This window comes from Castor canadensis, chromosome 2 (genome assembly GCF_047511655.1).
Source record: "Castor canadensis chromosome 2, mCasCan1.hap1v2, whole genome shotgun sequence".
Taxonomy (NCBI): Eukaryota; Metazoa; Chordata; class Mammalia; order Rodentia; family Castoridae; genus Castor; species Castor canadensis.
In genome coordinates this window covers 175461652-175533740 of record NC_133387.1, presented here as the reverse complement: position 1 = coordinate 175533740, position 72089 = coordinate 175461652, and the positions used below count along the sequence as shown (strand labels likewise).

At 34.7% G+C, this 72089-nt stretch overlaps 2 protein-coding genes and 1 pseudogene across 2 annotated transcripts; 2 read left to right on the top strand and 1 right to left on the bottom strand.

Moving 5' to 3' along the window:
- Positions 1-9307: 9307 nt before the first annotated feature.
- On the top strand, positions 9308-10244 carry LOC141417845 (olfactory receptor 8C8-like; annotated as a pseudogene).
- A 19577-nt stretch (positions 10245-29821) lies between these two features.
- LOC141418497 (olfactory receptor 8B3-like) lies at positions 29822-37835 on the top strand. The gene is made up of 2 exons (XM_074059277.1): positions 29822-30744; positions 37799-37835. The coding sequence occupies exons 1-2, from the start codon at positions 29831-29833 to the stop codon at positions 37833-37835; spliced, it is 951 nt and encodes a 316-aa protein (XP_073915378.1). The 5' UTR covers positions 29822-29830.
- Positions 37836-42350: 4515 nt separating this feature from the next.
- On the bottom strand, positions 42351-46025 carry LOC109677261 (olfactory receptor 8B3-like). The gene is made up of 2 exons (XM_020153341.2): positions 45907-46025; positions 42351-43296 (listed from the first exon to the last, which is right to left on the bottom strand). The coding sequence occupies exons 1-2, from the start codon at positions 46023-46025 to the stop codon at positions 42351-42353; spliced, it is 1065 nt and encodes a 354-aa protein (XP_020008930.2).
- Between the last annotated feature and the right edge of the window lie 26064 nt (positions 46026-72089).

Here is a 72089-nt window from a genome sequence, read left to right as displayed (position 1 = left end):
AGGGACTTTTATTTTGTATTTATTTTTATTCATATGTGCATATAATGTTTGGGTCATTTCTCCCCTCTTCTGCTACCCCCTCCCTTACCCCCCCTTGCCCTCTCCCTCTCTCCCCCCACCCCCTCAATACCCGGCAGAAACTATTTTGCCCTTATCTCTAATTTTGTTGAAGAGAGAGTATAGGCAATAATAGGAAGGAACAAGTGTTTTTACTAGTTGAGATAAGGATAGCTAAACAGGGAGTTGACTTGCATTGATTTCCTGTGCATGTGTGTTATCTTCTAGTTAATTCTTCTTGATCTAACCTTTTCTCTAGTTCCTGGTCTAAAAGGGACTTTTAAAAGTATCTATATCTGCCCTCCCATGTTTATTCCACACTATTTAAAACAGTCAAGATATGGAATCAACCTAAGTGGTCCATCAATGGATGAACCAACATAGGAAATGTGGAGTATGTACACAATGGAATAGTATTAAGCCACACAAAGATGAAATTTTATAATCTGTAACAAACATAGATTAACTTGTAGGACATTAGGTTACGTGAAATAAGTAAGGTTCAGAAAGATAAATACTGTTTCTTTTTACTTGTATACAGAATCTGAAGGGCAGATTCCATAGAGGTACCGAGCAGAATAATGGATACTAAAGGATGGGGAGGGATGGGGAGAGTTTGGTCAAAGGATGCAAAGCTACAGTTGGATAGAGGAATAAGTCCTGATGCTCTAGTGCACAGTAGGGTCATTGTCATCATTAATAATATATTACATATTTCAAAATAAAAAGAAGAGAGGATTTATAAAGCTTCCTCTAAAAGAGACAGTAAGTGTTTAAGATGCTGCACAGACTGATTGTCCCTGATTCAGTCATCACAAAACATGTATCAAAACATCACATTGACTAAGGGTGGTGGTTCACACCTGAAATCACAGGTACTTCTAGCACAAGGAAGGATTGCAAAAAAGCCTGGCCTGGGAACAAGGTTAGAGAGACACCATCTCAACAAAATATGCTGTGTGTGGTGGTATATATATCTTTAATCCCAACTACACAGAAGGTATATGTCCAATGATTGAAGTCTGACACCAGCCTGCACAAAGGAGACAACCTGTCTGAAGAGCAACTTAAAACAAAAAAATTGCTGAAGTGGTAAAGTGCCTTTCTAGTAAATGCAAGGCCCTGAGTTCAAACCCCAGTACCTCCAAAAAATAAGCAAAACACACCATTACATTGTACCCTATGATTTTGTGCAATTATTAATTATCAATTAAAATAAAATATAACTAAAAAAATCTCTAGATAAACAAAAATGAAAACCCAACCTATGAGCACTTAAAGGATGCAGCACAAGCAGTGGTGAGAAGAAAGTCTGAAACAATGGCTGCCTGCATTAGAAAAGATCGCAGACAAGTAACCTAACCTTGCATTGTCAAGACCAGAAAAAGAAGCCCAAACAGAATTAGCTTATTAAAGTCAAAGGTAAGAGAAGGAAAGAAAGAATAAAGCCTTGAGTAGAAGTAAGTTAAACAAAGAATGAAAAATCAGTGGAAAAATATGAAAATATGAATTTAAAAAACATTGAAATACCCTAAATCTAAGGGAGAAAAATGAAGACATTCTTTTTACATTTTTGTCTGGCTTTGGTAATGCTGACCTGATAAAGTCATTTCACCTGCATTGCCTCCTCTTCTTCTCTTGGGAAGAGCTTTAGAATTGTTGCCATTAATTCTTCTTTAAATGGTAGAATTCATCAGCTGTCTTTGTTCTTAGTTTGTCAGATTCAGTCACTGCTCTGACACAAGTGAGCTAGAAGCCAATCACTCAGGTAGCCTGCAGATAAATTGGGCCATTAATGTTCATGCAAAGATACCATATTTGAAAAGTTCAAAACACTGGTATGTATGAAAAACCTTGGAAGATAATGATGGCAGTTAAGACTTCAGTCTGATGAAAATTATAGCCTTTGGATAAGATATATGGTATTTATATTTGTTATTATATCACTGTTAATTAAATTTTAAACAAAATTTAATTTCTCAAGCACAATTTGAATACCTAGTGTCTATTATTCTTTTACTTATATTCATTATAGTGCCTGTTTAAAAATATATACTACTTAAAAACTGGTTTGAATTTCATTCTGAAGCACTATTTTGATAAACACCTAGAATGCTATTAAAGACATAAAGTGAAATATATAACACCTGTGTCTATAAACATTTGGTACTTACCAGAAAGTGAAATGTGAGTAACAGCTGCAGCACATGTCGTCGTGTAGTCTGTGCACATGATGTCAGCGGCACAGCCGGGTGATGCATCATGAGGTTCATTTTATGTACTGAGCTTCTAGTATTGACTTGGAAATGTAGTTGATTTAACTGTGCAGTTAAAACCGTATTTAGTAGTATATATGTAATAAGAATGCTTAAATTCAAGTCAAGTTTTTAAAAGTTAGTATAATTAGTAAATTATATGTAAAATCATTTTAGAACATATAAACTTATTTCACAAAAGTCACTCCACCACCTGGACAGCAGCGGTAGCAGTCACAGGCAGAGACGAGCAGAGCTCCCTGTGGGCTTCTGGGGCTGTGGGTGGAGTCTGTGTTTCAGGTATTCAAGAAGCATAGCCCTCAGCCTGAGTGTACACATCCAGTGTCTGTCTCCCAGATCAGACACCTCTGTCCATTGCCAGCCAGTTTAAGATCCCAGCAACATTGAAGCTAATGTGACTGCTGTAAAAACCTGTGTTCTGCAAGTTAAGGCTTCTTTGTTATTTGGAAATAGATGAAATGAAAAGGCAAAATTGTTTCCAAATCAATTCAACACAAATTTTGTGGATGAAAGAAAAACTTCTTACCTTATTTGAATATAATTTAATTTAATTTTTGATTGCTCTTTAAAGCTATTTTACTTTTACTAGTTTTACATTTAATATGTCTTCTGGGTGATGTAAAAATTTGCTGCTTATAATTATTAAGAGTTCCTTACCAATAATTATAAGTAAAACTTTAATTCATAAACCTGGTTGAAAAATTGTTTCAGAAGCAGCCACAAACATTCATTAAAATATTATCTAATAATATTCATTGAAAATATCATCTAATAAAAATGAAATAATCATAATTCTCTTAATCATAAGTGCATTTTTAGTGGCAAATAATTTCATAAATATGAATATATATTAAAAAAACTGATTTTTCTCAGTTTAGCTTCAAATATGTCATACACATTGAAAGTGCCACAAAACATTATTGATAGTTTGATCAGTAATTTAAGAATAATCTTATAGTTTTTTAAGATTCTAGAACTGTATAGGATTATAATTTTATCAAGTTATTAACAAATTTTGATTTTTGAAATCAAATCTAATTTTCCTGATTCTTCCAGTTTTCATATCTAGCTTTGAGTTGTGGTTTTAGTTTTCAAATCATAAAATTTGCTATGGTTTCACTTGAAATTGCTGTCATGCATATCACATAGATCAATGTTTAGCTGCCACTGTTGGTGATAAAAACAGGAATTTATTGTGATAACAGGTGGCACTCTTGGGAAAGGTATAAGGTGAGAAGTGAAGAATCACTCCAATTGTATCTGACTGAGATTTTTCTTGTTCCCACTATGTGGCCTCCTTAACTTCACTAGTTTTTCTTCCAGTTTTAGGAATGGGTTTAGCAAAATTCAGAATTTCTTTTTTGGACATATCAGAGTCTCATCCAAGGTAGAACCATCTACTTAGCCCAAAGATATGTCTGTGAAGGTAACATATAAGAGTTGTCAATTTAGAGTTTACTTAAATGTTATAAAAATACTGAGAGAGTGAACTAAGTTTCATCATATGTTTGTGTAACATGAATCTTTTGAATAATATATCATCTAATATACTGAGCTATACAAAATATTCAGATTTTAAATTTGATTTTGAGGTGTAATTCACATGTAGTACACATGCACAAATCTTAAGTACTTAACTTACTTCCTTCTGATCATATATCCCTACAGTTCTGCCAAGAACATGGTGTAGACTAGGTCCATGGGAAGGAAAATGTCTTCTTGCTAGTTGTAGGAAAGCCTTACAACTTACGCCCAGACCTATGTGGATAGGATTTGATCATGTGCAGTCACTTTTGCCTTGTTCTAGAACTTCATAAATATGTAGTCAGATGTATATATATTCATGATTTCTTTCACTTAGTACAGTATTTTTGAGATTTCACTCGTTATTACTGGACTGTTCTATTGCATGAACACACTACAATTGTTTATCCTTTCACTCATTAATGGACATTGGGGTTGATTTCAGATTTTGGACACAATTATTAAAGAAGTTAGTATATATGTGTAAGTTCTCTTGGAGCTAATTTTCTTTAGGAGATAATTAGGTGTTGAATTATTGGATCGTATAACTAAATATATCTTTGGCTTTATACAAAAGTACCAATTTCTATTTCTTTCCTCAAATGATTTGCTATTAGGTATTTCAAACATAACATGTATTTCAACACATGCAAGTAGAAACTGTTTCACATCTTTATCAACACCTGGGTTAGACTTTTCTTCTTTTCCTTCTCTTTGTTCCATTTTAGCCATCCTAGTCGATTTGAAGATGTGATGTAGAAAATCATTGTGTGCATATGTTTTAATTTTCTTTTATCATGTTTTAGTTACTTTTTGAATAAAGTCTCTAATTTATGCCAGGGCTAACCAGGATCACAATATTCCTACTTACACATAACCTGTAGCTGAGATTTTCAGAAAATGTTTTCTAAATTAAGTATATGATTTTCAGAACTATTTTCCCAATGTTTACCTTGTCATTTCATTCTGATAATATAGCATTTCTCAGAGGAAAATCTTTTTGACAACATCCCATTAATGTATTTTTTTCATGGATTTTTCTTTTTGTGTCTTAATTTTGTCAAGCCCTAGGTCACAAAGCTTTTACCTTTGGCTGTCTTCTAAATGTATTAATGTTTATGTTTCCATCCATAATTAACTTTGTAAAAATTTTTAATGGTGTGAGATAGGGGTGGAGTCTGGTTTTATTAATTTTTGTATAGGTATGTAATCTTTTTATCCTTATTACTTGACAAACTTATAATATCTTCACTAAATTACCTATGGAGTATTGCAATAATCAATTGACCTGATGTATGTGGGAATACCTTTGGGCTATGAAGTTCAGTAACTCAGTTCAGTTAAAACTATCCCAGGCCCTGGGTGACCACAAATTCATATTGTATCTACAGATTTACCTATTTTTAACTATAAAAATATATCCTTGGTCATGTGTGCTAAGTGAGAGGTCATTGTGCTTGTAGACTCTATTCCTAAGAACATGAGAAATGTGGAAAAGATTATGAAGGTTTTCAGTTACAGAACATATCTTCCACAAATATCTCAGGAAATCCTACTATGTGCTAGCCTGTACTGTACTTAGCACCAACCAAAGTCATAGATGGGCAGCATGATCTTTGTCCCTAAAGTAATTATTAGGGCAACACATGAATTAAAGGTGAAAAAAATGTGGTGAATTTTATGATGTATCCTAAGTTCTGAGCACGTGCATTATGGCAGCTATTTTTATTGACTATGTTCCAAAAATGACAGTTGCTCTTTTAATTGTTTTGTCCTTGGAGCATCAATGGATTTGTTCTAGCTTTCTCTTCTTATGTGTGAGAGAGGTGCCTGGTTTAGAGGGTGATTATAAGGGTGAGACTGGCAAGCAGTAACAGATGGAGCAAATGTCAGTTTCCTTGGTTGTCTGACTGAAAAGACTGAGAAACCTATGGGCAAGGTCTATATCTCACTCTGTTGGTATTCACCTTGAGATCCAGTCAAAATACTAAGAAAAGAAGAAATAAAAGTACAAGAGACTATGGGGTGTTAGACCTCCTCGCCTTCCCACTCTGATAGAACAGAATTGCTCATGGCCTGGGAGCTTGAACTATCATTGTCCTGGTTCCGTGGGCTCAATGTCCTCCTCAGTGTTGGCCCAGGCGTGCAGACAGAGGACTGTGGTTAGTGATGGCAGACTGTATGTAAACACAGTGTCACTATTCCTTCCTGACATCTTAACAGCATCCAAAATACAGAAAGAGTGGTTAGTTTCATTAAAAAAAAACAAACCAATAAACTGAGAAGTATCAAGCTTTGAATGCCCTCAAAATCTTGATGGACAGTGACTTTTAAAGCAGTTGCTATTCCCATGCAAGAATCCAATAAACAGGGTGGTGCATAGAGATATTTGAAAACTACAAGTCAGAAACACTTACATTCCGTGGACCCTCCCCTTAATTTCAAGAAACAAAATACATCATATACAAAATGAGTAAGTAAAACAAGACACATGGAGATTACAGAGGAGCCAATTCAAGATAGCGATGAGAGGTTCCTAATGTGATGATGGTGGAAGATCTCAAGATTACATATTTTGCATCACAGTCAGAAGACAAATAGCATGCCAGGAGTGGGTCAAAATTTTTCTAGAATTCTTGTCTAAGAAGATGAAATTGAATATTGTGACTGAAAGCACTAAGAAGAGACTTATAAAACATGAGGAAGATGTTAGGAAGAATTGAGGAAAGTACAGAGAATAATATGAAAATCACATAAAAAGGAATTATGGAAATGAAAATAATCCATGGGGTAGGTGTGAATAATATTTATAGTTGCCTTAAGTATAATAAGTATAAGAATATTAATATAATCCAATTTATTATTATAATAGTGGCAGGGACTTGGAGTCAAGATTAGGAAGAAAAGGGGTGTGTCTATGCAATGCTTGTGGGTTGATCTAAGCATCAAATTCTCATTTTCAATAGAAGTTCAAGTTAGAAAACTGTAGAGTAGCCCACATGTAAGGTGAAGAGAGACTCCACAATCTGTACAAGTGAAAGGGATGGATCCTCTAGTAAGTGGAGATTTTTTGACGATAATGAAAGAAGATGAAGTGATGAAGTTTAAGTAGTTCATTAATTTCTTGGGTTGTGGTGAAAATGAGAAAATGATGAGGGAAAGGTAGCATTAAGAAGCATGAGAAAGTCTGACTTCACTTCATGTATATTAAACTTTAGACACAAATTTGTACAACTCAGAACTTTCTGAGGAAGATATGGGAGAAGTTCATGTGTCCAGAGATTCCACTGGCTCACAAATATGGATATTTTCCCATTGTAGGGTGGGAAAAGTATGGTACTGCTCTTTACTATCATAAGGGTCCAGGATAACACTTTTATATCAAAACACAGGTTAATAAGAGAAAGACTTACTAGATTTATTTGTTCAGAATTTCATATAGCAGAGGATCCTGCAGAAATGTACACCCAAAGATCAGGGGAAACTGTGGTTAGTTTTGTGAAGAAAGTGGAAACCCAGCAACACTCAGTCCTGATTCTTTTCTAGTTAGTCTGTGTTACATTGCTTCACTCTCAGTAGTGATCAAGTGCATTCTAGAATAAGGGTATTACAATCTACTCTCAGACAAGAAAGCAGACAGGCTATTTTCTTTATGTGAATTGTTTATATAGAAAGGTATAAAAATGTTAGAATAATATTTCTAGGTTTTATGACTGACATTGTGGGAAAGGGGATATAAATTTTCAGACCTTCATTACAGAAGAGGAATGGCTTTTGGGATTATGAGAGCAAGAGAAAGACCTTTAGGAAAAGATGAGAAAAACACTTTTAGTCCTTCCAGTGTCCTTCAGTTCAACGTACTAAGCTTGCCAAAGTGCCAGACATTAAGGTATCATTTTCTGAGTCCATGGCCATGCAGGAGACATATGACTATGTCTGGAGAAGTTTTCGATAGTCCCAAGTAGCATTTTGTGTGTGTGTGTGTGTGTGTGTGTGTGGCAGTGTTGTGGTGAGCATAGTTTTGTTACTCAACAGGCAAACATTGGGGTGCTATTCAACCTAAATCAAATAGACTTTACAACACAGCAAACTATTCTTATTCATGTATCAATAGTGCAAAGCTTAGATTCCCTAATATTTATGAATATGTGTGTGTAGCAAGGGAAGGAGTGAATGCTAACTGACATCAATTATTCTATTTTTAGGCCAAGCATAGTTCTAATACTTTATGAGAATCATCTCACTTAATTCCCACAATAACTCATTGTAATAGCTCTTCATGAGTCTCATTTCATAGACACACTTTCATGTATATATAAGTATAAATAAATCAAGGATCAGAGAAGTTTCATTTCTTGTTGACAGTCTCATAGTAAGTTCAAAACTCTGGATTTAAACTCAGACTGACTTGAGTATCTGTTCCTATTCTGCCAAACTCTTTGCTACAAAACTATTTTGCAAAGTATTAAACCTATGATATAATATTTTAATGTGAAATAGCAAGTGACTATGCTCCTGGACTTTCCTCTTCTATAACTGTACAGGGCATGGAAAGCATAATGACAAAGGGGGACACTGAATACTTTGTCATGAGGATTAGGTATTCCTAGTGGAAATTTATAAATTAAGCAGAGTATTAGTTCTCAAAAGACCCAATATTAGGTCTATGGAACACGATGTAAACATAGGCTCAATAATTCTAACCTCAAGGGGCAGAAACAACCTTAGAGGAAATCATGAGAGAGAATAAATCTGTGCTTCTAATCAAGTGTTCCCTGAAGTTTGGGGCATGAAATAGGTAGCATTAGAGTGAGGTCATGTTTGGGAGTCTCATATAAGGTTTTTGTTTTCCTTCTTGCTGTAAAGAGAAACTTCCAGAGACATTATCCTGGCAAATTCCCCAGGCTCCTTCTTCTAGCAGGTCAGAGACAGAACTGTGACTACGCTGGTGACTATCATTAGCCCATTGGTCAACACAAAATTGGACCCATCAGTACAGTGAGGAGGAAAGGTCTTGAAGTCCAGAAACAGTAAGGTTTCTTGGAGGACAATGGTGAGCACTGAATCATCTTTGTCTTGATAATGACCCTGTAAAACCAATGCTCTGTAAATCAGGGGCTCTGGGGAACATCACTTATTATTGCTCTTCTCCCTTCTAAACATTAGTAAAGACAGAAGTGAAGGGGGGAAATGAGGTCAGAGATATTGAGAGGTCTTGTCACATACTATTGGCCAGAGACACACATCATGGGTAGGAGAAGGAGCAAGTGGGAATTCTTCAGGAATCAACATGAAAAAGGCCTAACTGTTTAGATGCCTTACCATCTGCCTACAGATAACCCTGAGCTTAGAAACCAGCAGCTCCAACTCTCTTTATGGGTTTAAGAATGGGTTGGGTTCATTGTAAATGTCACCTTCTACTCTTGTTCTTACAGATCCCATCTGTGAAGCAAATGGCTATGGAAAATGATTCTTCAGTGATGGAGTTTATTCTTATGGGATTAACAGACCAATCTGAGCTCCAAATGCCCCTCTTCTTCCTGTTCTTGGTCAACTATATTGTCACTGCTGTGGGAAATATGCGTTTATTGAATCTAATTTTCTTAAACTCACACCTTCATATACCAATGTACTTTTTTCTCTTCAATCTGTCCTGCATTGATTTCTGTTATTCGTCTGTCTTTACCCCCAAAATGCTGATGGGTTTTGTTTCAGAGAAGAACATCATCTCTTTCACTGGATGCATGACCCAGCTGTTTTTCTTCTGTTTTTTTTGTCAACTCTGACTCCTATGTTTTGACAACCATGGCCTATGATCGCTATGTGGTCATCTGTCAGCCCCTGCAGTACACAGTCATCATGTCCCCTAGGACCTGTTCTCTACTGATGGTCACGTCATACTTGATGGGATTTGCTTGTGCCATGGTCCACACAGGATTTATGCTTAGGCTCATCTTTTGTGATTCCAACACCATCAACCACTACATGTGTGACATCTTCCCCCTCCTCCAGCTCTCCTACAGCAGCACCTACGTCAATGAGCTTGTGAGTTATATAGTTGTAGGTACAGCTGTCATTTTATGTTGCCTCATTATCTTAATCTCATATGCATTGATTTTTTTAATGTCATTCATATGTCATCTGGTAAGGGTTGGTCCAAATCCATGAACACCTGTGTTTCTCACATAATAACTGTTGGCCTCTTCTATGGGTTTGAGATACTTGTTTATGTTAAGCCTAAATCTGCTGAGTCTGTGGGCCAAGGAAAATTCTTTTCAGTATTTTATACTCTTGTGGTGCCCTATGCTAAATCCCCTCATTTATAGCCTCAGGAACAAGGAAGTCAAACTTGCTCTGAAGAAAACCTGGAAGAGAATCACAAACTGAATGAGCCATTGGGCTGTCATTTCCCTATAGCTGTTGCTGAGTCTTTTCTCCCATTCTTGCTCCTTTTATTACTTTCTTCATTTTCCTTTTCTTCATCTTTCTGGCTATACTCTGGACAGTATTTCTACTACATTACCCTTTCTTATGCCATGTAACTTTTGGGACCTATTCTTTTTTGGGGGAGTACAAGGAACTGAAGTGTTAACTAAGGCCTTCACACTTGAAAAGAATGCTCACAAAACAGGCAGACATCCAATCATTTTTCTCTGGTTATTGTATTTATGTTTCTCTTCCGAATCATTTGCTCAGGTTGTCATTTAACTAAAATCCTCCCAATCTCAGCCTCCCAAGTCGCTAGGCTCATAGTCATGAGCCACAGGTTCACAAGGATGTTGCCTGATTCCTGATGCTAAGACTTGTCCTCTGTCCAAAGATGGCTCCAACCTGGTCTTTATCCTCTGTACCAGATGGAGACCCTGGGCTGTTGTCTTTTCCTATATAAAAATAACACTAGTTACTCTTTTTATCTTGTGTATGTTCTCCTTTAAAGTCTTGCTTTTCAAAACAATTTTATAAAACTTTTCTTCTTTCGTTTTTGTGTTTTTATTTATAACTGCATTAAAATAGAAAGGACGATAAGATTGTGGACATGTCAAAGTTGCAAAAATGTCCGGATCTTTACACGGTCCTTTAGGTAGTTGTTTCTTTTGCATTTTTAATCTTCCATTTGTAATGTATCTGTGTACTTTATTGAAGTTATATTCTATTCTTATGGAGGTATGAGGATAGGTGATGTCTACTACTTTGCCTATCTTTTTCAAGGCCTATCAAGTTTAAAAACACATTGGTCACCTGTTATTTGATCCTAAATACTACAAAGGTTGGAGCCATTCTGTTAATGTATCTGTGGATTATATCTGTGATACATTACATGTATCACATTAAATGCCAAAATTCTTTTTTTGTTTTTTTCAGTTTTGAGGAAGTAACTCAATATGGAACAGTTGCCAGGCATGTACAAGGAACTTGATTTAATTCCCAGTACCAGAAAAAAGAGAATAAAGACACTAATGGAAAATATGTGGCATAAAACATGCCTAATTGGTAGTTATTATTTCAATATGTAAATTTTGATTGATTTTTTTCTCTTAGACGAATAACTTGAAGTGGTGGTCAATACCACGAGTCATACTCATTGCAAATCCTATGAAATATGGGTGTTCCTATTCAGTTCTCTAGATGAAGAAATGTTTATGTGATGTGCTTAATACCACTGAAGTAATGATACAAAGCCCAGTGTTTGACCAATTGTGCATGATTTGAGAAAGTGAACAAAATGAAAGGAGAATTATAAAGGAATAGTGGAAACTTCTGGAGATTTGTTTTAGAAATAGTTCAAAAAAAAGATTATATGGAAAATGACAATCCTAGCTAAAATGTCAGTAGCACAGAGATGATTTACAAAGTGATGAGTGGAGCTCTGAGATATCCTGAACTAATTTATAGGCTGCAGAATGGAAGGAAGGAAGAGATTGTGTGAGTTTATTTAACTGGAACTTCAACCTAAATCAACAAAGTAAAAGGGGAGAAAAACCACTGGTCCACATTCCTTTCCTGTATGCTGAAGTTTAGGCATCAATGTGACATCCATTCTGCTTTTAGAACTAACCAACCAGGAACCAGGAAAACCTTCTCTTTATCTGTCCTCCTATCCCAAGTCTTTGCCTACTTCACTTTGTCTTGCCCCTGTTATTTATAGGCAGTGTTATTCAAGGTAAGTGATATAATATTTGCTTTCTTGTTTCCAAATTTTCATTATGAATTATGCTATCTCTTTCTAACTTTTACCTAGCCATGTTGCTGGTAGCTTAGGGAATTGATCCTCAGATTGGTTATTTTAATTTTGGCTAGATCTTTTGAAGAACAATAAACCACTTATTAAAGAAACTTCTTAGAGTCAAATGTTTGTTTTAATCAAGTCTTTGATATCCAAGTAGAAAAATACACATAAACCTGCAGAATTCATAGTCTATAGTGAACAGCAGTTTTCATAGTGGGATACAAAGAAATATTTCAAACCCAGTCTGTTTGTAATAGTGATCATTTTTCTGGGATGGTGAGGTGGAGTAGTTGGGAAATGTTTTCTACTGATAGATGTCACTGTTTTCTTAGTAGCACACAGTTATTAGATTCTGTGCCACTATTTGGAGTAACTAAGAGTTATTTTATAATAAATATAAGAGAACATAATGCTCTAGAAAATGTTCTAATCATGCATGTTACATGTAATATAAACTGTCCATTGCTGACCACTATCTTGAACGAATTCAGGGAACACTCCTTTCTGTGAATATATCATGGCCAGAATACACTTGTTTATAATAAAATATTGTAAGTATTTTGTTTAAAAAACTGGGTCTGGGAACTGTAGAATGCTAAGAGTGCATGCTGTCCTGTGAGCTACACTCATAGTCACTGTGACTTTCATGTTTTTACAGAGATATAATTTTTGAAAAGTTCTAAAATATTGATGTATATTTACATCAATCAATTTTACAAAATAAATTTTACAATCAATTTTACAAAATACAGGGGATCTTTAGCCTTACTATAATTACTCTTTGGAGAAAAAATATAAATATATTTATTCTAATATTTATTTCACTATCATAATGTAATTAAAATTTAACTTCTCAAGCAGAGTCTGAATGCTTAGTGTTTATTTCTACGCTTTTGCTTAAAAGGAGAGGTATAACATGTATGACTATAAATCTTTAGTACTTAACAAAAAGTAAAGTGTGACTCACTGGTATGGCACTTAATTAAGGACTGAATATAATATTTCAGGGATCACCACATCCTTGTGAAGAATGAATCACTCATTAGCCTGGATCTATTCTGTGAAATCAACACGCTCCTTTTATAAGTGGAATTTATATGATTGACCTGGCAAATAGAATTGATTAAACTTTGTAACTAAAACCACATAGAGTAGTAGTTATAAATAACTGAAATTGTATAAATTCATGTCTGTAGTTTAAAATAAAATAATAAGTAAATTACACATCAAATAATTTTAGAACATATAAACTTACTATGTAATAATTGAATTTTCTAAAGACTTGTGTAAGTAATTTGGTAAAGATATAGATACTGTCACATACTTCTGTCCTCTTGTGGCACCATAATTTCTCCATACACAAAATTTGACTTAGATAAACTTTCTTCTACATACTTTAAATTCCATATTAATGTGTAGAAACCACAAAATAAAATATTAACTTTAAGTTGCTTTCAGTAGACTGAGTAATATGAACTTAAAAGGGAAGTAACTTCAGGGAAATCATGAAATCAGAAATCTCAGAAACTTAATAATTTGATGTTCATGGAAGGGTGTATATTTTGTCATACTCCCAAAGAGACTGAAGCATCATCACCTCTTTCATTTCATGTATCACCAATGCCAACATTGTAATGAAAGATTTTCATATCTCTTCAAATTTTTCATTATTTCTCTTTCAGTGAATCAAGGTGAGGACAGAGCTTTCTAACTCCTTCATATAAGATCCAATGGCCAATGAGTCACAGGTGAAGGTATTGAGAGTATACCTGTGAGGTGTGACCAGCTATAGTTGAAGTTTGCATCTGGTATCTCTGATAGATTGTAGCCAAAAAAGGGCACTATGGAGGAAAAGAGTAAGGAAAGGAAAGGAAAAAGAAGATTCCTGATAAGAGAGAAAGAAGAAATCTTTGATTCACTCTTGCTAATCACACAGTAACTACAGGCTCTTGAAATCTATGGCAAAAAGCATTTTGAGGAGGTTCACACAAAAAGTAAGCTCACATAGTGGAAGTCCAGAAAATATTTATTTATCCAAGAAGAAAAAAGGATGTAGAAATAGAAATGAGAAAGATGAGCACCTCCTGACATGCGGCATGTGGGAGCAAAGAGGCTTTTTGTTTGTTCTAGTTGTATTTATTTCCTCTAGACTAAGCTGGGAAATGAGGTTTTAATTATTCCTAGATAAGTTGTCATGTCACTTGGCAAACTTAATCATTTTGCTAAATTTCTGTTTTACTGTTATCAACCAAACATGGAGACAGTGAGTTTAGAGTCACTTTCCTCTTAAAGTGGAGACAATTGAGTTGGGGTGGGTTTGTTATTATACAGACATGGAGGTAATTAATGGGTGTAATGACATGGACATCTGATTTTTGTTATTGTGAGCATTCCATTCTGGTCAAAGATTTAGCTCTATTCTTACATTAAATCACTCATTTAGGGAGATTGCAACTCACTTAGTAGCTAAAGAAAGGGAGGTATATGGAAGTAATGTAAGTGTATGCATTCAATTCCTTGCTGTTCTAGCTATTTTGAACATTTGTTGACTCTGGCTTTTTAAAAAAAAATATTGTTTTAAGTACATTTCACATCAACTTATAGACCTGTGTATCTTGCCTCATTTATATCCTGAATTGACTTAGGTTCCTTTTAATCTTAAAAGAAGTTGTAAAGGGACAAAAATTAGTTTTCTAAGTCTGCTTCTTGCTGAAATAGGGCATTGATCTTGTCTAATATGAAGATCCAAAAACTGTTTTTCTTTCGTAGCTAAGAGAAAAGAAAGGAAATTCAGTTGGTGAACTGTCAGGATAAGGACCAGAAGATATCAGGAATATCTCCTTGATTAGTGACTGAAAGAATAATTTTAAAAAGGAAACCAGTAAGAATCAACTTTTAAAAGTAACACAACATTCAAGTATAAGAGTCTTAAGGAAAAAAGAAATCATAAAAAATTAAGGGAATGTAACTTTTGTTCAAAAAATTGCCATTCACTGTACAGTACCTGGATGGACATTATAAAGACAACCAGCAACAATAACTTAAGCTTAGGTCAAGAGAATGCATGTTTTCCCCAAATTCTAGGATCAAAACATTTCTTCCTCAGCAATTTTGGTCAATTATCAGAGTAATATTTTTTGAGACACCTTTAACTTTTATGCATCATTCTCTATGGAGGACTTTACAAATTCCACCTCAATGTGCAAACAGAAAATCTTTTGCATGCATGTTTCTAAGGGTGAAACCTCAGAGTTCAGAGACTTCTTGTAAGATTAATTGTAATAATTAGGCTATAGTATGTTTTGAAGCCTATATGCAATTTCATTCTGTTTTTTTCATAATGAGGGAGATAACTACCTTTTTCCCCTACCCAAAACAAGGAATCCTATTCCTTCAGCTAGATTTATCTGTTGTTCTGTTTCAGATGGTAATGAACTGGCTTGTAAAATGTGCTACAACTTGAGAATTTCATCCAACTTTTAAATAAAAAGTCTTCACAATATACCCTGCCATTCAACTACATATGCAATTGAAAAGCTTATGTAAATGTGGAAGTTTTAGGGCTAGATGATACTACTAAAACTTTGAGTAATTTTTGGAAAGGCTTCCCATTATTTCCCACCCACTCCTTTTGTTCACAATCAGATCTTTGCATTGCCTCATAAAGGGGCCAGGCTATTAATCCAAAACCAGGGAATCAGATCCTATAGAATTCAGAAAACTTCTGCTCTGTTTCTTTCTTTGAGGTGGACTTAGTTTTAATAGGATATCTTTTTTTCTTAGAGATAAGTATCCACTTCCCTGGAGTCAGAATGTGGCCTAATACTTTTCCTTTCACTAGGAGATCTGTGTCTTTTCTGAAAATACCTGGTATTCTGCATACCAGGAGAAATTAAGGACTTTAATAGTGTTTTATCAGAACCCATTTTGTAGGACTAAAAATAAGGAGATAATTTATTTACTGGATTTAGGTCCCAGTTTAAAATTAAGAACTTTCATTTCTTTTCTAACCCATTTATAGTTGTTATCCTTTTCTTTAGGGCAATACATTTAAAATCTGATACATTGTATACTGAAGGAGATCAAAAATTTCATTTGTCATTTTCGTTATTTCCAGCATCAGGTTAATGCTATTATTTCCTATAAAAAAAACAGTACCAAGATTGGAATCAATGATTGATGAATTAGGATGAAACATATTCAAGTGCTAAGAGTAGCAAGAAGGAAGGGTGAAAAGGTGAAACCTAAGGGAGAAGACATGGTGTTAAATATTTCCTGAGTGACTTATTACTTGCCAGGATGAATAAAGAACAACACAAGCCTGGCTGCAAAGAAATGAGTATGAGAGGAAGGGACAAATGTTAATGGCGATGTTACTGATGGGGCATCGTCAAGAAACCAGCATATGAATTCTGGGACTACCAAAAGAAGAGAACGAAATAAGAGTCAAATGATCCAACATAAATTACAATTAAATTACAAAATACCAGAGCCAGAAATTTGAAGAGTAGACAAAAGTAACTTATCATATACAAATGGGATGCTATAATCACCACATACCTATCAGTACTAACACTTAATGTTAATGGACTTAATTCACCCATCAAAAGACACCGTTTGACAAAATGGATTAAAAAAAGAAGATCCAACAATTTGTTGCTTACAGGAGACTCATCTCACTGACAGAAATAAGCATATGCTTAGGATGAAAGGCTGGAAGAAGATTTACCAAGCCAATGGCCCCCGAAAACAAGCAGGAGTAGCAATACTTATCTCTGACAAAGTAGACTTCAAACCTACATTGATCAAATGAGATAAAGAAGGACATTCCATACTAATAAAAGGGGAAATAGACCAAAAGGAAATAATAATCATCAATCTGTATGCACCCAATGTCAACGCACCCAATTTCACCAAACATACCCTGAAAGACCTAAAAGCATATATAAACACCAACACAGTGGTTGTGGGAGACTTTAACACTCCATTATCATCAATAGATAGGTCATCCAAACAAAAACTCAATAAAGAAATCCAAGATCTAAAATATGCAATAGATCAAGTGGACCTAGTAGATCTCTACAGAACATTTCATCCAACTACTACACAATATACATTCTTCTCAGCAGCCCATGGAACCTTCTCCAAAATAGATCATATCCTAGGGCACAAAGCAAGCCTCAGCAAATATAAGAAAATAGAAATAATACCATGCATACTATCTGACCACAATGCAGTAAAAGTAGAACTCAACAACAAAAGTAAAGACAAAAAACATGCAAACAGCTGGAAACTAAATAACTCATTACTTAATGAAGAAAGGATCATCGATGCAATAAAAGAGGAAATTAAAAAGTTCCTAGAAGTCAATGAAAATGAAAACACAACCTACCGGAACGTATGGGACACAGCTAAGGCAGTCTTGAGAGGAAAGTTTATAGCCATGAGTGCATATATTAAAAAGATTGAAAGATCCCAAATCAATGACCTAATGATACATCTCAAACTCCTAGAAAAACAAGAACAAGCAAATCCCAAAACAAATAGAAGGAGAGAAATAATAAAAATAAGAGCTGAAATCAACGAAATAGAAACCAAAAAAACCATACAAGGAATTAATGAAACAAAAAGTTGGTTCTTTGAAAAAATAAACAAGATCGATAGACCCCTGGCAAACCTGACTAAAATGAGGAGAGACAAAACCCAAATTAGTAGAATTAGGAATGCAAAAGGGGAGATAACAACAAACACCATGGAAGTCCAGGAAATCATCAGAGACTACTTTGAGAACCTATATTCAAATAAATTTGAAAATCTTAAAGAAATGGACAGATTTCTAGGTACATATGATCATCCAAAACTGAACCAAGAGGAAATTAATCACCTGAATAGACCTATAACACAAAATGAAATTGAAGCAGCAATCAAGAGTCTCCCCAAAAAGAAAAGTCCAGGACCTGATGGATTCTCTGCTGAATTCTATCAGACCTTTAAAGAAGAACTGATACCAACCCTCCTTAAACTGTTCCATGAAATAGAAAGGGAAGGAAAACTGCCAAACACATTTTATGAAGCCACTATTACACTTATTCCAAAACCAGGCAAAGACACCTCCAAAAAGGAGAACTATAGGCCAATCTCCTTAATGAACATTGACACAAAAATCCTCAACAAAATAATGGCAAACCGAATTCAGCAACACATCAAAAAGATTATTCACCATGACCAGGTAGGCTTCATCCCAGGGATGCAGGGGTGGTTCAACATATGAAAATCAATAAACGTAATAAACCACATTAACAGAAGGAAAGACAAAAACCACTTGATCATCTCAATAGATGCAGAAAAAGCCTTTGATAAGATCCAACATCATTTCATGATAAAAGCTCTAAGAAAACTAGGAATAGAAGGAAAGTTCCTCAACATTATAAAAGCTATATATGACAAACCTACAGCCAGCATTATACTTAACGGAGAAAAATTAAAACCATTCCCTCTAAAATCAGGAACCAGACAAGGATGCCCACTATCTCCACTCCTATTCAACATAGTACTGGAATTCCTAGCCAGAGCAATTAGGCAAGAAGAAGGAATAAAAGGAATACAAATAGGTAAAGAAATTGTCAAAATATCCCTATTTGCAGACGACATGATCCTATACCTTAAAGACCCAAAAAACTCTACTCAGAAGCTTCTAGACATCATCAATAGCTATAGCAAGGTAGCAGGATATAAAATCAACATAGAAAAATCATTAGCATTTCTATACACTAACAATGAGCAAACGGAAAAAGAATGTATGAAAACAATTCCATTTACAATAGCCTCAAACAAAATCAAATACCTAGGTGTAAACCTAACAAAAGATGTGAAAGACCTCTACAAGGAAAACTATACACTTCTGAAGAAAGAGATTGAGGAAGACTATAGAAAGTGGAGAGATCTCCCATGCTCATGGATTGGTAGAATCAACATAGTAAAAATGTCGATACTCCCCAAAGTAATCTACATGTTTAATGCAATTCCCATCAAATTTCCAATGACATTCATTAAAGAGATTGAAAAATCTACTGTTAAATTTATATGGAAACACAAGAGGCCACGAATAGCCAAGGCAATAGTCAGTCAAAAGAACAATGCAGGAGGTATCACAATACCTGACATCAAACTATATTACAAAGCAATAACAATAAAAACAGCATGGTACTGGCACAAAAACAGACATGAAGACCAGTGGAACAGAATAGAGGATCCAGATATGAAGCCACACAACTATGAGCAACTTATCTTTGACAAAGGAGCTAAAAATATACGATGGAAAAATAGCAGCCTCTTCAACAAAAACTGCTGGGAAAACTGGTTAGCAGTCTGCAAAAAACTGAAACTAGATCCATGTCTATCACCATATACCAAGATTAACTCAAAATGGATCAAGGATCTTAATATCAGACCCCAAACTCTTAAGTTGATACAAGAAAGAGTAGGAAATACTCTGGAGTTAGTAGGTATAGGTAAGAACTTTCTCAATGAAACCCCAGCAGCACAGCAACTAAGAGATAGCATAGATAAATGGGACCTCATAAAACTAAAAAGCTTCTGTTCATCAAAAGAAATGGTCTCTAAACTGAAGAGAACACCCACAGAGTGGGAGAAAATATTTGCCAACTATACATCAGACAAAGGACTGATAACCAGAATATACAGGGAACTTAAAAAACTAAATTCTCCCAAAACTAATGAACCAATAAAGAAATGGGCATGTGAACTAAACAGAACTTTCTCAAAAGAAGAAGTTCAAATGGTCAGAAAACACATGAAAAAATGCTCACCATCTCTAGCAATAAAGGAAATGCAAATTAAAACCACGCTAAGATTCCACCTCACCCCTGTTAGAATAGCCATCATCAGCAACACCAGCAACAACAGGTGTTGGCGAGGATGCGGGGAAAAAGGAACCCTCTTACACTGTTGGTGGGAATGTAGACTAGTACAACCACTCTGGAAAAAAATTTGGAGGCTACTTAAAAAGCTGGACATCGATCTACCATTTGATCCAGCAATACCACTCTTGGCGATATACCCAAAAGACTGTTACTCCAGAGGCACCTGCACATCCATGTTTATTGCGGCACTATTCACAATAGCCAAGTTATGGAAACAGCCAAGATGTCCCAGCACTGACGAATGGATTAAGAAAATGTGGTATCTATACACAATGGAATTTTATGCAGCCATGAAGAAGAACGAAATGTTATCATTTGCTGGTAAATGGATGGAATTGGAGAACATCATTCTGAGTGAGGTTAGCCTGGCCCAAAAGACCAAAAATCGTATGTTCTCCCTCATATGTGGGCATTAGATCAAGGGCAAACACAACAAGGGGATTGGACTATGAGCATATGATAAAAGCGAGAGCACACAAGGGAGGGGTGAGGATAGGTAAGACACCTAAAAAAGTAGCTAGCATTTGTTGCCCTTAATACAGAGAAACTAAAGCAGATACCTTAAAAGCAACTGAGGCCAATAGGAAAAGGGGACCAGGTACTAGAGAAAAGGTTAGATCAAAAAGAATTAACCTAGAAGGTAACACCCACGCATAGGAAATCAATGTGAGTCAATGCCCTGTATAGCTATCCTTATCTCAACCAGCAAAACCCCTTGTTCCTTCCTATTATTGCTTATACTCTCTCTACAAGAAAATTAGAGATAAGAGCAAAATAGTTTCTGCTTGGTATTGACGGGGGGTGTGGGAGGGGGTGGAGTGGGTGGTAAGGGAGGGGGTGGGGGCAGGGGGGAGAAATGCACCAAGCCTTGTATGCACATATGAATAATAAAAGAAAAATGAAAAAAAAAATCAAAAAAAAATCAAAAGAAAAAAAAATGATCCAACATAAATTACAATTAAATTACAAAATACCAGAGCCAGAAATTTGAAGAGTAGACAAAAGTAACTTATCATATACAAATGGGATGCTATAAGATTATAAGCAATTTTCTCATTGGAAACCTTGCAGAACAAGAGAGAATTTTATGATATATTCAAAGTACTTACTGAAAAATGTCAAACAAGATAAAGACTTTCCTAGGTAAACTGAAGGAGTACATCACCATGAGACCTGCTTAAAGAATGTAAAAACTGAAAGAAAAACATGATAACAGAAAAGCATGTGAAAGTGAAAATATTAATGCTGAATATAAATTTAACATATCAGAGAACATAATCCTATAATGATGGCATATGAATCACTTTTAACACCGCTACATAAATAAGAAGGCTAATAGTTACTATAGCCACATGCATTTCTGAATCAAAATGAAATATAGATAGAATAACTCAGACATCTGGAATAGCAAAGTATTGAGTATTCATGAAGTTGAAGTTAAGTTGTTATGACCTTAAAACACTCGTCTATAAAATGTTTGCTGACAACCCCAGCGCAAAATATGTATAAAATATATAATATAGCTGAAGATATGAAGAGAATTAAAAACATCAATACTTTAAACACCTCATCGAATCACAAAGAAATGCAATAAAGAAAGAATAAGAAAGTAGAAAAACTGATAGAAAACAGCAAAATGTCAAGAATAAATAAATGGACTAAACTTATTCAAAAATACATCGGGTGTGTAAATTGATAAAATGAAGTCAAGATCCAGTTATGTGGTATCTATGAGAGACTCATTTCAGAGTTAAGGATATACATAGGCCAAAGGGGAAGTAGTAGAGAAAACATATTCCATTCACAAGATAGTCAAAAGAGCCAGGGTAGGCTGTACCACATCAGAGAAAATAGAATTTAGTCAAAAATTGTGACAAGAGTTAAAGAAGATAATTTCATAATGATGAATATGTTAATTTAACAGAAAGATGTAACTATCCTAAATATATACATACTCAATATCAAACCACTTAAGTATATAAAGCAAACAAAACCAGTTTTTTTATTCTTTCCCATTTTTAGTCACTATATATTAATAGTACAAGGGGGTTTCATGATAATAACTCAATAGATGTACTTTGAACAAGTTTACCCTATCTATTATATTCACTTAACACCCATTCCACTCCCCCCTTTTAAGAGTATTTTGGTGGGTTTCATTATGCCATCTTCAGACATCTAAATGTATATATACCCATATTATATATACACATACATGTATATATATGTATCATATATATTATATGCTTAGATACTCTTCATCCCTTCTGTACCCTCTTCTTTTGGTCCCCCACTGATCACCCTCAGGTTTCCTTTTGTACTCATGCCCTATAATTATTTTTATCATTATCATCATCACAATCATTATCATTACCTTAGGTTTAGAGCCCACAGATGAGTGAAAAATGTGATATTTGAATTTTTGAGATTGGCAAATCTTTCTCAACAAAATGATTTCCAGTTCCTTCCATTTTTCTGCAAATGAAATAAATTCATTCTTCTTAATGACTGAATAATATTCCATTGTATACACATGGATTTTCTTAATCCATTCATTTGTTTTTGGACATCTACATTGATTCAACAGCTTGACTATTATGATCAATACCTCTATAAAGATGGGGGTAAAGGTGCCTCCCTTGTATGTTGATATGCATTCAAGAAGGGTACAGCAAGGCCATACTGTAGTCTATGTTTAGTTTTTTGATGAACTTTAATATTGATATTAGCAGTAGTTGCACATTTACATTCCCACCAGCAGTGTATGAAGGTTACTTTTTCCCATACATCCTCCTCTGCATTTGTTGTTGTTTGTTTGCTTGATGATAGCCATGGTGAGTGGGTGAGAAGGAATCTCAGTGTAGTGTTGATTTGCATTTCCTTTATGGCTAAGGATATTGAATATTTCTTCATGTATTTTTGCTGAGTTCTCCAATTTAATTGCTCATTTCTTCATTGGAACATTTGTTCTTTTGCTGTTTAATTTTTGAGATTTGTATATTCTGGATTTTAATCTTTTTCCATTGAATAGTGTGCAAAGATTTTCTCTCATTCTGTGCCTTGTCTCTTGTTTCTTGCAATTGTTTCCTTGGATGTACAGAAGCTTTTTAAATCTGATCTAATCTCATTTGCTATTTCTTGCTCTTGTTTTCTGGGCAATTGGAGTCCTATTTGGAAAATCATTGACTATAACTGTATCTTCCAGTATTTTTCCTGTTTTTCTATAGTAGTTTCAAAATTTTAATATCTTATATTGCATCTTTGATCCACTTTAAATGTGAAAATAGGGGTCTAGTTTCAGTCTTTTGTGTGTAGGTAACTAGTTTTTCCAGCATCATTTGTTGAAGAGACTGTCTTTACTCCAATGTATGATTTTGAATCCGTTGTCAAAGTTCAGATGGTTTTATCTGTGTGGGTTTATTTCTGGATCTCCAATTCTGTTACACTGTTCTTTAGGTTTGCTTTTGTACTGTTACCGTGCTGTTATCATTACTATGGCTCTGCACTAATTGATTTCTTTTTTTTAGATTTTTTATTAGTATATAATAGTTGTGCAGAGGATTTTTTTTTGTGTGTTTTTAGTGAGTTTTTTTTCTTTCATTTTTCTTTTATTATTCATATGTGCATACAAGGATTGGTTCATTTCTCCCCACTGCCCCCACCCCCTCCCTTACCACCCACTCCGCCCCCTCCCTCTCCCCCCCCTCAATACCCAGCAGAAACTATTTTGCCCTTATTTCTAATTTTGTTGTAGAGAGAGTATAAGCAATAATAGGAAGGAACAAGGGGTTTTGCTGGTTGAGATAAGGATAGCTATACAGGGCATTGACTCACATTGATTTCCTGTGCGTGGGTGTTACCTTCTAGGTTAATTCTTTTTGGTCTAACCTTTTCTCTAGTACCTGTTCCCCTTTTCCTATTGGCCTCAGTTGCTTTAAACTATCTGCTTTAGTTTCTCTGCGTTAAGGGCAACAAATGCTAGCTAGTTTTTTAGGTGTCTTACATATCCTCATCCCTCCCTTGGGTGCTCTCGCTTTTATCATGTGCTCATAGTCCAATCCCCTTGTTGTGTTTGCCCTTGATCTAATGTCCACATATGAGGGAGAACATACGATTTTTGGTCTTTTGGGCCAGGTTAACCTCACTCAGAATGATGTTCTCCAATTCCATCCATTTACCAGCAAATGATAACATTTCATTCTTCTTCATGGCTGCATAAAATTCCATTGTGTATAGATACCACATTTTCTTAATCCATTCGTCAGTGGTGGGACATCTTGGCTGTTTCCATAACTTGGCTATTGTGAATAGTGCCGCAATAAACATGGATGTGCAGGTGCCTCTGGAGTAACAGTCTTTTGGGTATATCCCCAAGAGTGGTATTGCTGGATCAAATGGTAGATCGATGTCCAGCTTTTTAAGTAGCCTCCAAATTTTTTTCCAGAGTGGTTGTACTAGTCTACATTCCCACCAACAGTGTAAGAGGGTTCCTTTTTCCCCGCATCCTCGCCAACACCTGTTGTTGCTGGTGTTGCTGATGATGGCTATTCTAACAGGGGTGAGGTGGAATCTTAGCGTGGTTTTAATTTGCATTTCCTTTATTGCTAGAGATGGTGAGCATTTTTTCATGTGTTTTCTGGCCATTTGAATTTCTTCTTTTGAGAAAGTTCTGTTTAGTTCACATGCCCATTTCTTTATTGGTTCATTAGTTTTGGGAGAATTTAGTTTTTTAAGTTCCCTGTATATTCTGGTTATCAGTCCTTTGTCTGATGTATAGTTGGCAAATATTTTCTCCCACTCTGTGGGTGTTCTCTTCAGTTTAGAGACCATTTCTTTTGATGAACAGAAGCTTTTGTTGGGACATTTTCATATATGTGTACAGCAAAACCCCACTGAACAATGAACAGACACTTAAACAGTGAAGAAGAGGAATGCAGAGCAGGTCATGCCGAGGAGAAGGTACTAGTTGGGGGGCAAGTGAAGTTGGTAAAAGAAGGTGAATATGGCTGATGTATTTTCTACCCATGTATGAATATGTAACACTGAAATCTGACAAAGTCATTTTAAGAAGGGGGGGAAAGGGAGAATAATGGAGGGGATGAACCAAACTGGGGTACAAAACCATATCTGAAAGCAGAAATAGACAGTAATATTGTGGTAGATTTCATTTCCAACTCTTTGGAATGGTCATATCATTCAGAAAAAAAGTCATAAGGAAACAGCAGAGCTGAACAATATTATAGAACAAATGAGCCTAAGAGACATATGGAGAACTTTCCATCAAACAGCACCATACAATCTTCTCAGGTAAATACAGAAGAACATTCTCCAAGACACATTACATATTAGGTCAGAAGTCAAATCTTAAAAAACTTAAGACAATCATTATTATTCCATATCTATTCTAAACACAAAAGGAAATGTTAGAAATCAATACCAGTAATAAAATGGGAAAATTCCAAAATTATGGAAATCATATATTCTTGAACTACATTGGGCCAAAAAGGAAATCAAAGGGTAATTAAATGTATTTTTATATCTGACCTCTTATGTTTACTGCAGCATTATGTACAATAGCCAAAATATGGAATCCATCTAAGTGTCCATCAATGTACAACAGACCTCTCGTCTGTGGAATATAGACTTCACACAAATACAGCAATATTATGAAAAAAAGGTCACATAAGGTGATGTCACATATGAGAGGGGGAGGGTAAAAGAAGGAAGTTAATAAGATAAATATGGTTGATGTACTCTGTACACAATAATGAATATAGAATTTTTAAACCCATTGAAACTACCAAAAGAAGGGAACTAAGGTAGAAAGAAAATAGAAAAAACAAATTTGGGTTATTATACATATATACATGGAAATGTCACAAGGAAACTCCTTTTGTAGCTTTCTTAAAGAAACAAAAATGTTAATTTTTTTTTTTACAAAAATGGCAAAGAGTAGGGCAGAACCTGTCTTGTGTGGGAGGTTGGTACCAATGTGAAGAGTGGAGGTGGGGAAAGTGTGTGGGAGGGTGAATGTAGTGCAAATACTGTGTCACTTGTATGTAAATGGAAAAATGAGACCTGTTGAAAATATTCCAAGAATGGGGGTAAGGGATAAAGGAGAATGGTAGAGGGGGTGAATTCAGTTATAATATATTTGATATAGTATGAGAACTTTTGTAAATTCCATAATGGACCCAGCCAGCAAAACAATAAAAAAAATCTTACATGAAGATCTCTGACCCATTTTGAATTGATTCTTGTGACGAGTACGAGTGAGAAACAGGAGAGAATGAACCAAACTAGGTTAAAATACCAGAACTGAATGCATAAAGTGACAGTTACACAATGAAAGATTTCATACCCACTCTTTGGAAAGGACATATCATTCAAAGGAAAAAATAAAGAAACAACGGAAATGAGCAATGTTATAGAACAACTGGGTGGAAGAGACATATGGAGAACTTTCCTCCAAACAGCACAATTTAAACTTCTCAGGCAAATACAGAACATTCTTTAAGAAAGATTGCATATAGGTCACAAATCAAGTCTTAGCAAACTTAAGAAGATCATTATCATTACAAATATCTTTCTGACCACAAAGAAATAAAACTCAAAATCAATAACAATAATAAATAGGAAAATTCCAAAATTATCCAAACAATACATTTTTGAACAAAATTTGGGCCAAAAAGTAAATCAAAAGGGAATAAAAAACTATCTCTGTATCTGACATCCCATGTTTATTGTAGCGCTATTTACAATAGACAAGACGTGGAATCTATCTTAGAGTCCATTGATATACAGCAGAAAATGTAGCTGTTGTACACAATGAAATGTTAATCATCCATGAATAGATGAAATCTTGTAAATGGTAACATGGATGAATCTGCAGGATATTAGTTTAAATAAAATGATCCAGGTACAGAAAGACAAATTTTGTTTGAGGTCACTTACATGGAATGTAAAAATATAGATTTTATAAATGTAGAGAATAGAATAATGGTATCAGAGTATGGAGCAGCATGGGGAAGAGGGAGGTTGTGAGGTTTGGATAATGGTTTCAAAGCCACAGTTAGACAGCAGGAATGACTCCTGGTTTTTGAGTGCACAGCAGAGTGACTATAGTCAGTTACTATTTCAACATTTGCAATTAAGCACCAGTTATCTATTTCAAAATACATAAAAAGAATTATTTTCAGTGTTCCTCATAAAGAAAGAATAAATGTTTGAGATGACAGACATGCTGAATACCCTGATTTGATCATTACACAATATATGCATTTATCAAAACATCACATGGTATCTCATAAATTTGTGTAATTATTCTCATTAGAAATACAAAAAAATAAGAAAAATTTCTTGATCAATGAGAAAGAAAATACATGCCAAAATTTATGGGATGAAGAAATAAAAGTAAAATGGATGTATTAGAAGCAAAAAAAATTATCTTAAAATGCAACCAAACTTTATATCTTAGGGGACCAGAAAAAGAATAGCAAAAAGTCAAGGTAGCAGAAGGAAAAAATAATAAGGATTTGAATAGAAAGAAGTCAACCAAAGAATAGAAAAACAATATAAAAATGAAAAAATTTAAAAGAAATTTCTATTTAATTTTAAAAATCAAAATATAAGGACACAAAATTAAGAAACCCTAAATCTAAGAAAAAAACCCAAAAGATTTCTTCTTGTGAAAATTTTGTTTGGATTTGGTATCCCGGTCTTATGAGATGACTTCAAAAATATTTCCTCCTCTTCACCTTTTGGGGAGCATTTTGAAAGTATTGGTGTTAATTCTTTTTAAAAATGATTAGTAGAATACACCAGCTTTCTTTGTTCTTATTGACTGACTGCCAGATGTCTAGAGTTTGCCAGATTCAGTCACTGCTCTGACACAAATGTGAGAGAAGCCACTTGCTCAGGTAGGCTCCCAGATATTTTGGGCCTTTGGACTCTTTTTCCTACTTAGGGCAGTTCTGGAGCTGGGTTTTTTCATTTGCTAATTTCGTGATTCTCACAGAGGATATATGGTTATTGTCAAACAAAATTCCATCTCTGTTCTCACTAGACCTGGAAAAGAAAAATGCACTAAGCCCTGAGTATTGCCAGCCTTTGAGACAGCAGAGATGGAAGCTAGTTTCCTGCATTATCTACACAAAGTTTGGGGGATTAGAAGTACAGCACACCTTTTGTTTATGTGGGAAACTGGGAATTTGGATATTGCATTTCTTATCTCTGGACTGAACTGAGAAGATTGACTATGCTGACTGCCAGTCTACACCATCCTCTCTGTTCTCACTGTTACCTGGTCATCTGAGTGTGCCTTGTTCTGTCTCCTATCACTTCATGAGACAGGCTAGATAGGAACAAGTCCTTTGAATAAGTTGCAAAAATGACAGGGCATTGGATGCATGCATGTTGTGCCTTGGTCCCTTCCCAGGGACAAATTTTTATACCAACTTTGTGGTGCTGTGTCAGGAATAGTGATTATAGAAAGAGGGTAGCTCCAATTTTCATGAAAGATTCAGTGTGGCTGGTTTCATGCTAATCAGGATGCATAAGCAGAATAACTAATATTTTGTTTTTTCTCAAATGAATCTGTCTATAACTGGTGCTTAACGACTGTGTTTAGGAGGGAAAGAGGATCTAGGACTTCCTGTTCCACCACATTGCTGAATGATGAGAGATAATTTTTGGTCCCTTTTGGAGTATTTGCCATCCCTAGAGTAAAGGGAAAACTTGAGTAATATATTGAGTCCCTAAGGAACTGAAGACAGAATAGGTAAACAGTGTAAATACAATCCTGTTATTTCCCTATTGCACCTAAATTCTGTTCCCTGGAGAATACATTGAGCAATCTTTGTACCCTGCTTATAACCAAGTGCACAATGTCATTATTCTGTCTTACAAAGGGGGAAATGGTAATAAGGACCATTTTCCCTGGTGCCTGAGAGAATTTAAAATTGTAATCATAAATTATGATCTCTTCAGAGAAATATGCTGTACATACTAGAAATAAAATATGTACTTGCCCTTGTAAAACACCAAGGTAAGTAAACAATAAGAAACACCAAGGTTTGTGGATTTAGAAATGTGAGTTTCTGAATTCCATTTGTATTGTCTTCCTTTAGGTGGAACTCAAGGAATCTAAGATGTTCCCCATATGTATTCCATATTATGTAGTCTTCAAAACCAAGAGAAAGTGCTGAAAGACACTCAGGGGAGAGCAGAGAGTGTTGAGAGATGCTAAGTACAGGGATTGTGGGATCTAAGTCAGCAATTCCTTCTCCATGGATAGATCATTCTCACTTCATGATTTAGGGTTTTTTTCTATGCCATGGGGTGGTAATTAAACAATTACTAGACTTCAGTTCTTCCATTTTTTTGTTACAAAGGTGCTATGGTTTCCACTGTGTCAATGTCTAATGTGAATTAGAGGCCAACAGCAGGTTTCCAAGAACCATAATACCAGTTATAAGGTCTTGGCTCATCTGTGTTCTTCCTTTCCCCTTGGTTTTCCTGTAGTCATTGTTGCATGCAATCTGTAGGGCAGATTTTGTAGTGTAACTTACTATACTTGATTTGTTAAATCTCAAGTGAAGGGGAAACAGCATCACTCAGCATCATATTAGTAGTAAAGGTAGATTCTATAGGTCCAGATTAGACTACTCTCAGTCAATTCTAGTGATGTTCAATACTGTGTAAAGAAAATAGTCCAAGAACTGACTTATGCCCTGACGTAATAACTGACTTATCCTCTAATGTAATCCTTCTGTGACTATGCCCACAGACTTCCATAAATAAGAATGGATCCTGAAAATGGCTCTTTTGTGACTGAATTCATTTTGGTGGGTTTAACAGACCAACCGAACCTGCAACTTCCTTTGTTCTTTCTGTTTCTAGTAATGTATGTGCTCACTGTGTTGGGAAATTTGGGTTTGGTAATTCTAATTGGACTTAATTCAAACCTTCATACCCCTATGTACTTTTTCCTCTTTAACTTGTCCTTCATAGACCTTTGTTATTCTTCTGTGTTTACACCCAAAATGCTAATGAACTTCATATTTAGGAAGAATGTTATCTCTTACAGGGGATGTATGACCCAGCTTTATTTTTTCAGTTTTTTTTCCATTTCTGAATGTTACATGCTGACATCAATGGCTTATGATCGCTATGTGGCCATATGTAAATCCCTTCTGTATAGCATTGCCATGTCCCCTAAAGTGTGTTCCAATCTTATCCTTGGTTCCTACTTGATGGCCTTTTCTGGTGGCATGGCCCACACTGGTTGCATGCTGACACTGGCTTTCTGTGATGTGAACATAATCAACCACTATTTCTGTGACATCCTTCCTTTATTCCAGCTCTCCTGTACCAGCACCTATGTCAATGAACTTGAGGTTTTTATTGTGGTTGGAATCAACATCACTGTGCCCAGTTTCACTATTCTTATATCTTATGGTTTCATCCTCTCCAGCATCTTTCACATCAGCTCCACTGAGGGCAGGTCTAAAGCCTTCAGCACCTGCAGTTCCCACATAATTGCGGTTTCCCTGTTCTTTGGTTCAGGTGCATATATGTATCTCAAGCCATCTTCTGCCATGTCATTGGATGAAGGTAAAATCTCTTCTGTCTTCTACACCAACACAGTTCCACTGATGAATCCCTTAATATACAGCTTAAGGAACAAAGATGTTAAAGTTGCCCTGAGAAAAACCCTGTGGTTCTAATGCTCATCATAAATAGTGTCTTTCTCAGCATGTAGTTAAAGAATATGTAATTCAGTGTATTTAATCCAGATATTTGTGTGACAGTCTTCCTATCCTCATTCTTTCTTGCTAGAGTGAAAATATATGAATCCTCTCTAGATAATTTATATCACCTTTGTATTGAGAGTATTTTCTTTTCCTCAGGATTTGCACAATTTGTTTGTCCTAGCCTTATTCCTGTACAAAAATTAGTAGGAAAGTAATTTACTTATTTTTATTATTAATATCAATAATATTAGTATGATATTAATATTAAATGATGATTATAATATTAAATGATATTAATATTAATATCATTTTCTGGGGAAAAATGATCAGTGGTCTGACAATAATGAAATCAGGTACTACTAGGTTTACTTTATGTCACTGTGGAAGTTGGAACTTCTTTGCCACTGGCCTTTGGACACATGAATTAGACAGTGGGTTTCTATTCTCATTTTTCCATCCTTCACTGGGAAAAAGTACATGTATGGAATGTCCAACAAACTATCAAGAACTGCACACTTTTTATGTGTATACTATATGTGTTAAACTTCTTTTGGCAAAGAGTTTTCTTATTTAGTTTGTAAAGTAGAACTTCAATAAGTATTTAATGCATGGATGGGAAAGTGAAGGTTTTTAAAGAACTCTACACTTACCCATCTGACTTGACCTCCACCACTGTTTCTCTTATAGGTTCCTCTTCTTTTTCAGTAAAAGCGGAAAGTAAGAATACATTTCCACTTTTCACGTTGACTGTAAAATGTTCCTACATAACATATGAATTTCATTTAGAAAAGGTATTTTGCCTTCTTTATTTGCTGGATGGTTTAGGAAAACACTTTGATGTGTCTTTTTGTTGGGAAACTAGGAATTTTGAATCAGTGTAGTTTGACGATGATTAACTAAAATAGGAAATTTAAGTTTGAAAGAAACATTTGGTGAATAATTCAAATTGTGACAATATCTTCTTGAAATAACATTTTGGGTTGAGAAACAGACAAGAAATGACTACTTTAACATTCTGAATAGAATATATCAAATGATAGTTAAACATTTTCTAATGTAATTGGAAATATTTTTATTATTGTACTATTTACTAAATTAACCAATAGTTATGTACTTTGACATTTAACACCAGCTGTCTATTGGCCTAGTTCCTTTTCAGATGTTCGGCCTACTTAGATTCTTGACTTACAGTTTTAAATTACCACACATTTCCTATCTGAACCCAATATTGTCATACTTGATTTTCCTTCAACAATTTCCTTTTATACAAGAGGTTGAAGTAGTTTGTAGGTTTTTTTCCCCTTTCTATACTTTTGATAAAATTGCTTTCTTCAATGAAATAAAACTATATGTCATAGTAATATTTATGCTATTTGTGATCTTGTGTAGAAATTGGAGCGGTGTATAAACTGGCATTTTTTTTCCCTAACTGAATGTCCCCATGAGTGGGCTAAACATGGCTCTTTATCTTTCATTTGATTGGCTACAAAACACAAGAGAAATCAGTTTTACTTTTCAGAAGTTTATTTTTTCCCTTGTTTTACTTCAGTTCAAACCCAGGATCTTGTTTATGCTAGACAATTGTTCTATTACTAAGCCTGTATCCCCAACCAAAATCAGTTTTATTTCAGAAAAGATTAATTTATTTTAAAAATTGCTTTCAGATTATTTTGCAAAAAATGATACCAAAATTTGAATGGAATTTTTAAAACATAAGAGTAATCAAGAATAAAAGAGGCAATGTAGTGCATACGTTTCATTTAGCACCTTCAGGAGCATATACCTGTTTGGTCTTCATTCAACGACAGCCTGGGGACACAGCTCAGTAGTAGAGCACTTCCTGGCATGTGCAAGACCCTGGTTTCCAGCACTGCAAATATAAACGGAGGGAGATCAAAGCAGGTAGTTAGTGTGTACAGTCTAGTGTTATTGCTTTTCATTTTTAATACATCACTAAAGAAGATAGGAGAGAAAGTACAATTCTGCTGAGGTTGTCACAGACGAAGGTTCATAAAGTAAATGTCAGTATTCAGCAATGTCTGGATATGCCTCTAAGTCAAAACCGAAGCTTGGACTTTCTGGGCAACAACAGAAAATAGTCATCCTTGAAAGGGCCAAATCAATGTTCCTTCATTACCTCCTGAATTTGTTTAATGCAAACATTCTCAAGCAAGCTGGTGATGCTACTCAAGATTAGTTTGGGATAAACAAAATCGAAAGTGGTCTGGTTAAAAGCTGATGAAAATTGAAGTAAAAGGAGTTTTCCTTTCTCTTTCTCTCTCCAAACCCGTCTTTGTTGAACTCCCCTCTACATTCCTCTTTACACTATTCCCTGTACACACAGAAACACAAACACAGACACAGACACACACACACACACACACACACACACACACACACACATGCATGGGGGCACACAAAGACACAGACACCACACACAATTCTTTCATGCCTCTGGCTTTTTGAGATAACTGCTTAACCTCACTTGCATGTCATCAGATCCCAATTTAAAATTTTGCATTCCCATTTCAGGTAGATAATTCTTAGTTTCAGCTTGAAAAAGGCAGTGCTCAGCAAGAAGTTCTTACTAAATCCAGCAAAAGGAATTTGTTATTGCTTTAGCCATTCATATTTATCTAAAGAGGAAGATACACAGACATACCCATACACAAACACAAACACATATAACAGATTTTTTATGGAGTAAATGCATAGCAATTTGTGGCAATGTTCTCTATGTCACAAACAAATATGGTATGGTCCTAAATGGTTACAAAGGTATATATTTCATCATGCTTTAACATTTTATAAGTAGATCACACGTTGGGAACTTCCCATGGATTCAAATTTGATTTCCTTTATGAAAGTCTTAGAAGTGGACATTTTGAAATGATTTCTGGGAATATCAGAGATAAACAAAACATGAAAGATAAGAACTGGGAAGCAACAAATACACAAAATAAATGCCTTAGATATGAAGAGTTGTATTTAGTATTATGGATGGGGAAGAGACATGTGAAAAGTTGATTAACACTACAATGATCAAACTCTGACTTGAAGATTTTGATTGAAAATACCATCTGGCCTTTCAACAATTTGAGATCCTGTAAATTTTTATCAGTTTGTTTCTGCATTCCTCAGGCAAGCGCATTGTGAAACAATCCTTATATATAAATTACTCCTTAAACTTCTAAATGCCTTCTTATTATCCAACGAAGGCCAAAATCTTTGGAATTTTTATCAATAAACTGTCAGTTCCTATCTTTTGAAATTATGTTTGGAAACATAGCTCATTACGGAAATTGTAGTGTGTAGCAGAATGGAATGTCAGGTAAATGTCTGTGGATTAAACAAATAAAGTGAAAGATCATTATCTGCCAGAACTCAGAATATTTGCTTGACAGTGGATGCAATTTTAACCTTTGATCCATGTTTTTCTCCTTCTGGCTACTTTACCTCATCCTTTTCCCTTTCCTCTTTCCTGCTGGTCAGATCTGCCCCAAAGCACTTTTTGACTGCCTAAGCCTCTGTGAGAATTCTTTTCCTGATTTCCAATTTGTGGATGTTTCCTTAATTGTTGCTTAGGACTATTTGTCAGTCTCAATAAAGTGAAACTAGAAGGTGATTGTTTTGCCTCAAAATGATTTTCACAGAAAACATCTAAGAGTATGAAAAACTAACAAAAAAAAAATGAATCACAAAATGTTCTAATGCTACCTCCTTCCTCCCTCCTTCCTCAAGGTAATGGAGAAGAAAATAGAGTAAAGTTAAGTTTTACAATTTGTCATCATTCTAGGTAGTTCAAACACATCCTTGGAGTCTGAATGGTGATGTTGACCTTGTATTCTATCAAGCTTGTCCTTTCTTGCCTAGTCTGGCAGGAGCGCACTACTAATCCACTAATATTAGAAGGTATAAGTCTTGTCTTGGATTTCCCTACTAGTATGTACATTTTGATACATATGGAGCCAACTGGATATATCTAAATCTTGTGGACTCTCGTCTGCATCACCAGACATTCAGGAGTTGAATCATTCTCTTGGAATCTATATCTACATCCATATCAATATATATACATATATTGTATATATATGTATATATATACTATATGTGTATCTATGTATCTATCATTTAGATACATAGATATGATCTATCTATCATCTATCTATCTATCTTCTATTTATCTATATATCTATCTATCTATTTTATACTTCTATCTACGTACTTTCTATCCATGTATCTATCTGTATTGAGCTCCTTGTCTGGTGCTGTGAAGTGGTCATAGTCATGGGTGTCTGCTGGGTGGTGTCTGCTTGCTTGAAGTGTAAGTTGGTAACTTCCAGACTTGATCAAATTATTTTCATCATACACTATAATTATTTGGGGAGTGTTACAGAACTACTGAGATTCATCAGATTTTAAAAAAGGATTGTGTTTTAAAATTAGAGTACGTTATTTTAGTCCAAAGAGCATTAGTAAAAATCCCAGAGACTCTATAATACAAAGAAAAAGAGAACGGATTCTGAATTTTTGTTTTTACTTAAACAACCCTAAATTTAGCAATGTCTGACTTTAATTGAAAAAATGAATTTTCATGTGAAGGTCATTTCTTAATTTTACCCTTCCACTCACTGATTTTTGACTTACACCTGTTAATTAACAATTCTAATGCTAGGTCAGTGTCAGTTTTTGGAGAATGTTATTTATATTAATTTATCATCATCATAATCATAATCATTGTAATCATTTTAGGTCTAGTTTTTGCAAATGTGAAAGAACATGTCATATTTGATTTTTTGAGAACAGTTTATCTCACTCAACATGACAATCTCCAGTTCCATCCATTTTTGTGGAGAGGATTAGCAGGAGAGATGGGGAAAGGAAAGAATATTGAGGAGTAAAGAGGACTGAAGCATGCTATATCTATGTGTGTAAGATAGCATAATGAATCTAATCACCCACCAAACACTGAAGAATGATGGGGCAGGGCAGAGGAAGAAAATGAGAGTATGATGGAGGGAGTGAACCTGTTCAAAGTACATGGTACACATGTGTAGAATTAGCACATGATCTTCCCTAATATTATGAATGTATAATAACTCAAAAATGTGCTAAAACGTTTTAGAAGTCATGTTGTCTAGAAAACGTTTTCTGAATTCATGCTCATTATTTTTCTACAAAAAATATACTTAAAACTTTTCTACAAAAAAGAAGGAAGATCTGAACTGAATTAATCTAAGAGACTACTTTATAAAATTAGGAAAACAGATAAAATGAAATCCAAAGAAGCTAGAATAAAATAAAAAATAAAAGTAGGTCAATATAAGGAAACAGAAAGGAAGATATCGTGGAAAAAATTTAAAAAAACAAAAGTTGGCTCTCTGGGATCTACAAAATTCCCAAGCATCTACCATCCTAAAGTATGAAAAAAGAAAGAGGACACAAATTGCTAATATTGGAAATGGAAAACTACATTACTGCAGAGTCCCTGGACATTAAAATAATTATAAGGCATCCAAGAGTGATGTCATACCTATAATCCCAGCTATGTGGGAGTGAGAGGTAGTAAAATCATGTTCTAAGGCCAGCCCTAAGCAAAAAGCCACACCCTACCTGAAAAAAAAAAAAAAAGCCAAAAAGCAAAAATGGTCTGGGAGCTGGCTAAATGCTAGAGCACTTGCTCAGCAATGCAAGGCCCTGAAATCAAATCCAAGTACTTCCAAGAAAGGATAATAAAGAATACTAAATTTGATGACATAGACAAAATCTGTCAAACCTTACTCAAGAAGAAATAGAGAATTTGAACAGGCTTATAGCTATTAGAGAAATTGAAGCAAAATAATAACTTTCCAAAACAGAGAACAAAAGGCCAAGATCAAGATGGTTTTGTTATTAAATTCTATCAGATATATAATGAAGGAATTATTCCAGGCTCCTCCCATTGTTTTCAAAAGATACGAATAGAACTGTTACTAAAACTGTTGAAATTTCACAAAGGTTGTCTCCAAAAAGGAGAGGGCTTCTGCTTTTTGGTATTGGGTTTATGACGTTGCAGAAAAAGAAAGAAAAATTTAGTACACATTGAGGGAGAGACAGAAGGTTTATTGATAAGGCAAAACAAAGAGAGGTTAGTATGCAATCTCAAAATGGGTGTGGCCACATCTTATTAGAAGTACAATGAGTGCTGTAAGAACAGGTATATTTACGTGTACAAAGTAGGTTGGGCCTTGGCTTAAGTTTGACTTAGGAGAAGTATTTGCCATTGTTGGACACATGGTGTGATTTAATCATTATCAATAAGACTCAGAGATATGAAGACTGGTCCTTTTATTAAATTTGAGACATTGTGACATAGAGTTCTGACTATCTCTTTAAGCAAAGGATGAAATTTTTTTCTTTTAAGAAGGTAATTTTTAAATAATTTTCTTAGAAGTAGAATTCTTGGCTTATTCTATGGGACCATCTTTAGCCTAATACCAAAATCAGACAAAGATATTATAAAAAAAGAAAATTGAAGATCAAAATCTGAGGTCTAGAAAGGTAGATCATTGGCAGACCCCTTTCCTACCATATGTGAGGCCATGGGTTTAATCCCCAGCACTACAAAGAAAACAAAAGAAGAAACAGTAAAAAAGTATCTTTCATGTTATCGTAATGCAATAGTCCTCAACAAAATATTTCCAAATTGAGTTCAACAATATGTAAAGAGAAATATGTACAAAAACCAAGTGGAATTTCTTACATGTGTGCAGAGCTAGTTTCACAGTCACGAAAAACTAAATAAATGGAGATATTCTATGTTCATGGATAGGAAGACCCAATATTGTCATGAAGTTAGCTTTTTCCCTAATTTAAATTTAATGCAACCCCATTCAAAATCCCTGCAAGTTATTCATGGATTTCAGCAAAAAGATTCTAAAGTTTACATGGTCATGCAAAAGAACTAGAATAGTCAAAATAATACAAAAGATAAAGGATTTACATTACCTAAATTTAATACTGATTATAAAGATGTAGTAATCAAATCAGTTTGATAGTAGAGAAACAATATTGATCAACTGCATGGAATGGAGAGTCCAGAAATGAACCCATATAAGTACAGTCAGCTGATTTTTGGCAAAGGCAAAAGTAATAGAATGGAACAAAGAGAGGTCTCTCTCAAATTGATCAGAGACCTAAATGTAAGATGCGAAATTATGACACTACTAAAATATGTCATTTGAGGAAATGTACATAGCTCTGAGTATTGTGATGCCTTTGTAGATACACCACCAAGGATCCATGATTTTAGGTATACACCTAGGGGAGGCATTATTGGGTCCCAGGGGAGTTCTATATTTAAGTTATGAGAGAATGCCTTGCAGTTTTCCAAATTTTGCTACAATTTCTGTAGTGTATTATATAAATATTTCTGGAGGATATAAATAATAAATGTGCCTTGACAAATGTGACAGGTACACATAGCATTGAATAGAAATGTGGAAATTTGCTTTACTATCAGTGCCAACTGCGCTATCAATGGCCCACTTACAGGAACAATGTATTACTTCTATAGCTTTATTACAACAAAAATACTCTACATATTTTAGAATAAAACTCTCAGAAAAGCAGGGAAGGAACTTTGAGCACTCAGGAGAAAGACTTGAAAATTTCAATTGCGGTCAAATAAGAATTTTTTGTGTACCAATATTGCTACATTGTGAAAATTAAATCTAAGCTAATGTTACCTAACAATTAACAAATGTAGGTGTATGGGGTCTGTAAAACAGAATGGACATTTGGAAATAAATGTTTTAGTGATAATCTAGGTATCTTAGACTTTTGACTTGAAATTTGAACCGTTAAAAATACTTGATCCAGAGAACATCTAAAATGAATGCTCAGAAAAAATATTTTAAAGTCAAGATCATTTCAATACTACTGATTGTAACAGAGTAGAAGAAAAATTGTTAATTGTTTGGCACTGTGCTTTTCCTTATTCTGGTCACTATGAGTATTTAAATTCTTGAATGGTAACAGTTAAGGGTAGAGTTTCCTTCAAATAATGGTTAAAAGAGAGAAAGAGCTTGCAAAACTGAAGATTGGTGATTCTTACTCTTTATGCTCTACCTTTATTCTCCCTGTGATGTACCATAAGATGCTTTGATACATGGATGCATTATTATTTAATGTTTAAGGAAAATATGCTGTTAAATCAGTTTGGTAGTATTTGCTTCAGAAATTTTGTGACAATGACCTTCAGAATTTTGTCAAAATGAATGTATGTGCTTTTATTCCATAGTTTTATATTGTGATAGAGCCAGCAATTTTATTTCAGGTTTTGGGGTTGTCCAAATTCATTCCTTTGGAAAATTATACTGCCTAGTCTTGTTTGGCTTTTCATATATGTTTAAGAATGAATTTCTTATAAGATACCCTGCTTGTAATTTAATACATGGAGTGTAGATAGACATCATTTTAGAGATGATAAACATCTTAGCAATGTGTAAACACAGGTTTTTTTTTAGTCTATAGGCTTATGTTTCTTTCATTAGCATTGTTAGTTTGTAGTGTATATATCTTGTGCATGTATTATTAGATTCAAACCTAAAGTTTCCCAGGGTTTGGTGCTGTGTAAATGGTGCTGTTTTTGTTAAATTTCAATTTTCAAGTATTCATTGTTAATAAGAAGAATAACACTGACCTTACTATGCTTTGAATGTCCACTCCCCAAATCACGTTCAGATTCAATTGCCATTGTAACAGCATTAACAACTACGTGATGACTATCTTTGTGAGATGTTAATGTACTTAGAGTAGGAATGGCCTCAGATTCATGGCAGTGGGCTCTCCTCTCCCTTCTCCCTGACTGTAGCCACCAGTGAGCAGCAAGTTTCTGTTTCTTTTGTAGGCCAATGTAAAATAAGACTATATTCACACATTCTAAATTAGGCAGTAGAATTGTGAAATATGAACTGTAAAGGTTACATTCTGTACACTTTTGTTGAATGTTTTGAGCTTCTGCTCTTGTTCATGGAAGTAATGCTAGGAATCTCTCTATATAACTACCTTTATCTCAAACTAACAAAAATGCTATGTGTTTCTTATTATCTTTTATGTCTTTTCAACAAAATTGGAGAAGTGAGGCAGGTTGTGGGGGGGAGGGAGGAAAAATGGTCCAAACAATGTATGCACATATGAATAAATGAATAAACAATAAAAAATAGGAATGGCAGATGTGAGCCCTAGCAAATGTGAGGCTCTGAGTTCAAATCACTGTAAGGTAAAAAAAAAAATTAAAGGTACCTTATTTTAAAACAAAGATCAGAAGATGAACTACTCTCTTCTTCTAGTGCTCAGCTTCATTAAGAGTGAAATGTCCCAATGACAGAGATAATAAACTGTACCAGATTTGTGGAAAAAATCTCATATTGATCCTCAACAAGATATTATGGCAACAATATGAGTTTTCAGAGTTATTTTGAATATATGATCACTTGGAATTTATTCCATGTAGCATGAAACTTACTATGTGACATTATAAAAATTTGCCTGCACATCTTTCTCTGACTGTGAATAATTTCTGCTGGTTACATACAGAGTATTGTTACAAAGTGCTAGCCATTAAGCCCAGATCTGGTTACCTATTTATGAAAACAAAATCCAAATTGATAAATTGAGTTAACTAAATCAGCTAAACTACCTCATTTCAAATTTGTTGTCCTTAACATTTACAAAGTGCATTTACAAACCTTTAAAATGAATTTTATTAAAAAAACTGCTAAAAGCATGAGAATAAATTTTAAAGGAATTTTGATTTCCTGAAAATAAAACATATTTTATTTATATTTTTAGATTATTCAAGTGAAAGATTAGGAATATGGATTAATACAGTCTTGGCGAGTTCAAAAATAGTAATGAAGTCCATAAGAAGTGGACACACCTTACAATGCTAACAGAGTACCGAAGATCACAGATGCTATTTTCTTTTATAAACACATTTTTATTCAATAAGGAAAATACTTTTTACCAAAAGGGACAGTATGTAAAGAAATAAATGAAAAGAAACTATCAATTTAGTTCATCTCTTTTATGTAAGCAGATCACATTGAGTAAAAAAAGTAAGCAAGTTAATGCCAGAAGAACTGGACATGTCACACCTTCATCAAGCACTTAGCAAAGCTGTACATGTAAAAAGCCAAAAAGCCAACAAGTCCAAATGCTAATTTCACAGTACCTCAAAACTGAATGGAGAGCAGAAAAAAATGGAAAAATACTATACATTAATGCATTTATCTGGGAAATATTTAAAGGTCACTTGTTATGTCAGTTTAGAACTTTTAGGTTCCTCATCTTTTGGCCTAATTTCTCAAGAGGAAAATTAACCATTCTTCTATTCTCAAAAAGATTTTGCCAGAATTTGTTTCATTCACTAAATACAACTTTCAAATTCTCATTGCTAGCTTAGCTGAAATTTTAGTCTTTAATACCTGAAGTTCCATAAAGGAATAGCATGTGAAAGTCAAGAAAGGAAAAGGTGATTTACTTGTTTCAAGATCCTCCTGTCTTTAACCTTTTGTTAGATGCAAATAACATAAGCCTGTATCATATTCAGAAAAAAAATTTATAATTTCTACAAATACCTCATGCCTTCCACAAAAGAGATGAGTAAGTATAAGGTTACATTTTCCCATTATTTTTACTTTTGAAATTCCTTCTTCCTAACTTAAGTTTCAATACCTGGGCTTCATAGCAATACCATGCACAAAAAAAGTCAGTTTGAACATGAGTTAATAATTTCCCCACTGGCCTGATCCAATAAGCTCCTTCTTTTCCAGAAAAGGAAACATAAGATGGTTTTCCTGAACCAAAAAGGAATGCAACAATAACCCTTAAAGAAGCAAAGCATGGTCAAATTCTAAAGCAAAAATGTCAACTTATATTTCCTATTTTTGAAAAACAAAATAATAAAATAGACAGAAAGTCTACTTTCTGAAAGTCAGAATTTCGTTATTACAATAAATTTACATTAATAATCTTTTAGTTGCTGGTTTATCATTAGAAGTGAAATACCACATTTGACCAAAAAAAATTCATTGCATAGAACTTACAGCTGCAAACTGGGTTGTACCAAATAGTGTACATACAACAATCTGCATTGTAAAATGCTAGCATTTTAAAATGATATATTCATGCACGGTACAGTAAAGAATGGAAAACAAGACTGTCTGATTTATGCTGCATTGCAAGTGGAAACTATGAAGTGTTATGAATAATGGCATATTATTAGCCTAATATTATATTATTTTATAATTGCACACACATTCATTATTTTCTATGATAAAATCCATAATGAAAATAAAAAAAGAAATATGTAACATTTTAATGTTATTCTTAAATAAGTAAAAGTATAAAAATGAGAAATTGTGTAAATTGTGAGGAATAGTGAGAACCTAATAAAATTAGAAACAAGAAAGTTTCCAACATTACCACCTAACAATAAGAAAGAAATAAGATAACAAACCTGCCACAAAATTTATTAATTAAACAGAGAATCTCTGTGCCTGTAGTTATAGCACAGAGTTTCTGATCAAAATGTTCTCCTGCTTAAGGTTTTTCTCAGGGCAACTTTAACATCTTTGTTCCTCAAGCTGTAGATTAAAGGATTCATCATGGGAACTACAGTAGTATAAAAGACAGAAGATATTTTTCCTTTATCAGAGGAGGAGGAGTAGGGTTTGAGATACATAAAGGCATCTGACCCAAAAAATAGAGATACAGCAATTATGTGGGAACTGCAGATGCTGAACGCTTTGAACCTGCCTTCAGTGGACTTCATTTGGAAGATGCTAGAAAGGATAAAACCATAAGAGGTAAAGATGATAAAACTGGGCACAATGATGTTTTTATCCCCTACAATGAGAATACTAAGTTCATTGATATAGGTGCTGGTGCAGGAAAGCTGGAACAAAGGGAGGAAATCACAGAAGTAGTGGTTGATGGCATTTCCATCACAGAAGATCAGTCTCAGAATGAATCCTGTGTGGACCATGGCATCAGAAAATGCCATCAAGTAGGAACCAACTATGAGGTAGGAACACACTTTTGGGGACATGATGACATTATACAAAAAGAGGATTGCAGTAGCCACATAGCGATCATAGGCCATTGATGTCAGCACACAGCATTCAGAAATGACAAAAAAACAAAAAAAGTATAACTGGGTCATACATCCCATGTAAGAGATAACATTCTTACCTAATATAAATTTCATCAGCATTTTGTGTGTTATTACAGAAGAATGACAGAGGTCTATTAATGACAAATTAAAGAGGAAAAAGTACATGGGGGTGTGAAAATGTGAATTCAGCACAATTAAAATTCTCAAACCAAAATTCCCCAAAGCAGTGACCAGATACAATACTAAAAATAGGAAGAACAGGGGTATTTGGAGTTCAGGCTGATCTATTAAGCTCCCCAGAATGAATTCAGTCACCAAAGTGTTGTTTTCATGGCTGATTTTTATGTAGGAGAATCTGTAGGAACATGAAATAGCATGACATTAGAGGATAACTCAAAATTTTTAACAATATCTTTTCCCACAAGTTTGAAATGATGCTGGGAATGGCTGAAGTTGATCAGCCTGACTATAACTATAACTAGCATCTTTCTTTCATTCTACCATGATATTCAGTGACATTACATTCTTCATATTAGAGTCTTACAAAAAATAAATAACTAAAATGAACAGAGAAGTGACAAGAGGCTTGACCAGAATAGGACTGCCCTTCTCTCCTCTCCTCATCTCTTCATTTGCTTCAGTCCCCTCTTACTGGTAAAATTAGAAGCATAAGCCTTAGCAACCTGGTGCTGGTCTCCAAAGCAGATCAGACTCTGGTAGTGTTGGATTCATGAACACTGTTTCCAATTTAGAACAATAGAATCAGAATCTAGGAATGGTAAACTTATGGTCCCATGTCACAGAAACTCATAACTGTGGAAGAGTGTGAGTTCTGTACAGTTTACTGAATCTTTACACATTTTTGGCTCCCTTTTCAAAGAGATTTTTTCCACCATTTCACTTGATTCTTCTGATTTTACAAAATTGAACAAAAATGGTATGCCTTAGAACCCAGGAAATCATCTTAAAACATGAGGACACTATGCTAAACATAATTAGGAAGGAAATGAATGAGAAATACTGCATACATTACCTCACATATATGTGCAATTTAAAGCATATATATTTACATAAGCAAAGTAGAGTGTTGGTAGCCATAGTTAGTGGGAGAAAGAAACTTATAATTTTGGCCAAAAGGTAAAAAAAGATTCAATTATGCAATACGATTAAGTTCTGGAAATATCATGTATATGTAAGCATAGGTAATAATACTGTATTGTATATCTGTAATTTGCTAAGAGGGTACTTTTTAAAATTTTCTTTTTACTATATTTAAGTAAGTATACAAAAAACACAGGAAAAGGTGACTACATAGGTAATTGATATGCTGATTAGCTCCATGGTTGTGGCATAATTTCAGGATGAGTATGTTTATCAAAACATAAAGTTGTGTACCTTCTATCCACCAGTTTCCATGGTAATGGTATTTCAATAGAGGTGTTAAGTAAAAGTTAAGACATTAATATAGATTTCAAAACTTACCCTACTTGGACAGAAAAGTCTGGGGCTTCTTTATCATTGTTATTAACCCATTATAGGGCAATATCAAACTCTAAGGCTTTGGTTCCTTTGTTCCTAACAGAAGAAGCATCAAAAATTTAATTTCTTATATACCCTAGAAATTTTCCTAAGCTATGGCCATCATTTGTAATGACAAACAGCCCTTGTTATTTCACTTTTTCCAGTTGAGGAGACCAAATGATTTTACATGAATTTAATGACATAGTACTCTCTGTTGAAAGCCAGGGAGAAACTTGTTCAGTTTTTAGCCTAGGAGTAGATTTCATGAATAAAGAGGAAATGGGGTGACCGTGTTTACATACTAGCCCATGGTGTGTCTTAAGTTCCTTGGAGACTCAATAGTTTGGTCAGGTTTTCCATTCTCTTTAGGGATTTTACATCCTCCATGCATGAGCCAATTTTAAACTCCCATCTCCCCATCACTTTGATCTCTTAAGGGAATTTTGTTGTTTTGGTTCTTTCTCTCTTTGTTCCCATAATTTTAGTGATAATATTTCCAGGCTTTCTTATTTCCTTATTTTAAATTTTTAAAGAAGTAATTGAACATTACACAATACATATATGTACCAAAACATCACACAGAACTCCATAAATTTGTGTAATTTTTGTATTTCTATGCATCTATAAAAAATAAATGTAATTTTTCAAAAACAAAACTGGATTTGAGCCACCCACCTGTGTCTCCATGAATATGAAATAAAACTTCAAATATTTGGCTACAAAGGAAGGCTCGTGGTTTAGAATGAAAAGGGAGGGTACCAGTAAAGAGTACTCAGAGACCATTGGTAATCCAGTAATATTGGACTGTAGATCTATAAAAGAGACAAAAGACTGTAATGCAAGTTGTTAAGCAAAGTGATAGAGAAGGAAATAATACTCCTAATGCAGGTCCTAACAAAAGAAGAGAAAAGCCCTCTTTCTGGGAGACTTTACAGCATAAGAACTGGCACTCTACATAAATAAAGTGTAAGACAGGATGTTTGCATCCTGCCAAGCAAGCAGACACCACAGTTTGGACTCCATGTGCAGCCTAACTCACTCACCTGAGTGTGGAGGGGAGTCTACTCAGGAGATATCTGAAAAACAAGCCTCTCAAATGGAAAGAGCAGGAACCCTGCATTTTATAAAACATCTCCAAATCCCAAAGACTTCTCCAACTCCACTAATTAACCAAAAGACCATATTAAAGTTCAATGCAGACCCAGAAATTTGGTGAGTAGTTAGGCTCAGATCCACAAATAAAAATCCATAGGTGGAGAGTGCAGCCACATGCCAGAATTGCTCCCTGAGTGGACCACCTGTCCAGTGCACTTTAATGAAGAGTGAAGGCTTCCAGGGGAGCACTCAGACTCACCCAGGTCTTGGAACCCCCACCCCAATACCTTCACCTGAATGTACAAGAGTGGAGTGAGCAACACATTTCCCCTGAGCCACCCTCCCTTACCCTGCCCAGATGGACCAGTTGTTATGCTCCCACAGATGCCTATCTCCACCCCCTAGAGCTGCTGCCACAGTGCCCAAAGCTGACCTGCATCCCAGAGTTGCTGCCCCACACATGAACATTACCAGACCACAATGGCCAGGCTGCACCTTGAGGGGAATCAAAAGTAGGTCCACGCCTAGTGGGAACCAGTAGCAAACACAGCAGAAACATAGACCAACCTCTGAGGGTCATAGATTGGAGTAAGACACCTGATGCCCTAACAGGATCCAATCTGTATCTAGCATGAAAACATACACAGTGGTTATTGGTTATTCTTTCTTTTTTCCCCTCTCCCCAGCGTCTCATTCTATGCAACTGTTATACTGTTCTCTCTTACACTATTACTTGTTATACATTGATCCCATTTACTTATCCTCCCTTTTTCTATCTTGCTATATATTCTTTTCTGCTTCCACCCCTTCTGTATATTATACAACATATATACAATACATGTATATATATGTATGTATATTTAATAATTTGTAAACCCCTAGTTTTCCCTATAAAAATCCTAGTCCATTTCTTCAACAACCCTACTGAGTATGTAGCTGATATTTCCAATTATTTTTACTACATGTATATATCTGGCTTATTTTTAATTTAATGACTTTGTTGCTACTATATACTGAGTGGTAATGAAAGATACATCCACCCCAACCTAGAATAAGACATCAATAGCTCTGGAAATAAAAGCAAGACTTGAAGTGAGAGTGCATCAAATTAAAAAGCAGTTTCACATCCAAGGAAACCTAGAGAATGGGAGAAAATCTTTGCCAGGGATTAATAACAAGAATATACAAAGAGTTCACAAAAGTGAACCCAAAAGAACTAATAATCCAATTAGAAACTAGCAAATTTGTTGAGCTCAAAAAAACAAACTCCAGAATAACTAAAAAGCCAATTAATTAATTGACAAATGAATTCTAAAGAGTTATTGAAGAAAAATTAGACATGTCCAATAAATCCATGAAGAAATATTCATCATTCTTAGCCATAAAGTAAGTGGAAATCAACATGACATTGAGATTCTATCTCAGAATGGCTATCATCAAGAAAACAAACAATAAGAAATGCTGGTAAGTGTTCATGGAGAAAAGGATCCCTTATACATTGTTGATGGGAATGCACATAAACAGGCCACTATGGAAATCAGTATGGAGGTTCTTCAATAAATTCAAATAGAAATGCCATATGATCCTGTTATACCTCTCTTGCACATTTTTCAAAGGACCTAAGTCAGAATACAGTAGAAATATGCACACCAACTTTTATTGCAGCACTAGTCACTCTTACCAAGTCATGCAATCAGCCTAGGTGTCCACCAACTGGTGAATGGATAAAGAAAAAAATATATATATTTCCCATACACATACAATGGAGTATTATTCAACCATAAAAAAGAATGAGATTATGCCATTTGCAAAAAAGGATGAAACTGGAGATCATCACGTTAGATGAAATAAACCAGAGTCAAAAAGACAAATATTGCATGTTCTCTCATAAGAGTAATCTATACCTACTTAAACAATATAACAGGCATGTAAAAGTGGCAGCATTTAAGATGGTGGGTGTAGTGGTGAGAAGGAATGGATAGGGTGCTAGGGAATGAATGTGATTTAAATACCCTTTATCTATACAAAAATTATACAATGAAACCCACTAAAATCTGTAAAAATAGGGGTCAGTGTATAAGAAAGAGCAATAGAGGGGGTGAATTTCATCAAAGTACAATATATGCCTGAATTTAGAAGCTTGCAGGAAATATGTATATTTTTGTTGACACATGTAAATTATATTAATGAAGTTTTATGTGACATGTCCATATATGGATACCAGGTACACTAATCAAATCATATGACTCCTTCTACCCTTTCACACAACCATGGAAAGTAAATTAATATGCTCACTATGGAAACAGCATGGGGTGTCCTAAAGAAATTAAAAACAGTTGTATTGTGTAACCCAGCTATCTCGCTTATGGGCATATATCCAAAGAGAAAAAAAAACTTAAATGGCAGTATAAGAAAGAAGCATACTGTTGTTCTTTAAAGAACATTTTCCTTCTTCAATGATTAAATTTAGAATCTTCTAATATATAAAATAGTATTGAATGCACAAGGCTGCCAGAGTATTTGTGGTCTTTTCTCATAGTACAACGATGAGTTCATCTTTATAGATAAAATCTTTATAGATTGCTCTGTGAAGCTCAGGTGCCATCCTATTGTCTATAAACTAAAGAACTATAAAAACATTTCACATCAAAAATGTTATTCATTATTGGAAAACATCAATCACTTCAATTCAAGTTACATTAATGAATCTTACCAAAAATTTTCCTGTGCCATTAGGACCTTAATTTGCAAGGATGGTGGACTTATTACACATTAATTATTATTGATAAAATAGTTTTAGTTGATGTTCAGAAGTAAAAACGACCATCAGTGATTTCTGCCTTCCCATGACCTTGAGCAGGCATCAGAATCACCTGAAATCACAGAAACCTGGGGTCCACCTCACAGCCTGTAGCTCATCAGGGACTGAGACAAACACCCAAATTTGTATTTCTAACTGATTCCCAGGTAGTGCTTATGTTGCTGATTTGGGGACTGCGTTGTGGGAAGCCCTAGCTTTGATTCATCAAGAAGGGCACCACAAGCAGTGGGAACTGGCAGCCTTATCAGTATTGTCCCTTGTTCTGCAGCCAGTGGTGGATAGGGTCCTGTGGTTGACTAGTAAATATGTTTGCCCCAAAACTTTTAGTTATGACTGCAAAATTTGGGGACTATTCCCACCACCTTGGATGATTTTGTTATAAAAATACCACCACAGCACACTACAAAGTCTGTAACCAAAAGTGTGGACATTAACAAATGTTGCTGAGGAGGTAGAGAAACTGGAACCCTCATGTATTTCTGGTGGGAATTTAAAATGGCACAGACTATTGGAAAATACCCTGGCAGTTCCTCGAAAAGTTCAAAAGAGTTACAATACAATCGAGCAACACTTACCTCTAAATATATTCCCAAGGCAATTGAAAAAATATGCCTGCAAAAATACATGTTCATATTGTACACAAATGTTTATGATCACATCATTTGCAATAGCTAAAATTTTCCTGTGCCATTAGGACCTTAATTTGCAAGGATGGTGGACTTAGTACACATTAATTATTATTGATAAAATAGCTTTAGTTGATGTTCAGAAGTAAAAACGACCATCAGTGATGATCTGCCAACTAATGAATGAAAAGTATGCTTTAGCCATACATTGGGGTATTCTTCAATCTTACAAAGGAAAGAAGCACTGATATATTTTACAACATGGATGAGCCTTGAAAACATACTAAAGGAAAGCAGCCAGAAAAGATCATATATTATATGATTCCATTTCTATGATATTTCCAGAATGGGAAAATCCATAGATATAGAAAGGTGGGTGTTGGCCTGAAGCTGTAGATGATTGGAGTTGATAAATAGGAATTAATGAGTAGAGAGGGTTTTTGGGGAGAGGGACAGTAATATTTTTCTGAAGTTATATAATGGTATAGGTCACACAATTCTATAATATACCAATTATACTGAATGATATAAAAAGGGCAAATTTTATCATATGAGAATGTTATCTCTGTAAAGCTCATTTAAAAAATAAAACCACATAAGACATGATATTGACAGTATAAAGGCAAAACTTTGATCATCTCAATTGATACAAAAAAAAGCATGTAACAAAATTCAACATCCTTTTATGGAAAAACACATAATAAAATAAGAATATAAGAGAGCTATATCAACATAACAAAAGGCACATATAAAGCACAGCAAATGACATAGTCTATGCTGAAAAACTGAAAAATTTCACGTTATCATCAAGAACAAGGCCAAGAGCAGTGGTTCACACCTATAATCCTAATTTGGGAGGCAGGGATTGGGAGGATTGTAGTTTGAGGGCAGTATGGGCAAAAAGTTTGGGAGACTCCATCTGAACCAGCTCAGCTTGGCATGATGGTGTGCATTTGTCATGCTAACTCATGGTCTAGGCCAGTGCAGGCAAAAATAAGAGACACTGTTTAAAAAATAACTAAAGTAAAAAAGGTCTGAGGGTGTGCCTTATGTGGTAGAGCAGCTGCCTAGCAAGTGTAAGGCCCGAAATTCAAAACCCCAGTTATCCCAAAAAAGCTCAAGAACAAAGCAAGGATGCCCACTTTTGCCACTTCTAGTTGACAGAGCAGTGGAAGAACTAGCAATTACAATTAGGTTAGTAAAGGAAATAAAAGATATTTAAATTGGGAAGGAAAATGAAAATTATCTGTTAGCATATGACATGATGTTACATGTAGAGCCAAAAGACTCCACAAAAATGCTTTAGAGCAAAGGAATGTATCCAGCAAATTATCAAGGTACAAAATAAATGGAAAAAATCAGTTGCATTTATATACAGAAACAATGAACAATTACCTTCAAAACCATGCTATCAGGGATTAATTTAACCAAGAAAGTGAAGACATGTATTATGAAAAACCACAAAATCCTGCTGGAAGAAATCAAACAAAAAAGAAAAAGGAAGTGCACTCAATTCATATATTAGAAGAATAAACATAGCCAGGATATTAATGCTACATAAAGCAGTCTACAGATTCAATACAGTCCTACTCAAAATTTCCATGATGGTCTCTAAAAAAAAAATAGAAAACTCATTTTAAAATTTTACGGAATTTCGAGTAACTCTAAAAGTCAAGATAATCTTGAAAATGAACAAAGCTGTAGAGCTCACACTTCCTGACACTAAAATGTACTACAAACCTGAAATAATCAAAAGAATGTTGTATTGGCATAAACAGTGTCATACACACCAATGGAATTGAAGCAAGACCCAATCATATGCACTCGAATGAATTTTGACAAGAATGTGAACATGACTTAATGAGGAAAGAAAAATCTCTTCAACAAATAGTGATAATAAATTGGATATGTATATGTAACAGAATATTGTGGACTCTTATAAGACACTGTACAAAAATTAATTAAAAACAGATCAAGCACCTAAGTGTAATGTCTAAAATTGTAACACTCATTTTAATACTGTAAAATTAAACAAACAGCAGTGATATTGGATATGGTACCTAAAATCCAAGCAACAAAAGAGAAATAGACAGTTGAGGTTGGAACTGTATTCAGTGGTAGAGTACTTACATAGTGTGGTTGAATAGCAAAGGGGGACAACAAGGGAGGGAGAAAGGAAGAAGGGGGGAGGGGAGAGAGAGAGAGGAGGGAGAGGAGAGAGAGGAAATGAAGGAGAGACAGAAGGAAAGAGAGCTGATCTCATGCTTGACTTGTGAATATAGTTCAGTGGTAGAGCACTTGCCTTACATGCACGAAATCCTAAGTTTGATCTCCTGAATGGCAAAAAAATTGATAGAATATTCTTACATTTCATATGGGTCTTTGCAAAAAGAAAAATAGACAAATGAGACTTTATGCAAATGTTTAAAAACTGCACAACAAAAGATATCAACAAAATAAAATTTAAAAAAACAGTGAAAGGGAGAGGAAATCTGTACAAATCATGTATCAAATAAGAGATTAATATTTATAACATATGTCATAAAAGACACAAAAAAGAAAACCTCCATTTTAAGAAAGCAAGAAACCAGTTGAAAAATGGGCTGAGTGTTGCAATAGACATTTCCCCACATGCAAATGGCCAATAAGCACATGAAAAAGATTATCAAGATGGCTAATTCAAATGGCCAAAAAAACACATGAAAAAATGCTCACTATCTCTGGCCATAAAGGAAATGCAAATCAAAACCACACCAAGATTCCACCAGACCCCTGTTAGAATAGCCATCATCCAAAACACCACCAACAACAAGTGTTGGCAAGGATGTGGAAAAAAAGAACCATAATCCACTGCTGGTGGGAATGCAAGCTGGTGTAACCACTTGAAAAAAATTTGGAGGCTTCTTAAAAATCTAAACATAGACCTGCCATATGATTCAGCAATCCCACTCTTGGGGATACACCCAAAGGAATGCAACACAGGTTGCTCCGAGGCACCTGCACACCCATGTTTATTGCAGCACTATTCACAATAGCCAAGTTATGGAAACAGCCAAGATGCCCCACTACTGATGAATGGATCAAGAAAAGGTGGTACTTGTACACAATGGAATTTTACTCAGCCATGAAGAAAAATGAAATCTTACCATTTGCAGGTAAATGGATGGAACTGGAGAACATCATTCTGAACGAGGTCAGCCAGGCTCAGAAGACCAAAAATCGTATGTTCTCCCTCATATGCGGACTTCAGATCTAGGGAAAATGCAGCAATGTGGTTGGACTTGGATCACAAGAAAAGGGGAGAGCACATCCGGGAGATATAGGAATAGGTAGAAAACCCAAAACATGAAAGCATTTGATGTCCCCACTCCAGAGGAACTAATACAGAAACCTTAAAAGGACGGGTTGTCATGAGCAGGGGATCAGGAACCAATGTAAAGATCAGTTAGAGTTGAATCAACATGGGTCATAACACATGGGTACATGAAAGCAATAATAGGAATCTTTCTGTATAGCTATCCTTAACTCAACTAGCATAAACACTTTGTCTTCCTTATTATGCTTATGTCTTCTCTTCCACAAAATCAGTGACAAGGGCAGAGTGGGACCTGCCTGAAACTGAGGGGGGGAAGGGGAGAAGAGTGAGGGAGGGGGGCAGGGTGGAGAAATGACCCAAACAATGTATGCACATGTGAATGAATGAACAACAACAACAACAAAAAGATAGTTAATCACTAGGGAAATGCAAACAGAAAATATAATTTGTGTCACTTCAAACTCACTGGAATAGGTACCATTTATTGTATGTGGAAAATAACATGTTGACAGGCATGCTTAGAAATTGGGACAATTATACACTATTACAGGGAATGTAAAATGGTACACACATTGTAGAATATAGAATTCTCACAGGTTTCAGCAATTCCACATCTAGAAATATGTTCAATAATGAAAGAAGGGATTCCAAAGGACATTTACATACATAATAAAACAGCAGTATTCACAATAACTAAAACATGGAAGAAACCCAAGTGTCCTAAAAAGTGAAAAGATAATTAAATGTGACATTATAATGAAATAATATGCAGCCTTTAAATGAGAGGAAATTTTGATAAGTTATGACATGGATGAACTTCAAAAACATTATGCTAAGTACAAAATTCTCATCACAGGAAGACAAATAATGTAAAGTATAACTTTATACTGACTAGTATAAATATGAGTTATTTATACTAGTTAATCATGGAGGCAGAAATTGCAATGGTGGTCCTTGGGCTGGGAGGAGGGAAGAATGGTGAGTTATTGTTTCATGGGTGGTAGAGAGTCCCCAACTTTACAAACTGGAAATAATCCTGCATTTGGAACAGAATTATGAACATATTGAATACCTCCCAACTTCTATATTTAAAAATGCTAAAGATGACAAATTTTATAAAACATATATTTAACCAGAATGTAACAACTGGGAAAAAAAGAAACAAAACTAAAACCTTCAACCAATAAAGTATGAAACAGCTCTTTAGGAAAGATTTATCAAGATTATTGAAAGGATTGAGAGAATGTAAATATATTATACGGAATGAGAACTATACCCCCTTTACCATTTGCCTAAGCACAATGATATGTAACAAAATATAAATCTCTACCATGGCATGATGGTACATGAATTTCATCTCCCCACACAACTTGGTGGAAATTCTGCATCTGGTGGGGTAGAGGGAATACTCCATACACTGTGTAGTCTGGACTGCTCTGTAAGTTTTATCTGCTGATCTTCTCCTTAGATGAGACATTATGTACCCATATATGAGGACCTTATTCTCAGTGTTTGTTTTAGGGATTCACATACCAGGCACTTGAAGTTGAGAACTAACCAAAGTTTCAACATTGTGAAAAGTACCATAAACATAAACACAAAGGCAAATTACATAGACTTTCACCAATTATAACTTTAACTTAGCCATGAAAATTTCAATAGCATTATGTATTTCTCTTTGATTTCCTTGTCTTGAAAGAAAACCAAATAGACACATCTTAAAGTTAATTACTAAAAGCTATCAAGTAATTTGTCTATTAAAGCTTTGCCAGTCATAACTTTTGTAACATATCTTTATGTCTTTTTAAAGTTATTTTTCCCCAAAATAATCTTAAAGAACAGATTCAAATTATAAATAAAGTTTATCAAAGTTTTAAATCAAAAATGTTTTATCAAACACTTGTGGCACTGAGGGACATTGTAGTGTTCTGCAGAACAAATACAAATTCAGATGGTGACGTTGGAACAGAATTATAAGTATGTTTAATACTACTCAACTTTACATGCAAAATGTAGCTTCTAAATGCTCAATTACCATTCCCTCAAGAGGGACATCTTATTTACAGGATAAGTGTCTCATGGTGTTGTGCCCTAAAGACAGGTTGCTGGGCTCTTTTCTTTCTTTTATTCTTATTCTTTCAATTACTAACACCTGAAAACATTCTAAATCTTTTATTTTGATTTCATTCAAAAAGTTATTTCTGTACTTGAGGCTGTCATCTCATAATTATTAAGATAAGAAACCTTGATTTTCACAACCAAAAGAGCCTTTAAACTGATTTCTGGAACAGAGAAAGTACCAGCCACCCTGAGCTAAATCTACATGTCACCTAAAAATGAAGTATAGAGAACAGTCAAACAGAAAATTTTTCTCATATTTCATATTTAGTGAAATAGAACTAGTAACATACGATAAAGTAAATCAGAAAGAGTAATAGACTTGAAACAAATTGGCTATTTAGTCAAGATTTTTCTATTCAAAGGCTGTGAGACTTTGGAAATTGTAAATTGGTAATGTCTCTGAGCATGCAATGGATATACTTAGGTGATCTCCTATGAGCTACTTTCATAATTTCTTATACAAAGGTAAAAATGAAATTTATGCAAAAGAAACTGAATGCATAGAGTTTACGAGTTCACAATATGTTGTGCTTGATAATGTATGTGGAACCTTGTAATTGTGTGAAATACTGGTGTTAAAAGGAGACATATTCCTGCTTAGTGGTGGATAGAAAGTCAAGAATAGAGTCAGATTGTCTCAGCCACATTTCTGAAAGAAAGTACCAAGTAGAAGAATACACTTACATCAAGAGGAATAACCATACATCTTCTTCAGTGGCACAATATCATCTCACCATTCACTTGATCTTTCCCAAGAGAAAAAGTTCATAATGACAGTGGAAATAAAGCAGATAAAATTTGCCTTAATTTTATTATTCAGAAGGAAATATGATGGCAATCAAACCACAGACAAATTATGGGGAAGAAGAAAATCTATTAATAAATTTTGGGTGCAAGTTGAGTTGATACCCCCGCAACCCATCTTCATGATAAGATACAATAGAAAAAAAGAATTCATTTTCAACAACTGTAATAAAATGAAGAGCCTCTCTGTCTTGTAACTACATGCACAGAGAGACCTTGTTTCTTATCAAAACTGTTCTGTTCAGGGTTTTCCTCAGGGCAACTTCAGAATCTTAGTTCCTCAAGCTATAGATTAAGGGATTCATTATAGCAACCACATTGGTATAAAAGACAGATGATACTTTTCCCTTATCCATAGACCCAACAGAAGATGGTTTGAGATACATGAATGCACCTCACCCAAAATATAGGGAAGCAGCAATTATATGGGAACTGCAGGTGCTAAAGTCTTTGCACCTACTCTTGGTGGAGTTGATGTGGACAAGATGAAAGCATAAGAGATAAAAATTGCAAGAACAGACACAGTGATATTGATGACAGCAACAATCAAAACCACCAACTTGTTTACATATGTGCTGGTGCATAAGAGCTGAAGCAAAGGGAGAATATCACAAAAATTGTGGTTGATGGTGTTTCCATCACAGAAGGCCAGTCTCGGCATCCATCCTGTTTGGCCCATGACACAAGAAAACGCCCTCAAGTATGAACTAAGCTTAAGATTGGAACACACTTTAGGGGACATAGCAATGCTATACAGAAGTGGATTGCAGATTGCAATATAGTTCTCATGGGCCATTGACAGCAACACATAGCACTCAGAATGAACAAAAAGCAGTAAAAGTATAGTTGCATCATGCACTCCATATAAGAGATAATGCTCTTCCTTAATACAAAGTTCATCAGCATTTTGGGTGTAAACACAGAGGAATAACAGAAATCTATGAAGGACAAGTTAAAGAGGAAAATGTACATGGAGGTGTGAATTAAGTCCAATTAGAATTATCAAACTCAAATCCTCTAATGCAGTAACCATATGTAGTATTAGAAATCTCCAAATTAGACCCTTGAATACAGGCCCATGCTGCTATATGTAAACATGACTACTCACAAATGAAGAGAGAAGGGAGAACAAAGAATTAGCCCTTCTCTCACACCATCTCTTCTTCCTTCATTTGATACATCCCCTCAACCAGAAGCCTTAGCAACTTGGTATTGGCCTTTAATGCAAATTAGAATGTAGTGGAGTGGAAACAAAATACTTTTTCTTATCCATAGGTTAGGGACCAGACTATAGGAAAGGTTGTTTGTTACTGCATGTCACAGAATCAAAGTCTAAATCTAAAATGAGAATTCTATTCTAGGAGAGGAAACTCACTAATCATGCTTACACTCCTAACCCTTTAACGTCTAGGAACTTCTGCTCTCCCACTGAACAAATTATTCTTCCCATTTTACTTGACTCTCATAACTAAACAAAACAGGAAAGAACAAGACCTCTATTAGATCCCTGAAATTCCATCTCAAGTAAAGACATTAATATGCATGAAATTCATAAACTCCCTATCTTTGGATCAGAATACATTATTGTTCCCTTACCTTATATTATTCACCACTTTGGCCCTAGGTGACAACTTCAGGCTTTATCATAGGAGGACACAGCATAGACTGATCATTTCTGATCTGTCTTCCAAATCTTGATGAAATACAAATCGTAGTTTTTGGTTTTTATTTTAGGTCTTATCATGGAAGTAAGAAAGAAGAGTCATCATTATTATCACATTTGCAACTTGATATGATCTCAATGTCCAGGTAGAAAGCTCCTCGTTTTTGGAGACCTCTTAGAGGTTTTGCCAGTTTTGGTAACATTTCTATTTGTATCTTCTGAAAACAATGGGAGGAACTACCTGGAATAATTCCTTCATTATATATCTGATAGAATTTAATAACAAAACCATCTTGATCTTGGTCTTTTGTTCTCTGTTTTGAATGGTAATTATTTTGCTTCAGTTTCTCTAATAGCTATAAGCCTGTTCAGATTCTCTATGTGTTCTTGAGTAAGGTTTGACAGATTTTGTCTATGTCATCAAATTTAGTATTCTTTATTGTCCTTTCTTGGCAGTACTTGGATTTGAACTCAGAACCTTGCATTGCTAAGCAAGTGCTCTAGCATTTGGCCAGCTCTTAGATCATTTTTGGTTGTTTTGCTTTTATTTTTTCAAATAGGGTATGGCTTTTTGCTTAGGGCTGGCCTCAGAACATGATCTTACAACCTCTAAATCCCACATAGCTGGATTACAGGTGTGACATCACTCCTGATTATCATATTATTCTTTTAATGTCCATGGAATCTGCAGTGGCGTACTGTTTCATTTCCAATATAGGAACTTGTGTCCTCTTTCTTTTTTCATACTTTAGGATGGTAGATGCTTGGGAATTTTATGGATCTCAGAGAGCCAACTTTTGTTTTTTTTAATTGTTCTCCACTGATATCTTCCTTTCTGTTTCCTTATTTTGACCCTACTTTTATTTTATTCTAGCTTCTTTGGATTCCATTTTTATCTGTTTTCATAATTTTATAAAGTAGTCTCTTAGATAATTCAATTCAGAACTCCCTTCTTTTTTGTAGAAAAGTTTTAAGTATATTTTTTGTAGAAAAATAATGAGCATGAATTCAGAAAGTCTTTTTTAGATAACATGACTTCTAAAATGTTTTATCATATTTTTGAATTATTATACATTCATAATATCAGGGCAAGTTATATGGTAATTCCACACATGTGTACCTGTACTTGGAACAGGTTCACTTCCTCCACCATAATCCCATTTTCTTCCTCTGCCCCCCTCTCTTCAAATAGTGTTTGGTGGGTGATGGGATTCATTATGCTATCTTACACACATATATGTATCATGCTTCAATCCTCTTTACTTCTCAGTATTCTTTCCCTTTCCCCATTCTTGCTGCTAATCCTCCCCTCAAAAATGGATGGAACTGGAGATCATCATGTTGAGTGAAATAAACCATTCTCAAAAATTCAAATATGACATGTTCTTGCTCATTTGTAGAACCTGGACCTAAAGTGATTCTTATAAAAATGATAAATGAATCTAAATAACAGTGTTTAAAAATTATACCTAGCATTAGAATTGTTAAATAAAATTCTACCAACAGTTCTAGGTCATAGATGAGTGAGTGGAAATGATAAAATGAAGAAATGACTTCAGATGAAAACTAAGTTTTTCACTAAGAGTCAGACATTTCCAAAATTTAGGTATGTTTAAGTAAAAATACAAATTCAGAATCTGTGCTCTTTTTCTATTGTATTATTAATACATATCTTTCTATTATTATTATATTTTCTAAAATTGTAATGTTCAACTTTAGTTCATTTTCTTCTCCATTACCTTGAAGAAGGATGTGGCATTCAAACATTTTTGTTTTGTTTTGTTAGTTTTTAATACTCTCAGATATAAAACTTCCCCATACAGAGTGAGATTTCGTTGTTTAAAGGAGCATTTCTTTTGAACCAAAAATAGCCCAGAAATGAAGCACTATCTTCATGACATGTTCCAATGCTAAGAACTAAAACCACCTTGTCAGGCTTATGGAAAAATTCTATTTTTCTTCCACAAGACATTTTGCCAATAAAATAAATTTTCAGAGTAATTTTAACTGTAAAGCAACTTTATCTCATATATGATGTAACTCTACTATAAGCATTATGAAAATCAACATTTATATATTTCCCTCTGACTGTGCCTTATTTATGTTGGTGACATATAGCATATTTACAGAGATGATCTTTATAAGCACTAATATGAATAGCCAAAGGTGGTGGAATTTCTGGTACTCAGTCTTCTTTCAGAATATTCATTTACTTGTCTTGCAATGCACTATTGCTTGTGGCAGTTGCAGACATTATGAACACCATTTCAGACCTAAAATGTGTGCTTTCCACACTTTCTTCCTCTTCCTGTTGGTTGGATGCAGGTGATAATGAAAACCTACTTAAATGAAGAAGTCACAAATAAGACTCTTAAAGTGATTGCAACAGAATCAGGACAGGGAACTTGATGGCGCTACCATCAGGAAGCGAGGGTTTCTAGGATGCTGGTGATAGTCTTCTCATAGATCTGCATGGTTGTTATAAGCTGTTCAACATGATTAATTATCAAGGAAGCACAAGTGAAAAACCACAATTTTGTATCACCATATGCCTGTTTGGATGGCTATTGCTAAGAAGACAACAGGTAAGTGTTAATGAAGGTCCAGAGAAAAGAGAATCCTTGCATGCTCTTTGTGAGAATGTAGATTTGTAAGCCATAGCAGAAAATGATATGAAGATTTGTCACAAATTAAATACAGATTTTGAAGTCTTTCTTCTGAGTATATATCCAAAAGAAATGAAATGAGCACCCCAGACGTAGCTTTATTATCATTTTTATTTCAGCCTCACTCACAATAGCTAAAATATGGAACTAAACTTTGATCAGGTGTTAACTAAATGTATAGATTAATAGGAAATGGATATAAATAAATAAAGGATAAATAACTCATGAGTCTTTACTACTGAGCTATCCCACCGTTGTTTTGAACATAAGCATTGCTTGATCATTTAACTATTACAATAAATCTTGAAATCATGTCTGTGAATTCTTCAACTTTGCCTCCTTGAAAAATTGTTTTATCTGTTCTGGGTTTGTTGCTCTCAATGGATTTGAGAATAAGCTTTCTGAAAAATATCTGCTTTTTATTTAATACAACCAAATGAAATGTATTCATCATTTAGAAATGATGGATTTTTTTATTAATAATAAATCTTCCAGTTATGAAGGACAGAATGCATTTCTTTTCATAAGTCTCATTCCTCTTTAGTTGATGTTGTTACTCAGAGTGAACATATTTTATTAAACTTTTAAACTTAAAAGTTTACAATTTTAGTGCTGTTTTAAAAGGTAGTTTTAAAAATTTCAAGTTCCATTTTTTCCATTATTAATAGAAAATAACAGTTTTGATTTTATGTTCCCTGAATTTCCTAAAATTTGTTTTGAGTTTTAGTGTTGTCATATACATTACCTCACATACTTATTTTTCTTCTTGTGATGAAAGTACTTAAAATATATTCTCAGGAATTTTCAATAATACATTGTCATTATCTACAGTTACTATGTTCACAATAGATCTCTTGAACATATTCCTCTTTTCTAGCTGCATTTTTGTGTGCTATGAATGACAATATCCCATCTTGAGGGTAACCACCATGTCATCCACTTCTGTGTAAAATTACCTTTTTTTCTACATATAAGTAGAATTGTGGGGTATTTGTCTTTTTGTGCTTCACTTACATTGATAATTGATGTGCCTTCATTATTTTCCTTAACTAGTCAGTTTAGTAGATTATATTTTTTTGTAGGGCTTGTGATTGAACCCAGGTACTCAAACATGCTAGGCAAGTGCTCTACCACTGAGCTACATCCCCAACCCAGACGAGCATTTTGTTGCTCTCAAAAACACATTTTAAATTAACTGATTTTATATATCATTATTCCTTCTCCTTCTTTATTACTTTTTCTGTTATATATAACTTTTCCTTTTTCTGTCTTTTTGTTTTTAATTTTACTTATGCTTCACAATCTTTTAAAATTGGAAGGCTTTGATTTGAGATATCTCCTTTACTTATATAAGCATGTAAGGACCCATAATTTCCATGTAAGGAAGAACTGAGAAGGTTGGTGTCAGAGTGACCTGGAACAGAAAAGCCATTGGGACCCAGTAAGTAAAAGTGGCAGCTCAAAGAGATCCCACTGAATGTGGCCCATGGTGAGTCCCCGATCAAATAAGTTGCCTGGAGCAGGCAGCAGAAGCAGCAGAGGTGGCAGTCACAATGGTGGCAGCAATAGAAATAATCACAGAGACTGTGGCACTGGTCCTAGTGCAAGGTCTCTAATGTGGTAAAGAAACTTAGAGCTGCTCTGCTGGATTTCCATTTCCATAGCAGAGAATCTCTCAAAGAATAACAAAGTGCTGAAGAGTCTGAGAGAGGGGAAAGCTACAAGAGGGAATGGTGTGAGACTGGCAAGTCTGAGGGCTCAAATTCCAGAAACCTTTACCAGAGATCATATTCAGACTTCCAAATATTCCCCCTCCCCACCCTCACTGGAGAAGGAACATAAGACTGTCAACAGACACCATACCATAGACAGGCATCCAATTAGACCATCATCTAGTGAGCTGAAAGACTCTGACAATAAGGGGGGGGGTGGATATATCACTTGCTCAGAAGAGTGTTATGTTAGAAAAGTCTGAATTTTTATGCTAAGCTGTTTTTGTCCTTGTTAAGATTGGAATGTATAGATATTTTATATGTTTGTATTTTCTTTTCTATACATTCCAACCCACTAATTTAAAATGCTCTCTTCTGCATTTCATCTTTAGTTCTGCCTTTTGCCCCTTTCCATTCTCTGTCATCATTACATGAGAGCCACATAACCTGCTTTTCAGTATGCACCTTTAAACCATTTCTTCTCGTCCCTTTTTCTATCACTCTCTCCCATGTGTACTTTCCTCCTTTCAACAACTGGAACTGCTGTCTAGCTTATTATACTTTCTCTGTTTTTCCATCCAGTCTTCTTTTGCTACCAATACTTTTTGTGGCTAAATAAATTACTTTTGTAGTTTCATTATATTGATATTTGTTTGTTTGTCCCTTTGATTTTCTCCATTTTTTCCCAGTCTCTCCCTGATCTTAGTAACAACTATGTCTCTTTTGCCTATCCCAACCTCCTTTTTCATTAACCCTTCTTATCATATCAGCTCAACTGCCTACCCCTTCCTGCTGCATAAAAATTCATATCTTGTATTATTTACTTGAGTTTTCCTCTCTATCTCCCTCTTGTTACTACTCTTAAACCTTCAGTTTCCAGGAATATGAAGAGTCATCTCTGCTGCAATAGACACCTAATGATATAAGAAAAATTGCAGTAATTTATCTTAAGATATTGTTGTAATTTCAAATTTGCTCAGTTTAGCAAATTTGATAGCTTTTCAACTAAACTTTCTCTGCCTCTGTGAAATAGGAGGTGGCACTCATAATCTTGAGAACAGGATTGAAGTGTTGACTATTGAACCACACCCTCACTGAGAGACAATAAAACACACCAGAACATTAAGCAGACATAAATAATCCCTCAGAAATTCTCACCTAAAGGGACACAGAAGATTTGAGCCTCCAACCCCAATCAAACCCAGATGCATAAATCTCAGTATAGAAACATGAGGCAATAAGGCAACAGCTCTAAAGCCAACTCCATCACTAACAGCTTAAACACGATTGAAGAGGAGAAAATATCAATCATTGATTTCAAAAAAATAAATCTAAGAATGATCGATAAACTCAAAGAGAAGACATACAAGTGATTGAATTCAAAGAGATATGAATAAACAACTATCTAAGATGAAAGAGAATTCAAATAAACAGGTTAATGAAATAAGGAAGACAATTCAAGGTATGAAAGAGGAAATCTATAAAGATATAGAAATCCCCCAAAATAATTAATTGAAATGAATAGCTCAAATAAAATCCTCAATGAGAAGTTTGGCTAACGGAGTGGAGGAAGTTGAAAATACAGTATTGTAAATGGAAAACAAAGAAGAAGAATTATATCACTAAGTCAAAAACCATGAAAAAATACTAAAAAAATATGAACGAACATGCAAGAACTCTGTGACACCATCAAAAGACCAAATTTATGAACCCTAGGTATAGATGAAGGGGAAAAGATAGAAAGTAAAGGTATAGATAACTTATTTAATACAACAATAGCTAAAAGCTTCCCCAGTTTCAAGGGAGGGAGGACATCTAGGTACAAGAAGCTTTAAGGACACTAAACCAGCAGGAACAGAAAAGAAATAACTCCAGACATATTGTATCAAAATGTTCAATATACAGGACAAAATAGGAATACTGAAAGGTACAAAAGAGAAGAAATGGGTCACATACAGAAGCAAACCATTAGAATAAGAGCAGATTTCTCAATACAAACTCTAAATGCAAGAATGTCATAGAAAGATACATTTCAGATCTGAAAAGAAAACATCTGTCAACCTAGAATTGTCTATGCACCAAAACTATCCTTCCTAACTGCAGGAGAAATGAAATCATTCCACAACAAATGAAAAAAGGAGCTTATAATCACCAAGCTAGTACTGCAGAAAATACTTAAAGGAATTCTGTGCACAGAGGAAGTTAGACTCAGCCAGGAAAATGCAAGAAAGAACAAACCCCACTGACCAAGGAGATCAGCAAACAAGAAATAGGGAAAAAGTAAACATCAGGAAAACAAACCAACAAAAAGACTAGAAATACTACATACCTCTTAATGTTAACAATGAATGTTATTGGCCTCAATTCCACAATTAATAGACATAAAATAGCAAGCTGGATTGAAAAGCAAACCTGACAATTTCTTGGTTACACAAAACACATCTCACTGACAAAAGCAGACATTGGCTTAGAGCGAAAGAGTGGAAAAAGATCTTGCAAGCAAATGGAAGAAGTAGCTATACCTGACTTTGTAGCTATGTCGGTCAAAGTATATTTCAAACTAAAAATAGTCAGAAGAGACAATGAACATCACTTCATTTTAATAAGAGGAAACAATTCCTAACATATATGCACCAAGCATTGGTGCACCCAACAACATTGAAAAAGGAATACTGACTTAAACACACAGATAGACCCAACATAGTGATAATGGGAGACTTCATTACCCCACAATAACCAATAAATGGTCATCACATAAAAAAATTAACAAAGAAACATCAGAATTACTAGACACAATAATCCAAATGTACTTAATAAACATCTACAGAGTATTTCATCCAACTACCATGCAATACACATTCTCATTAGCACATGAGAACTTTTTCCAAAATAGATCATATTCTAGGACAGAGGGCAAGTCTTAATAAACATTAGAAAATTCCAATATGATCATCCTCATTAATATTTGATGTGAGTTTTCTTTTTAATTGTAACCATTTCTGGGTGATATTTTAATTTATTTTGATTTTCTTTTCCCTGATTATTAATGGTTTGAACAACTTTTACATTGTCTTTTGATTTTCTATTTCTTCTTTAGAGAAAACTGTTTAAATTCTTGGTATATCTTAAAACTGACCTTTTTGTCCTTTTGTATTTTTATATTGTAAAATTTATTAACGAATTCAGGATACTACGTGCTTATCAGACACATGAATTGGAAATATTTCTCACATTGTGTGTGTTATTGATTCCTTCTATTGATAATGTCAATTCAATCTCCAAAGTCTTTTATTGTGATGAAGTTCAGCTTCTGTAGGCTTTTCTTTGTTACTGTGCTTTATGTGTAATATCCCAGAAATAATTTCCTAAGCTGACATTACAAAGACTACTCCAGTTTTCCCTCTAGCAGTTTTATTAGCTTTCTTCTTAAATTTGGATGTGATATTTATTTTGAGTTAATTTTGTTTATACTGTGAGATAAATATCTAAATAAATATCTGAATGTGGATGCCCAGTTTTTTCTATCATTACTTGTTGAAAAGATTAAACTATATCCATGAATTACCCTAATATCCTTGTTGAAAGTATATCTTGTAGTTCCATTTATTTTGAAATAAATATTTATTTTATACATCTGTCACATGTTTAAATTCTGTTGATTTGTCTCTATACACTACCTCTTTCTTCACCTGTCATCTGCATTCTTTACAACACTGTATCACTACATTTATTTTTTACTACTGTGGGCTAAGAGTTAAAAGCACAGGTGGGTATGGAGTTAGAATGCTTTCAAGCTACTATTTCATAATTAAGACTCCAGAATAAGAGTGAAAGTGGTATAGAAAGAGGAAAAGTCTAGATAGTTTCCTTCTTCAACTACTGCTTGAGATAACTGCGTTCCTTACTTAACTATTAATACTTCTCTAAATGTGCTTCTCATAGTGAGCTAAGGGGAAATGAAATGAGAATACTATGTAATACCTTCTTTTTTCTGCCACCACATGACAGTTGACATTTTCTGCAGGTTTTGAAATTAGACTATCGAGAATTTTAATTTGATTTTTCAATATTTTCTGAAGACTATTAATTTGGCGTATTCCATAGAGCAATTTTTTACATCAGATATTGTTTAAGTCAAAAGTTCCCCTCAGATGGAGCTGTTTATGTGTATTACTACTTGGATGTTAATTTCCAAATGGGAAAATTTATATCCATGATCGGATATAAATTTAGACTTCCTAGCTATATTTCTAAATTCATAGGAAGGGTTAACACATAATTATTTTCATGCTGTTGTAGTTTTGGTACTGATGACAACTTACTTTTATGGCAATTTAAATTTATAAAAAAGCTTTCGCCTATAAACCCACTGTTTCTTCAATACTTTGTCATGAGTTACATTCCTAAATGTGCAAAAATCTTATGATGTAGCAAAATGTCAAAAACTATTTTCTTCTAATAGTAATTCATTAATTCCACAATAGGTTAAACACTTAATTTCTGTAACTTTCTTCTCAAAATACATGTGCTGACACATTTTGGGAATTGTAAGGGCATATCTTTGAGTCATAATATCCAGAAATATAATAGTTTATTGTCCCATTACCTTTTCTCAAAACTTCCACACTTTTGGAATGTACAGAAATTTGAAATTGCTCATTTTGAGAATAGGAAATAAAAGCACTCAATCATGAGAGCTGCTTTTGGACAGAAACTATACCATGAATGCATCAAATGCTTAAACCATAGATCATCAGGTTTTATTTGTGCTTTTCTATTTCCAATGAAGGACTAAGAGAGAAACACAGTCAGGTTAGCCAGCTCTTAGTACTTCATAGCATCCATTTGAAGCTTTGTTTTATATATTTTTTCAGAAAGGAGAAGTAGGAAAGTAAGAGGATGCTATTTAAAAACATCCACCAGTGTAATTTTTGTGCCCATTGTGCAATTAGCATATGCTAGTAATTATTTTAATTAAAAAGAGGCACAACTAGTATAACATTTTAAATATTGCAAGCTAAGTGTGGAATATCCTAGGGCCATTGCTAATTTAAAGTTTATGATTGATAATTGTCTCTTAAATTTGGATCTCCTGTAATGTTGCATTAGGAATTTTATTATTTTCTTACCTAGCATAATATGTTTAGAGTTTTCACAGCCATGTTCAGTGTATTGGGAAAAACTGAAATAAGAGAGAGACAGCAAAGAAGTTTTGAACTGAAACATAAAACTAAAATTTAAGAAGGAATAAGCATAACTTCAATGAATCAAAAATTCAGTGTCTAATTGTTCTGTTCTATATATTTTACTTAAGTGATATTAAATACACATATCTCTTTTTTGGGTTGGATTCACTATTTATTTTGAGCAGGATGAAGACATTTAGATAGTCTATTTGTCCAATAAGCAAACCCTTCATACAAGTATAGAACAAAGCCTTTCCTTCCTACTCCAACACATGTAAGCAGTAGGTAGACATATATCATGAATATTTTTCATGAATTTACAATTTTTGGTTAGTATTGATTTGTGATTATTTTATATTAATATACGTGTATTTATTTATATGATGAGCTGAATATGCCAAGATTAAAAGTGTAAATATATGAAACAGTATTTAATAGTATATAAACAGCAAATATACTCTTAAAAGAAATTAAAAATAATGCTTTTCATGTTAAAAATGACAGATATGTTCACTTAAACTAGTAAGTATAATCTTTAGCTAATTGGAACAAAAAACACTCTCTCAATAGTCTTTTTAGTCAAGGCAGAGTGTTGGAGACCTACCCAAGACAAATTCCTCCTCCTTATTACCTTAATTCCTAAAACTTCTTTCATGAGAGAGGCTGAAAATGGAATTCAATTTGAGAGCTCTCTTTGCTTATGTTGGCCATATTAGATGATCCTTAAAGGAGAAACATGAAGGGAAATCATCCACTGACTCCTGGGGAATATTTTCTTTATTACATATAAAAAGACATATGAGGAAAGTTGTCTTTCCTTCTTGTCTAGCTTTTTTCTATAAATATAGCTATGTTTTTAACTGATTACTTTAGCTACAATGGCTTTTTTGTGACCATGAGTGATAACTGTTAGAACTAAGGCCAAAATGATGGTATGGAAGAGCATGGTCCTTGATAAGTGTGTTTAGTTGTTGACAACCCTCGACCATTTTACCTCCAGATTTACAGTTAGTTTCATTAGAAACATAAATTTCTAATTTAAATGGGTTTTTAAAAATTAAAAATGGCTCAAAATCCTTAAATAATCAGTTTTTCATGGCTTCTAATCATTTATAACTCTGCCTCAATTTCTTCTTTAGCTTTAAACATGACTACATTGTAGTTTTGAGATACCATTTAATTCACGGTTTCTTCAAGTGCCCAGAGAGTAATAGAGAACCACTAGAAATTATTGAGCTGGGTGAGGACAGAGCTATACTCTCAGAGCTTATTGTAGTAGCAGTGCAGATGATACATAAAAGGCCATGTGTGGAACATGCTACAGCAGCATTTAGTTGTCGCTACAATGAGGAGCACGGTTTAGTCAAAAACCAAAGTGTCTGAACTTGTGTGGTGGCTGAGGGAAGGGACAGAGGTCACTGACATTGTAGAGTCTATTCTTAGTCTGTGGGAAATGTGGAAGAGGTTCTGATATTTCAACCAGAGAAAAGGATAATTTCTATAAATGTTTAAGAAGTTCCTACGGTGTACCCTGTGCTATATTTAATACAAGGAATAAGGAAGTAAACAAGGCAGAACTGATCTTCATCCTTGTATAAATTATACGTTTTGGGGGAAAACAGGAACTAAAAAAAAATGTATCTGATGAACGCAATGACAGAGGGTCTACAGGAGTTATGAGATTTGAATACTGACAGCTGAATTGTCTTGACTATGAACCACATGCCAGAAACTAGTCATCTGATTACAGTACTCATTTAATTGTCAGGACAACCTAATGAAAGAAGGGCTGCTAGTCACCATACCAGCTTGAGAAATTGTGAGGCTAAAGCAAAACAGAGTTTGGGTAATTTCCAAAATTAGTTATTATGGTTAAATTTCCAGGGAATTCTCATGAAGAAATTTCTAGTTGTTGTTCAGGAGTAAGCACTTTAGAAGGGGGGAAATTATTTTTAAAATTGAAAGTTTGGGGTTTTCAGATAGAGAACATAGACAGCATGAAGCTAGAAAATGAGGAAATTTTCAGGTTAGGATGTAGGAAAAAGATGGGAAGGTGGGGTTTTATGTTTAGTTCTGCATTAGGTTTTATGCAAGCTCAAGGGTGAAGGGAAGACACAAGTCAGACTGTGAGTCCCTCAGGAACTTAAGACAGATCATGGTCCAGGGTGAAAATACAATCCCCTTATTTCCATTTCCTACCTAGAGTCTATTCCGAAAGGAAGTAACAAGTTTTTACCTCTTCATTGCCAAGTGCATTTATGATTACATTCCCATTGAGTCTCCTGCATCTTATAAAGTGACAATTATGGTAATAATGATGATTCTTATGTGAAAGGACTTAAAGCCACAAGCAGAAAGAATGATCTGTAGTTCATCAAGATTTCTAGTGCACATCAGAAATTCAGTCTGTGCTGCATCCTTTAAGAATGAATGGAACTGAAGACACAAAGTCTGAAATAGCCATCAGGGCCTGTGGTGGCAAACAATGACAGGGAAACACCAATGTTTTCTGGCACAAAGACAGTGAGTTCCTGAATTCCTTGTATATTACTATCTGTATTTATTTGAGCTGGAAGTTCAGTGATCTAAAATCACGTCTGTTTTATCCAATTTTGTTTAGTTGTGATACTCACGTAAAATTAACAGGAGAATCTATTCAAGAGAAATCATAAAATGTTCAGAGACCTTAGGGGGACCAAAGTATAAACATTACTAAGTTCTTTCTCCTATAATAAAACTGCCATGGTGCAGTTTTTTGCCATGGGACCTTTTTCTATAGTCTGGTCTCTATGTTGTGTATGAGAAATAATTTATGGTTCTCACCCCACCATAGCATTATCAGGCTTAGAAGCAAGCACTAAGTTGGAAAGGCTTCTCTTTCTAATTTTTCTATCAGGGGTTCATCAACTGAAGGAACATGAGTGATATAAGAGAAGGGTGATAGTATACTGAATCACCTTTTTGCATCTTTCTCTCTTGGTTTGTGACCACTCAACTTTGAATGTAGAAGCACAGACCTTTTATTCATGAGTCTAATTTGGAGAGATATTTGTATATATTTTGCTTAGTGATGGTGTAATAAGGAGAAATCTGTGCCATTAACCATTATGGTTATGGTGTGTATGGATTCTGTGGATTCTGTTTGGGCTAGACTTAAAGACTGCCAGTGTATACATCACTATTATGAGGAGAGATATTATGGGATATTTTGGCATTTCCTCTAATGCAACTCCTTTTCCTTGTGTCCACAGATTCCCATAAAGAGGAATGGCTTTTGGAAATGGCACTTTCCTGACTGAATTCATTTTAGTAGGGTTAACAGATCAACCAGAACTACAAATCCCTCTATTCTTTATGTTTTTAGTAATATATATATATATGGTCACTGCATTGGGAAATTTGAGTTTGATAACGCTAATTGGACTGAATTCACATCTTCACACCCCAATGTACATTTTCCTCTTTAACTTGTCTTTCATAGACCTCTGTTATTCGTCTGTACTTACTCCCAAAATGCTGATGAACTTCATATTAAAGAAGAATATTCCCTCTTATATGGGGTACATTACCTAACTCTACTTTTACGTGTTTTTTTGTTGTTGTTATTTCTGAGTGCTATGTGTTGATGTCAATGTCCTATGATCGCTATGTGGCTATCTGGAATCCACTTTTGTATAACATTGCTATGTCTCCAAAATTGTGCTCCTATCTTATGCTTGGTTCATACCTGATGGCATTTTCTGTTGCCATGGTTTACACAGGTTCATGCTGAGGCTAACTTTCTGTGATGCAAGCAATGTCAATGACTATTTCTGTGACATCTTCCCCTTGCTCCAGCTTTCCTGCACCAGCACCTATGTCAATGAGCTGCTGGTTTTCATCATAGTGGCATCAATGTTACTTTGTCTATTCTCAACATCTTTATCTCTTATGGATTCATCCTCTCCAGCATCCTTCAAATAAGGTCCAATGAAGGCATGTCCAAAGCCTTCAGTACCTGCAGTTCCCACATAATTGCTGTTTCTCTGTTCTTTGGTTCAGGTGCATTTGTGTATTTTAAGCCATCTTCTGCTGGGTCTATGGATGAGGGAAAAATCTCTTCTGTCTTTTATACCATTGTGGTTCCCATGATGAACTCCTTAATCTACAGTTTGAGGAAAAAGATGTTAAAGTAGCTCTGAGAAAAATCCTGACCAGAAGAAAGTTTTGATTAGAAGCTGTGTCTCTCTCTGTGTACTTGCATGGTATGGAGTCTCTGTTTTAGTACAATAGTCAAGGAGGTGAAATATTTTCCTCTTGTTTCTTATTGTGGTGATGTTAGTTGAGTATCCTCTCAATTTGCTTCATGTTTTCCCCAATAGTAAGTTTTCTTTTTCCGATAATTTACTGGTTTTACTTTTCATCATTTTCCCCTGTTAATAATAAATGTGTTTTTTATTGTCATTATGGATTTTTCCCTTGGGAAAGATGAACTACTCTTTAAATGATAAAAGAACTTTAGGATGACATTGTGCTATTTCAGAGGATTCTGAATCTTTTCTACTCTGGCAGTTTTCCTTTGGAAACATGAGTGACATGATATGACTTTACTCTTGAATTTCTATTCTCCACTAAACAAGATCCTGTCTATTTTAAACACCAGTATTTCACCCACATGCACTTTTCCAACAGGATTATGTAACACAACCAATTGTACACTTGTAAACTCTATACATTAGAATATAATATATTGGCATAATTTTCTTTTTTTTAAATTTTATTATTCATATGTGCATACAAGGCTTGGGTCATTTCTCCCCCCTGCCCCCATCCCCTCCCTTACCACCCACTCTACCCCTCCCACTCCCCCCACTCAATACCCAGCAGAAACTATTTTGCCCTTATTTTTAATTTTGTTGTAGAGAGAGTATAAGCAATAATAGGAAGGAACAAGGGTTTTTGCTGGTTGAGATAAGGACAGCTATACAGGGAGTTGACTCACATTAATTTCCTGTGCGTGTGTGTTACCTTCTAGGTCAATTCTTTTTGATCTACCCTTTTCTCTAGTTCCTGGTCCCTTTTTCCTATTGGCCTCAGTTGGGTTTAAGGTATCTGCTTTAGTTTCTCTGCTTTAAGGGCAACAAATGCTAGCTAGTTTTTTAGGTGTCTTACCTATCCTCACCCCTCCCTTGTGTGCTCTCGCTTTTATCATGTGCTCAAAGTCCAATCCCATTCTTGTTTTTGCCCTTGATCTAATGTCCACATATGAGGGAGAACATACGATTTTTGGTCTTTTGGGCCAGGGTAACCTCACTCAGAATGATGTTTTCCAATTCCATCCATTTACCTGCGAATGATAATATTTCGTTCTTCTTCATGGCTGCATAAAATTCCATTGTGTATATATAGCACATTTTCTTAATCCATTCGTCAGTGGTGGGGCATCTTGGCTGTTTCCTTAACTTGGCTATTGTGAATAGTGCTGCAGTAAACATGGGTGTGCAGGTGCCTCTGGAGTATCCTGTGTCACAGTCTTTTGGGTATATCCCCAAGAGTGGTATTGCTGGATCAAATGGTAGATCAATGTTTAGCTTTTTGAGTAGCCTCCAAATTTTTTTCCAGAGTGTTTGTACTAGTC

What these genes read in the sequence shown, in the direction of transcription:
- LOC141418497 (XM_074059277.1), top strand. Translation starts at nt 29,831, where the DNA reads ATGGATCCTGAAAATGGCTCTTTTGTGACTGAATTCATTTTGGTGGGT. An exon ending in GTTGCCCTGAGAAAAACCCT is followed by an intron (nt 30,745 to 37,798) that starts GTGGTTCTAATG and finishes ATAAAGATGTAG; the next exon opens with TAATCAAATCAGTTTGATAG.
- LOC109677261 (XM_020153341.2), bottom strand. Translation starts at nt 46,025, where the DNA reads ATGTTCATGTGTGGGGCAGCAACTCTGGGATGCAGGTCAGCTTTGGGC. An exon ending in AACTGGTCCATCTGGGCAGG is followed by an intron (nt 43,297 to 45,906) that starts GTAAGGGAGGGT and finishes ATGTTCCTACAG; the next exon opens with ATTCTCCTACATAAAAATCA.